At 37.7% G+C, this 72,089-nt stretch overlaps 2 protein-coding genes across 3 annotated transcripts; one reads left to right on the top strand and one right to left on the bottom strand.

Moving 5' to 3' along the window:
* Window positions 1–18,674: 18,674 nt before the first annotated feature.
* Window positions 18,675–35,458, top strand: PROK2 (prokineticin 2). Of its 2 annotated transcripts, none has more exons than XM_087923687.1 (3): window positions 18,675–19,282; window positions 31,618–31,743; window positions 33,196–35,458. In XM_087923687.1, the coding sequence occupies exons 1-3, from the start codon at window positions 18,896–18,898 to the stop codon at window positions 33,319–33,321; spliced, it is 639 nt and encodes a 212-aa protein (XP_087779813.1). In that variant the 5' UTR covers window positions 18,675–18,895; the 3' UTR covers window positions 33,322–35,458. The 2 variants fall into 2 exon arrangements, with proteins under 2 accessions (XP_087779813.1, XP_026578202.1); XM_026722417.2 differs by having other exon boundaries at window positions 18,675–19,120; window positions 33,196–35,457.
* Window positions 35,459–47,392: 11,934 nt separating this feature from the next.
* Window positions 47,393–50,720, bottom strand: GPR27 (G protein-coupled receptor 27). Its single transcript, XM_026722404.2, has one exon. The coding sequence runs from the start codon at window positions 49,385–49,387 to the stop codon at window positions 48,236–48,238; it is 1,152 nt and encodes a 383-aa protein (XP_026578189.1). The 5' UTR covers window positions 49,388–50,720; the 3' UTR covers window positions 47,393–48,235.
* Between the last annotated feature and the right edge of the window lie 21,369 nt (window positions 50,721–72,089).

Below are 72,089 nucleotides of genomic sequence, written 5' to 3'. Positions count from 1 at the left end.
TCTCAGGGATTAAAAGCAGAGATAAGTTTAAGAATAATAGGTTATATACTGGCCTTGTCCATAAAATAAAACAAGTGCTTTAGCCAGTTAGCTAAGAGCGTTCACAAATATTTATCATGATTGCTGAGGATGAAGGACTAAGAGACAATTTTACATTCCTTGGTCCTCTTCCACTCCCTTTTGCAATTATGCCTATTGCATTTAGAACAGAACAGAACAGAACAGAATAGAATAGAATAGAATAGAATAATGCAATGCAATGCAATAGAATAGAATAGAATAGAATAGAATAGAATAGAATAGAATAGAATAGAATGGAATAGAATAGAATACTTTATTGGCCAAGTGTGATTGGACACACAAGGAATTTGTCTTGGTGTAAATACTCTCAGTATACATAAAGAAAAGGTACATTAGTTAAGAATCAAGAATCATAACTATGATAGTCATAGGGTACAATCAACAATCAAATCATACTAGGAAACAGTCAATATAAATCGTAAGGATACAAGCAACAAAGTTACAGTCCTACAATCACAAGTGGGAGAGGATGGGTGATAAGGAGTGATGAGAAGATTAACAGTAATAGTAGTGAACACTTTGTAAATAGTTGAACAGTGTTGAGGGAACTATTTGTTTAGCAGAGTGATGGCTTTCGGGGGGAAAACTGTTCTTGTGTCTAGTTGTTCTGGATGCAGTGCTCTATATTGTCGTTTTGAGGGAAGGAGTGGAAACAGTTTATATCTGGGATGAGAGGGGACTGTAAATATTTTGAGAAAGTAAGTCAAGAAATAGCTGAATATTTTAAGAGTCTGCAAGGGAGCATAACACATAGTTTACATTGTTAGGCACTTAGCTAGGAATGGATGCCTAGTTATAGGGAAAGTGGGGAATGATCATCTAATTGAGGTGAAGTCAGAAGCTTGTTATCGCTCAGCTCATACAAAGCAAAAACAATGCTTTGGAAAAAATGGAAATGCATTAGCTTAACTAAGCTAAGTTTTGCATGCTACTTAAAGATGCAAATTCAATCATTGTTCACTTCCCATTGGGCAACTGATTCTGGTCTCGTGTACCATTCAGCTTTGAACAGAGGCATGAATAGTAATACATTTCTTTCTCCCACAATAATGTTTACGTAAATAACAACACACACCACCCACACCCCCACTGCTTAATATTGCATTTAGTGTGTGACATCTGTGGGTCCATTACTATCAGCATGCCAAGGTTCCTGAGCAATTGACTAGAATCATTGGGTTGGATGGGTTTGGGTTAGGGTTAGATCTTCTGGTCAATTCCCTCTCCAGAGTAGAAATCCTTACACCAACCCAGACAAATAGCTGTTCTATTTTTGATTGAAAACCTCCAGTAATATAACTTCTATAACTCCAGAAGGCAAAGTGTTTTGATCTCATTCTTTAAAGCTTCCACCTGTCAATTCTTGCTCCAAGAACAATAATAGAATAAAATCACATTTTCCTCCCAGTAGCCTTATCTTCTTTAGGCCAAACATATCAGATTCCTTTACTAGTCCTTCATAGGCTTTAGCCTTCAAGAGCTACCCTTCTCTCACCCCATCTTTGTTGCACCAGCTCCTCAGCATCCTTTTTGAACTGTGGTGACCAGAAGTGGACACATTATCCCAGTATTCCAGGTGCATCTGACCAATGAAGCACATACTTCCTGTGATATTGATGCTATCTCAGATGGCATTAGTTTTTTAGCAGCTGTGACAAGTACTATGGCTGAGCAGATACCATCTATCCAATACCAATGCACCTGGTTTTTCCTCCTTGAAGGCAGAAGTGTGTATTTTTCACGATGAAACTCCATTTTGTTAGATACAGTCTAAAATTGAGATTTATCCCTAACCTGTCTTTTGAGGTGCTAGCAAAAAAAAACCTCTACAAATTTGATGAGCATCCTTTTTACTTTTTTTATTTAAGTCATCTATGAAAATAGGAAAGTGAAGTTGGACTGGTGCTTCATGGAAGACTAGAATTCAGAAATAAGCAAGCTAAGTCAGTCAATTCTGTGTCAGATCCGTATAGTCTCTTCTGAATTATCCCTATCAGCCTTAGAGTATGTGCTTTGTCCAGGTCCAGTCACAATTCTAGTCCTTTGTTCTGTTATGGTGACTTCTCAATTCCATCTAAGATGGCTTCTTATCTCAGTATCTAGTACTGTAATCATTCTGCCTTCCCCAAGACTTATAATGAACCATACATACTTCTAATAATCATTATATTTAATAATAGTAATTACTATTGGTGTGTTTGTGATGTTCAAATACATTTCTTTTTCCCGTTATCAAAAATTATACATACGTGTCATTCAACAAGGACACACAAACAACACAATATAATGTTGCCGTTAGCAATTATAAATAATACCATTACAAAAGCCTGAGCTCATTTCCAGATGTGATAAAAGCTAAAATCTTTTTATTAATAACCTTGAATCAAAGCTGGAAAAAAAATATGGGGTTATTCTGCAGCTTCTGCCATTAAAAGAGAAAAGAGAACAAATAAATCAACCCTATCAGTGTAAGGAAATTGAATATTGTGAATAGATTAACAACTTTGCTACAAGTAAGGGGCTTTAATTTATTGACTAGAATGCTAATGAGACTATAGGATGCAAACCAGATTCTATTGTCCTTGGAATACCATTATCCCTTATTTGAAAATATATCTTCCATTTGTATGATTGTATCTAATACATATTTTTAATATTAAGTAGTGAAAAGACAGAAATGAATTCTGCAAGGCTCTGATGTCACATGTTTCACTGAGCAAACTAGGAACAATGACCACAGAATTATAAGCAGAATCCAGTACAGGTAGTACGGCTTAATTATAGCAATTGGGAATGACAAACCTATTGCAAAACACATATGTGAACACAGATATGAAACAATATGAAATATTGTTGGATATGCCCAAAAGATACTGTATGGTAATTGCATTGAAATCTTGATGCCTCCTTAGCCACTAAGCTATAGGGTTTTCTTCTATGCTTGACCCAGTTTAATACTTAAGTAAAATATTAAAATCATTTGGGGAATTAGGATTTCAGGAATAGGTTTCAGATGCAACACTAAAGTCTTCATGTGAGGGGAAGGAAATCAACATTCAATTTGATAAAGCATAATTTATTAAATTTGCAACCCAATATTTGAACCAAGCATCATCTTCTTTTGTATTGTTCAAATTTGTCACTTTATAAAGTGAAAGAGTCCGACACTGTGTAAATTCTTGACATTTACAAATATACTACTATTAAGTGCAGATGAATAATAAGAATATATTCATGTTCAGTCTGCTGTTTGATGCTAAATTCAATCCAAAGCAAAGAAAAAATACACAACATTCTGTATGAGTCATATATTCAGGCTGTTAAAGAGACAGCATGCCAAGAATGGAGGATGGATGATCTAAAGTACAGGTCTCAAACTCGATCGAGTCATGTGACAAATTGCTATGTTTTTTGCCTTTGTGAAGCTGGGGTGGGTGTACCCTGAGTGTGATGCATCAAGCCTGCAGGGCACCAGTTTGACACCCCTGGTCTAAAGCAGTGTTTCTCAATCTGGGCAATTTTAAGGAGTCTGGACTCCAACTCCCAGAATTCCATGCGGCCAAATCGCCATGGCCAACTCACCATGAACAACTTCCCACAGTCAACTCTCCACAGGACAATTCACTATGGCCAACTTGTCATGGGATATTTCACCACAGGACAAGAGTTATACTAATATGGAAGAAATAGTGAACAGAATCATTGAAGAAAGGATACTGAAGGATGAAGATAATAAAATTTGAATGACAAAAATTAAAATATTTTCTAACTATTTTAAATAATTAAATTGAATTGTTGAATTATCCCACAATGAGTTGTCCTGTGGCAAATTGCCAATTTGTCCCATTCCTTTCTGGGACTTGAAGTCCAGAGACTTCTTAAAGTTGCCCAGGTTGAGAAACACTGGTCTAAAGAGTTCTTAAAAAGTACCACCAATTTTATTATCAAAAGTAAATCATGAAAGACTAGAAATAATTTCTCAGTGAGGGAAGTCACTATCACTACCACTAGCTTAAAAAAATACATTTGACCCTCATAAAACTGTACATTTATTGTACAATCACTACTAGGTTTCTGGCTGCACAACTATTGATCCACTTCTTTCTTGAAAAAGATTTAACAAAATCATTGAGTTGGTAAAGAGCTCAGACATCATTTTGTCCAACCATCAATCCAGTGCAAGTTCTGCTAAAGCATGTCTATAAGATTAGAATTTAGTAAGAAATTTCCAAGATGTAATAACCCATTATAAATATTCTGAAAGGTTAAACCTACATTTCAGAATATCAGCTTCCTGGGAAGACATAAGTAATTCCAGATGGTGGGATCCCATAAGGTGATTCAGCTAAAAAGATATGGGTGTCTTTTTGGGGACCACTTTTGGCATTTTAATGAGAATGCAAGATGGTGGTAGAAATAAAGGGACTGGGATAGAGAAACTGCTACTATTCTTAATCTTCAAAACTTTCTTGAAAAGTAGCCCCATATTTTGCAACTAACATTCAATAATTTTGTTGTTGCATTTTAATCATCCAATGAACCAATTTGCAACTGCATGTATCCTCTTATACTGCAAGCAGGTTGATGCCTATTACACCAAGAAAACATATTGTTAGAGGGGAAAATATCATTAAAATACAAAACAAAATACCGAAACAAGATGCTTAAGCTTTTTCAAAGGACGGATAGCACCTTTAAAATATTCAAATTAGATAGTACCATAATTATTGAAGACATGTAATATTTGACAAGTTTTGGCAATGAAATAATAATTATCCCATATCTGTGTTGCGATGAAACAGATTCAAGGCTTTTGAGCTCTTCATTATGCACCAGACTGCATTACAGCAGGATTATTTGCCTTCTATTGTGTTTCAGAGATACAAAACACAGTGATATGCTTGGTGCTCTACAAATCAGTTGGTGTAATGAACCAGCAAATTAGACTCTTTCATCTCTTTATTTAACATGTTGTCCAGTGAATTTATTAGAGTTCATTACAAAGGTGCAAACTATGTAGGGACACTGGAAAATTTATTTACTATTAAAGCTTAAGTGGCTCGGTTTGCTTTTGGTATTCTGTATAAATAAATCCCATTATTTATTATTAAGGTTATATTTCCTCAGTGTTAATATATTTCTTCTCCCATTCATATTGTTGATGATAAAGCCATGTGTGAGGATACACTTAAAGTCATTTTATATTCCTCGCTTGCAAGAATATAAGCTAAAACCATAGGAGGAAAATTCTGGTTGTTTGAGAGAACTCTGGTTTGAAGCATATGAGAGGTGAGAAATGTGCAAAATTTGCTAATATAGCATGGCTTTGTACTGGGCAGAGGTTGTGCAAACCAGATATTTGGTTGTCAGCAAAAGTGTCTTGGCATTTTGATCATTTCATAGAGAAATGTATGAATGTTCACAAATAAGGAATTGAAAATTGTTTGTTGAATTCAGTAAGAGTAGCATGATAGACTATGATGGAAGTAAAGTATACATAAAAATAAACTGAATGCTTGGTGTATGTATATCTTCTTACTTATTTAATATGGTTAAATATATAAGGAATACTTGTTACTTGGAAATATGAATACATATGCATTTTTCTATGCAGATATTGCAATGTTGAGTGAAAACTTAAATAATTTGCAGCAAATCTTAGATTACATGACACAATTTAGAGCAGCAGTCACCAACCAGTGGGCCGCAGAGCAAAGCCTGACGTTAAAAGATTACCAAGGCAACAAAATTCCGGTAGTAGGACTGGGACATTTTAAATAAAATTCAAGAAACATACCGAGGTCCTCCCATTGACAATCGTTGATTGAGGCCACCCAAGCCTGCTTGGGTTAGAGTGGTTCACACCTTTGGGAATCAAAGTGATGGGAATCAACAGCATCACCGAAACAGACTGGGAAGGAAGCCTGATGAAGGAGTTCCAGGACGTATTCGACGGGACTTTAGGCAAGTACCGTGGGACCCCTATCTCATTTAGCCTTAACCCAACCATAGCTCCCATCCGGTTAAAGGCCAGATGCGTTCCCTTTGCCTTAAAGCCAAAAATTGATGAGGAACTGAAGAAACTCATCACTCAAGGGGTGTTAGAGCCAATCAACCATGCCAGATGGGAAACCCCAATCGTGACACCTGTGAAACCAGATGGGTCCATGCACATCTGTGGTGACTATAAGGCCACCCTGAACCACGCATTGCAGCAGAGTGCATACCCCGTTCCAGTAGTCCAGCACCTTTTACACTCACTGGGGGGAGGAAAAGTTTTTGCAAAACTCGATCTCGCCGAGGCATATCAACAATTGCCGGTTGACCCCAAGACTGCTGAGGCACAGACTATTGAAACACATCGGGGGGCGTTTAAATGCAACAGATTACAATTTGGTGTCAGCGTGGCCCCAGGCATTTTCCAAAGTCTGATGGAACACCTCCTACAAGGACTAAAAGGGGTGGTCCCCTATTTTGATGATGTGTTGGTATCCGCCAGAAATAAAAAACAACTACAAGATCGGCTGAGGGCAATTTTGAAAAGATTTAGGGAAGCAGGACTAAAAGTCAAAAAAGAAAAATGCGAACTTGTCACAAATCAGATCGAGTTCCTGGGATACCTTATAGATGAAGCAGGGATACACCCCACCAAGAAAAAAATAAGAGCAATAAAAGAAGCACCCAGACCAAAAAACAAAGCGGACTTGCAGGCATTCTTGGGTCTCATTAATTTTTATAACGTTTTTATGCCACAGAAGGCAACTATAGCAGAACCACTGCATAGACTATTCGATAAAAAAGCCACTTGGAACTGGGGCCAGTGTGAGGAAGCTGCATTCCAATGAATTAAAGACTTAATAACGTCCAAATCAGTATTAATCCAATACAGTGACACGCTGCCACTGACTGTCACATGCGATGCATCACCTTTTGGAGTAGGCGCAATACTTAGCCACACGCTACCTGATGGCAGAAAAGCACCGATCGCCTTTTACTCCAAGATGCTGTCAAAAGCCGAAAGAAACTACAGCCAACTGGACAGAGAAGCTTTAGCCGCTATCTCGGGTGTAAAACATTTCCACGAATACCTTTATGGTAGGACATTTTCCTTAATTACTGACCACAAGCCACTTCTAGGAATCCTGGCAGGCGACAGAGCCACCCGCAACATCTTATCCCCAAGAATGACATGATGGTTGGACTTTCTGGCAGCCTACAACTACAAGCTAATCTATCGCCCAGGTAAAGCCATACCCCACACCGATGCACTGAGCCGTTCACCTCTACCAGACTTCGACAACGACCCAGCTCCCACCACATGCACCCTGCAAATTGAAACAATACCGAACCTGCATATCACCGCACCGGACATTGCAAGGGAAACCACCAAAGATGCACTAATGGCCCGAATCCTGAACTGGGTGGGGAGAGGTTGGCCAGAAAATGACAAAAACTAGACTTTTAAACCATATAGAACTCAGCAAACTGAGCAGTCCATTGAAAAAGGATGTATATTGTGGGGGGATAGGGTTGTTGTTCCAAGAAAATCACAAGAAGATGTACTAAACATGTTACATGAGGGACACCCAGGCATGGTAAAAACGAAGTCCCTGGCCAGAAGCTACGTCTGGTGGCCAGGAATAGACAAAGACATTGAGAAATGGGTGAAAACATCTAATAAATGCCAGACGTCCAGACCTACCCCGCCCTTCAGCACCGGTCCTTGACTGGGAGATAACCAGAGGCCCCTGGTCAAGGATCCACATAGACTTCGCCGGACCCACAAAGGGATATACATTCGTAATCATCGTTGATGCCTACTTGAACTGGTTGGAGGTCAGCATCATGAGTTCAAGAACAACTGAAGTGGTCACTAAACAACTCAAGAAACTCTTTGCCACTCATGGTCTACCAGATGTATTAGTATCAGACAATGGCCCACAGTTCACAGCTTTAGCCTTTGAACAATTCCTTGCAGAACAAGGCATATGACATGCTCTGACAGCACCAGCTCATCCGGCGGCGAACGGAAGGGTGGAACACATGGTTCAATACACTAAAGAAGCATTAGAAAAAATTGAAGGAGGCGACATGCAAGACAAAATCAATACCATGCTCACCATTCAACATATAACGCTGTGCACATCAATAAACAAGAGCCCCGCTGAACTTTTAATCGGCAGAAAATTGCGAACATACTTGGACAGACTACACCCCACCTACAACCCAGAGAAGCCACCAGACTCCTCCAGTAAGTACCACATGTTTATACCAGGCAGTATATGCGAAAAACCTTACTGGCAACCCATTGTGGTTACCGGCCACGATAACACAAATAACAGGCCCCAGGTCATACCGTTTAGAAACGACAGACGGCAGAACATGGAAAAGACACATAGACCAACTATGGTCTAGAAACCTCGAACGCAGCACTGATACACCCTGAAACATAGAACAAACCCAAGCACAACAGCCAACAAGTAATAATAAAACCAGAGGGGGGGACCCTTAAATAATAAAGGGAAGACCCTCCTTTAACATGGGCAAAAACAGACCACCAACCAGCAACAGAAAGCCCAAGGACAAATAAAAACCACTTACCAATAGACGTCTTCGAAAGGAGGAAGCTGGAAGAGAACCAGGGGAGAAGCAGCCAGACCGACTCTACCTGTCCGGGTAAACCAGAAGGGAGCGGAAAAGCCCATCCAACCGACTTAACAAGGATTGGCGAAAGTGGCATGGCTGACTCACCCTTCCAGGAGGTTCCAGAGAAAAGGACGGGAGAGACATCGATCCCGTCCGAGCTGATTGAAGACAACACAGGAATGGAACTGTGCAGATCAACCAGGACCCACAAAAGCCCCGCCTATTTGCGTGACTATGTCACGTAAGTTTGGACCGAACCAAGAGGGGAGGGGTGTTTTATAGACTCGTAATACTACATTCTGATTGGACAACCAATACTGCCTAGCGATTGGTGGTTAACAATGCGTTACGATTGGCTGCCTAAATGGCAGGAGGTTTAAAATGATGCCATTGGTTGCGAGTCACGAGCAACCGCTATAAAAGGGGCTGCCGCGGCTCAAGTTCAGTTGAAGTTACTGACAGTTAAATAAATAGCTGAACTCAACTCCGGTCTCGAGTCTACTTTGTTCTGGCAATAGAACAGAAAGAGTAGTAGGTAAACTTGGTGAAGGAATGAATGTTTTGTAATGAAGCAAAAATGACTGTGTATAAGAGTATTCTTCCCACTTTGTTACATTGAAGTAAGACCAGGTTAATGTTAGGAGAAACATAAAAATAAATTAAAATAGTGGGATTGAAGTTTTTTTACTACTGGTTCTGAGGGCGTGGCTTGGTAGGTGTGGCTTGGCTTGGTGGGCATGGCAGGGGAAGGATACTGTAAAATCTCCATTCCCTCCCCACTACTGGGGAAAGGATACTGCAAAATCCCATTCCCTCCCCACCCCACTAACCTGATTTCCAGCTCCATTCTCCCGTGCAGGGCAACAAAAGAAGACCCAGCCGATCAGCTGGGACTCAGGAGGCAGAGATGGGAACAGGCCCAGTTCTCCAGTCTACTCAAAATTTCCACTACCAGTTCTCCAGAACCTGTCAGAACCTGCTGAATACCACCTCTCAACAGTGCCTTTAAAACTGTGTTTATCTATAAATGAATTTATTTATAAATTTATTTTCTAGTTGCATATATGTAATTGTGAACATCAAACAGTCAGAGGCAATTTCAGCTTGTCAATATTAATTCATGTCTATAAAATGCTGGAAGAAGCACAGCTTCAGGCTTATAGTGAAACCCAGCCATGTATTTATATCTGGATAATTAAGTTAATTATATAGACAAGCTCTTTATCAGAATGCTAATTAGACAGACTTGAAAAGCTTCACCAGTGATCAGAGTGAACATTTACTTGATATGTGGTCAGCAATTTATCAAGTATGTCATTTAAATACTGTCAACAGAAAGTAAAGTTTTAAAAGACTGAAAGTTTGGTACAATAGTATGTACTGTGCATTATACAATGGATATATATTCCATGTATATGGTGCCAAATGCATTGGTAAGATATCAAAACAGGATGGATGGATGGATGGTCACTAGCTTTGATTTTTCAATTCCATACCCACTGTAGATGTCAGCTGTCTATCACAACTTTGTTCATTTTGAATATTGCAGCCATGTAAATGGAAACTCATCTTCTTTTTATGCTAAGTAACTAAAACATGACAGGTCTTTTATTTTATGTAAACATACCATCAGTTGGATGATTCTTATCTCCAAAAGCAGGTATTGTTATATTTAATATTCACTATTTAATAAACTAAACATCTATAAAAATACAGGGCTTTTTAATTTTGGAAACGTTGACAGTAGAAGGAAATTGAAGTAATTTAAGTACCCAAATGGGTGTCATTCAAATGAAAGCTACAACCTGTTTACTTTCATCCCAAAATAATATTAAATAATAATCATAAATAATAGGCAGGCAGGCAGGCAGGCAGGCAACGTTCCAGTAGAATGTAGTAAAAACTTCTTAACAAAAAAAGGCACTTTAACAGTGGAATCAATTACTCAGATACGGTATGGGGATCACCATTGTTAGGATGTGTTAAGCAGAAACTAGACATATTCTAGCACCTCTCACTTAGAAGATTCCTGTCCTGAGCAGTAAATTCGATTTGAAAGACTAAATGACCCCTTCCAGTTATTTCTGTCCTTTTTAATCACCACATTTGTTCCAAAATTGGGAAGCAACCATCTAAAGTAAACATTAAACTGCTGTTTAATAAACTCTTTCAATGAAATGTTTGTTTTTCTGATGACATATTTTGACAAATCTTTGCTGCACCCTAATTATTTTATGGTAGTATTCAGATTTAATAATTCCAAAATTACTATTTTCATACCCTAGTCATCCTGCTTACATCCTGCTTGCTTTGTTCTTATTAGCATAATCATATTGTCTTTCACTAAATTTCATTATACATTCATGTTCCAGAAGATTTCTTACTCAAGCCTCAAAGTAGTATGCAGATATTCTTCAAATCTTAAAAATACAGATTTCTAATACATATCCATGTTTCTTTCCATATATAATTTTTCAAAAGAGCATTTATAGCCAGCAGAAAATATAAAAGTAATTTTGTCAGATACAAATATCCTTCAAAAGAGTTGAAGGAAGTCTTGTAAAAAATTGAAAACTATGTGCATTGTAAATAAATGCAAACTTTTTTTTGAATATTCATTATGCAATGTATACCGCTGTTAAGGTAAGGATAGTGTAATCCTTACTTAACACACACACACACTCATTTATTCATTCTGTTTTAGTCTTGATGTGGTAGAATTATTAACTATTTATTAACAATAAGCAATAGAAATAGCATTTAATCTTATATGAAGCAGCTCCATGGTGCTTTACGCGTGAAGCCAGAGTCAGCAGATTACCCCCAACAATTTGGGTCCTCGTTTTACTAATTTCAGAAGGATGGAAGGCTTTGAGCGATCAGGATTGAACTCCTGACAATGAGCAGAGTTATCTTGCAATATTGCATTCTTATAATCTAAAATCATTAATTAACAGATTTTATCTCTGTGGTATGTGGTACACCACTCAGAGTCACTTGTTTGTGAGATGGGCCACTATATGAATTGGTGTAATTAATTAATTAATCAATCAATAAAACAGAATACTTTTTAAAATATACATATATATTCCACAGCCCGGGCTGTCAATGAAAACCCTAGCATATATAAAATATTCTATTCAGCATTATTCATTATATCAGGGGTAAAATCAGGTAAACCAATAGTGGATGAGAAAGGTGTACTTTGGCTTGATTGATAATTCCTTTTCCCTCTAATTTCCTTGCCTACCAGTGGTATTTCAAATTTGTACAAGAGTAGTGAAGCCAAATGTTTCTTAGCAGAAAGATTCTCCTCTGGTGACCTTGTCCTGGCTACATGTAAAGAATTCCCAGCAGAGGTGGTATTCAGCAGGTTCTGACCAGTTCTGGAGAACCAGTAGCAGAAATTTTGAGTAGTTCAGAGAACTGGCAAATACCACCTCTGACTGGAGATTTTACAGTATCCTTCCCCTACTACGCCCACAAAGCCACCCCCACAGAACCCGTAGTAAAAAAATTTGAACCCCACCACTGATTCCCTGACACAAACTCATGTCAACGCAACTTATGTTGACTCATGGATGTTTATGCTTCATATCCTCTGCAGAATTGTGAAAGCAATTAGCAGCTAGCAAATTAAGCAGTAGTTTACCAAAATTGTATACTAGCACTAGACCACATAGCTGGCAGCACTGTAAGAGATTTAACTCTGTGTCTCTTTACTGCAAGTTTAATGCAAACCTGAAATAGTGTAATGACAGAAGGATAAGGCTATTGTCTTGAACAGAAACTAGAGGAATATTGAAGGCAGCATTGGATGCTTATATAAAAAGGGAAGGGAGAAAAAATTAAATAAAAGTGCAATTTATGAAAACAGTTCTCTTCATGACTCCAATTTTCCTTTTTTAATTAAAAAACAATTCAAGGAATGACAGAAATGAGATGTAGAAGTAAGGTCACAGACAATAGTCTAGACATGATAAGCAAAGTCCTGCAATCAGGAAAGCCTATTCCTGCTGTACTACAGTAACTGATGGATATGCTTCCTGATAGTTCAATAGCACTATCAACTCATACAAAGAAGCTAACAGTAAACATCAGTCAAACCAAGGAACCTCCAAAACCATTCTCACCAACTCTGACAGGGCAAGCTACTTGTATAGAAACAGAGAGCAAATCCCACTCCCTTCTAGCACTGATGATGTTACTTAGTTGACTAATGAAATGTCTGCAACAAAACAACCAAGCTCAGATATCACCAAGAATCCCACATTCAATTTTTCTAACTTTCTTTTATGAGAAATTTTCTAAGAGAAATTTTCTATATTAGATAAACTCACATGCAAACTTGTGCACTACATGCTAAGCTTGTTACAGATAAATTTTGTCATACAGCCATTCATTTAGTGACCATTCAAAGTTACAACAGCAATGAAAAAGTAACGCATGTCCGGTTTTCACATTTATGACCACTGCAGCATCCCTATGGCCACATAATCAAAATTTAGGTGCTTGGCAACTGGCATGTATTGCAAGTACTGTTCTGTCAGTAATAAGTATATGTTTCAAATATTGTTGTTCAGTGAGAATCATTCCAATTTATCAACACTAAAGTGAACAAAAACACACACAAAAATTATATCTTGGCTTCTTGATTTGTCAAAATAGTATTAAATGTAAATACTAATGATCTTGACAACATTTCAGTTTTCCTGATAGATGTAATTTATCTATTTTTAAAAACATCAGAAGAAGAATATTATTTTATCAATATGCATTAACATGCATTACAAATAATTCTATCTCAAAATTCAAGAAATGCATTTCTAAAATATTGAAAAATATTACCTAAACTAAACCAAATTACTTATCTCTAATATTCAGCTTTATGGTTTTTTATATAAAGAACTTGTTTAGAAAAATATTTTTGTATTGCAGCATAGAATGTAATGACCAATTCTAAACAAATTACAATGTTCCCTTTTAGCGGACAAGAAAACAATTTAAATCACTGGTTAAAAAGCAAGATTTCTGAAGGAAAAGTTCATGAATGCATTTAGCAATTGCAATTGCATTTAGTCACTCCTAATCCTTTTAGAAAGCTACTGTATTTATATAGCTATTGTTCAATAATCTATGCCCTTTGTTCTACCCTATCACTTCAGTTGATGAATTAATTTTCCAGTTCCTACTCACATACAATTAGTTTTCACTGAAAGTTAAAATAGATTTATTTTTACCAACTCTGTTGAAAATCTAAAAATAGCTGCGCACTTGCACATATAAAGAACCTGAGGTTTTAAAAGCTATCCATTTATTTTGTTAACATGCAAAAAGTTCAGTTACTTAGAGAGTACTTCAGCTTCCTACACTTATTTTTATAATGGAAATATGTGCCTACCTCAGAAATAATTCAAATGAATTTCCAGCTGGTTTGATAAAAAAAAGAGGGAAAGCCTACTCCCCTCAATTAATCCATCTACTCCCTGTGACCAGAGACCACACTTTTCTCTCCCACTTCCCGAGTACATTTATGAAGTTTCCTCATCCATTTGGTGTATCACAGTTAGGTTTGTTGCACACTACACCCAGTAATGGTTCACAGAATACTTTTCAGAGAAAGGAACTTCCCTTTGTTTCCGGGTTCTCTAAAGTTGCTTAAAAAAAATAACTATGACATTATTATAGCAGAATAACTATAATTCTCTTTTGTAGAGAGAAAATTGCTGGTTTGAAATCTGACTTTTTAAAATTACTTTTTTCTTTCCTTGAGCTTCCTACATTTCCCTGTGCTTAAGAAAACCTCTAGTGTATTCCTCTCATCTTTTTTTAGTTACCTGAAACAGAAAGATTTCACTCTCTTTAGGTATTTTCTACCATAGCTATAGACTAGGTTAAAAGCGAACATCTGCTATAACATCTACAGGTGACACCTCAATTAATCCTTAAAAGTCTTCTGCAACATGTCCATTTTAATTAACTTGTGAAAGGATCTTGTTTCCAGAGGGTGAATATAGTCCAAGTCCAGAGCCATTACTGGTAAATAATGTTTATCATGCTCAACCTCTGTGACTTCCAGAAAATGGACTCCAACAAGCAGTTTTGCCCAGGATGACTTTCCACAGCAGCCCTCATGAATTTTAGTCGATATGTAAATTTGAGATTGAAGCTGCTTATTGTGTGATTTAATTTTTCACTCAGTTTTTAAACCTAGCCCTATTTTTTAGTTCTAAAGTGCAGGACTATATCTTACATTTATGACAACAAATGGGGTTTCTTAAATAGAATGCAATGAAGATAATTTAAAAACATTATTCTTTAATGTTGGAAAGACATTGCAAGTCTGAATTATTGATATTTCACTTTCTGCTCATGAATTCTCTATCAATATAATAGAAAAACTGTTCAATACTGTAGTATTCCAGGTGGTAACAGTGTAATGATGGATTTAAATATTGGGCCAGGTAACCTTTTCTTTATGTAATATAATATGTTCTTATTTTCCTTTTTTCTTTGTTTTTATGGGCTTTTTTATTGAACAGTACATTAAAGCAATAAAAGAAAAGGAGTAGATCAAAGCCAAGATTCTCAAAAAAAAAATTGCTTCTCCTAACAGACTGATACGGTACGAAATAAATTCATATGAGAAACTATTGCACTACTAAAATAAGTTTAACTATGTAACCCCAAATGACTCTTGGCAGCTTCACAAAATTTAAAGAATTTCCGTTCTATCAGGAAGTGAAACACAAGGATCCATAGAGCAACAACCATCCAAAGAAACAAGATCACCTTTCCACATTACCTCCTCCATCAATTTTAATCCAAAGTTCACATTTTAAGGGAAAGCCATAATTTTAAGGAGCACTTAAAAGTAAATGGTGGGGGGAAGGAATGAATGTCCAACAGGATGCTAATCAAAAGGGCAAGTGCAGTGATGGAGAAGGTCCTGCTAAATGTCATTGCTTAATCAATTAGACATGAAGCCAATTGTTTGGACAGCACAGGGTGAGTGGACATTATATGAGCCACTACAATTCTCTGTTGCTCGAAAAGAGAATGATAAAATTATAGGAAGGTAGATTTCAGGTGAACATTGAGGAAAACTTCCTAAGATTATTGCAGTAAAAGCAATAACTGAGGAAAATTCTGACTTTGCTGCATGAGTTCCTGCACTGAGCAGAGTTGAATTTATTGGGTCTCTCCCCTCCTCCACCACAGTAGCATTTTATCAGTGATCTAAACAGGCAGGAAGTGGGTGAGCATTCAGAATTGGTTTTCTAAACTGAAACAAGAGAAACATGAAAATAATATAATTTTCATACCAAAATACATACATGTTTCACTTAAAGGGAAAGCCACACTAAATTAAAATTTTCATTCTTAGCCAAGTTCTTGTATGGGACAACTGAACTATGATACCATTTCCTCAGAAATGTATATATTTTAAAAATATTGCTTACAGTATGTTTATTAAATTATGTAATGAATATAAATTGGCCACCATTCAGAACAATAGTATAAGAGAAACAATGCTGTAGAAGTGCAAGAATTCCTGCAAGGCCCTTTTATTCCTGCAGTAAATTATTTCCACGTACATCCCTTTGAAATGACCTCGGTATTTTTAAGATTAAAATTATGATTGAGTCAAGCATTAATGACTGAGACTTTAATTTTGAGTGTCAAATTGTTAGATCATAAACATCTAATAGTAAACTTATAAGAAAGTAATGCCAGACATGATTTTAAAAAGAAACAAGGATTGTCTTTTCAAATGAATGAAAAGCTGCCTCTGATAAACCATGAGATTATTTTAAAAATCATGTATATGTGTGTTGGAGGAATAGAGGATGTCTTTGCAGTCTGAATTTAGAAAAAGCTAAGAAAATACATCTGTGCAAAATATATCAAACAAAAAAGAGATTTTTTTAAATGAATCTGCAGTTTGAAAAACAGGACTGACACACAAATAAAAAACCGCTCACAGATCTTAGCCTTTATCCTTCAAATATCTATTTTAGAACACATATTTGTTTTCAACTTTTCAATTCTGCAGTATTTTTTTCATTGTACAAATGAAAGTTCAAATAAATTTTGAACTTGAATAAAGTTCAAAAACTTTATTCAACCTAGCAATATTCAAACTTGAAACCTTGCCCCCTCTTGTCCCGTCATCTCCTGACAATCTAGTCTTCTACCTAAACCTGATGTTCCCAGGCCATAAGTGAAACTAATAGTTTTGCGTTATATTGGGTTTCAAGTAGCATGAAACCAAGGCTCTTCTACACAACTTCATAATGTCCGAATAGTATCATTCTTGCTCAAAGAGTATCTGAGAGGTCAGGTGACCTGCTGTGGATGTGATCAGAGGTAAAATTTGCGAGTTTTGAAAGGCGTAAACCTGTTCCTGATGGTCCTAAATAAGGCCCTGGTGCAGCCATTGTCCTTTACATTCCTTCATGCTGTAGAACAGAGGTCTCTAAACTTGGCAACTCTAAGACTCGTGCACTTCAACTCCCAGAATTCCTTCAATTCTGGGAATTGAAGCCCACAAGTCTTAAAGTTGTCAAGTTTGGAGACCTCTGCATTAGAATAACTGAATAACAGAATTGGAAGGGACCTTGGAGATCTTCTAATCCAACCCCCATACTACTTCAGACAAATAATTGTCCAATCTCTTCTTAAAAACCTCCAGTGATGAAGTGCTCACAACTTCTGAAGGCAGGTCATTCTACTGATTAATTGTTCTAACTATCAGGAAATTTCTCCTTATTTCTAGGTTTTCTCCGTGATTAGTTTCCATCCATTGCTTCTTGTTTTGCCTTCAGGTGCTTTGGAGAGTACATTTGCCCCCTCTTCTTTGTGGCGGCCCTTAGGTATTGGAGGACTGCTATCACATCACCCCTTCTTTCCATTAAACTGGCTATGTTGAGTGATTTTTGTGACCTTCGACATTGTCTCCTCTTTCCATGTTTCACACCAATTTTCTACCATACTTAGAATGAAGGCCAGGAGAAGAGAAGAGAGTCCCACTACTTCATTTCAGGAAGAAATCTTATATCAGTGCTATTTCTTTATAATATGCTAAAAGAGTAGATCTTCAAAGTTCCATAGGGGAGAAGAGGCTTTTTTGTATTATTCTGCTTTAACAGTATCCTGAAACATATTTAGGGATATAGAATATTTGGTAACCATTTTTCTCTCAGGACTCCTTTCCATTTTAAAAAATTATGGAGGACCCCCTTTTGTTTGTATGGGCTATATTTATCATATGAAATACTAAAATCGATGCATTCACTGTTGCTACTGCTGAGTGGTGGTACTTTAATATTGTATTATTTTTTCAATGTAGGCTGGCAAATAATTTATATTTCATGGACCCTGACTGGATCTTGGGGGATCCCTAGGGATCCTACAACCATACTTTAAGAAACACTGACATAGATCTTTCTACCTATTTTCAACATAATGAGAGATTTTCTAGTGGAAAATCTGCTGCTTATGTATCCAATTCAATATTGCTAGGTGCCTTATCTTGCTTGGTGTCTGGTGTTATCTCTCCATTTATTTATTTCCTATTATTTTAACTTGGGGAACACCCAGAAGGGATATGAGAATAAGGGGCAGAGCAGATTCTAAAAACAGTTGCAAGGAATTTGTCCCAAACTACTGTACTAAAAGATGCTTAACAGTGTGAGAAATTTGAGTAGTGCCCCTCATACTCACACCAAGTAGGGTACATATCTTACACCACCAGATTCTGTCTCTTTTTTATTTGCATGCCTTAATTGGCCATGAAATTACCTCTCAGCCAGATGATGACTGCCTAATGAGATCTGCATGTATGTTTCTGAGTGCTTTACCGTGTCACTGTGATTGTTGTTCCCTTGGCTAAGACTACAGCTCCTGTTGTAAAAGCTTTCCCTAAGGGAACTCACATCGCCCTGAAACCCTTTCCATGATCGCCTTCAGCCTCTCCTTAGTTCCCAGGAATTGCGTTGCTCTTCTCTGTATCCAGCCGCGGGTACCTCCTCTATATGGTGAGGTGCGCTTTCGTATTTCAGCTCGCGCTTTCGTATGGATTGGCGTGTATGGATTCCGGTCCCTCTCCCCGACGGCACAGCAGCGTTGCCGGGGTAGCTCGAGAAGTGACTCATCTTGCTTCTGAATGGCAGCCCGGGGCTTTAAAACGGCTCCGGCGACCGCAGCTCAAGCTCTGCTCTTCTTCCCGTTGCTGCTGTCCGGAGGGGCAGAGCTGCCGACGCAGCCTCGGGACAGACATAACATAACAAAAACAAACAAAAAAATACCGGAGGACGCCATGAAGAGCCTGCCCTGCCTTCCCTTCCTCTTTCTGCTCTTCTGCTCGGGGGACTCGGCGGTCATCACTGGGGTGAGAGCCGGGCGCCAGCCCTTCTCGCAGGCATTTTTGGGCAAGAAGGACTGGGCGGACTCGTCTTCCGATGGTTTTAGTCGGCGGGAAGACGGAACGCCGCCTCCGTCCCATCTGAGGCTGCAGTCCATTTTGGCGGGAAAATTGAAGATTGTCCCGAAGGTTGGCATCGCGCTGAGCCCAGAGGGCAGGCAGAGCAAGTAGGAAGAAGCAAGGCGCGCTTATGATGGCCCTCTCTATAATAATAATAATAATAATAATAATAATAATAATAATAATAATAATAATAATAATAATAATAATAATAATAATAATAATAAGTCGTTGGAAGGGTTTGGCGGGGGGAGGGTAGAGGAAAGGACCAGGGCTGCGGGTCTTGGGCTGGTTTTGCGTTTTGTGTGTGTGTAGGTGGGGTGGGGGGAAATTAGGGAGTAGATACGAATTGTCAAGGCTGGTTGCAGAGGCGGGGGCATTAGTTCAAGAGCCTTGGGGATTTTTCAGGCGGCGGGAACAGGAGAGGCGGGTGCCTGTCCTTGAGCCTGAAGGGAGTCTCATTGAATATCTGCCAAGGGCCAGACTGTTCGTCCTTGAGGCTTTGTTAACAGGTGCATACTGGGGAGGAGGGGGCTCTGATGACATGTCTTTTGGGGTGGGAGGAGGCACGTGCTCGTAGCAGCCTCCCTTAGTTGCTGCGAAAACTTCCAAGCGCGGCTCTCCCCGCGGCTGTTTCCGCGTTGCCTTTAAAAGACCCTTGCTGCCACCGGCGATTGGATCTGGTCTGTTTCGAGGACTTTTTTCTTATGGGGAAAAGTTTGAAGCTCGTTGCTTTCCCCTTCCTTACTTAATTCGTGATGCGTGTCTAATATAGAGGCTTGAAAGTAACAGTATGACAGAGTTGGAAGGGACCTTGCAGGTCTTCTAGCTATTAAGTTCACCCCTGCTCAAATGTTATGTAGAGACACTAAATGTCTGTGGATGTCTATTTAGAAATTTATAATTGTCTGTTTAGAGCTGAAGAAGTTTCTTGGATAAGAAGCAAAACGTCTTCAAAGAACAAAACCAGAAAGTTCAGTTGCCTCTTGAAAAAGCACCTTGAGATATAGAAACACTATAACATTTCAGAAAAACACTTGTCTTATCTCTTCTTTGAAACCTCCAGTGTTGCAGCATTCACAACTTCTGGAGGCAAACCGATTGTGCTAACTAAATTAAATAAATAAATTAGCTTCAGGATGTACTGTAAACATTTAGGGTCTTTCTCAACCATTGAGTTGTCCTGCTTTCTAGCCATCCTTGACTCAGCAGAAAACCATAAAAGGTGCTGCCCTAGTCCTGATCCTTATACTAAACTGGGTCTGTTGCTGCAGTTTCTAATCCTTGCAGCTATCAGAAACCATCCAAGATAACAAGTGACAAAGACTAAGAGATTATACGTATATGCCTTCAGGATGCCCTTCTTCAGGGTTGCAATAAGTGCAAAATTTATATCAAATGCATCTCACTTACAGAGCAACTCTGTGCAGGCTTAACATCAGTTACAGGAAAGGAGTACATATTTAAGGCTGTCTAATTTGTAGAATGGGATGTAGGTAACACTGTGGGAATGTTGCCAGTATATGTTTGTATGTGCTTAGATTCAGCTAAAAATATGTTTTTAGCTAATGCAAATGTGCAAAGGAACATGGCTTATTTCCAAAAAAAACACTGGAATGGCAACAAAGTGAATTTGCTTCCCTGCCATACTGTACTGCAAAATTCCTTTCTGAGATAATAATAATAAAAATAGATTTTACTTCTTCTGTTTTTCAGATTCTCCCACTCCCCATGCACCTAAATTCAATTCTGCGAACTTTTCAAAATGTTGTGAACTTCCCAAAGGCTTTGTTAAAATGGTTCAGATTTCCTTGCCAATTTGTGTATCATTCTGTGAAAAACTGCAAAAGGAAAGCAAAAGTCTGGGCATAATTTTAAAAGACTTTTCATTGCCATTCATTCATCAGTGTATAGAGTCTTGATAACAGACAGGTTTTATGAATGTGTCATATTTCACTGCAATATGAAAACTAGGCTACAGTTCCAAAAATTTCCCAGATTTCTCCTTGGCTAAAGATTCTGTTATTCCTAACATTATAAATATTACATAGTATTTAAGCCCCATAACTGCTTTAGGGAAGAATTATGTGCCTTGTATATTTTTAAATTTTTAGACGTTCACTGTGCACAGTTTTTCAGTCTCCTGCCTCCTGTGCCATTTGCTTGTTAAACCATGAAGATACTAACAACATGGAGATTTTACATGTAGCAGTATTTCTGGTGGCATAGATCACTAGCCTGTTGTGTAGCATTAATGAAATTAAGACATCCATACACCCTATTCTATATACAGGCAGTCCTTAACTTACAACTGTTTAATGAGGGTCCAAAGTTATGAGGGTATTGAAAAGGATGATTTCCAACTTGTAAAGCACTTCTGACCATTGTAAAATGTCACATCACCGCACATCCATGATCACAATTCATGTCCTTGGCAACTAGCTCACATTTATGACTGGTGTCCCATAAATATGTGATCATGTCTTGCTAATTTTTGCCAATTTCCAGCAAAACAGTGGCAAAAAATACCATTTGTGAGGGTTGTTTGTACTTATAACCATGTGATTCATTAAATCACCACGATTCATTTTATGACTGCTATAAAAATTGTGATAAAGTCACATGATGATTTACAACCACAAAGACTTAAAATTGAAATTTCGGTGTTAATGTAAGTTGAGGACTGCCTCTAGATTCCTCCCATCTTAATTTATTTATATCCCACCTATATTCCTTTTACAAATAATTCAGGGGATAAATATATCCAACATACTTTCTTCCTCTTATTTCCCCAACAACAACCCTGAGAGGTAGGTTGGGCAGAGAGACAGTGATTGGCCCAAAGTCACCTAGCTGGCTTTCATAAGGCAGATTTGAACTCACAGTCTTCTGCTTTCTAACCTGGTGCCTTAACTATTAATCCAGACTGGCTATCTTATTCCCTATTATATTGAAGTAGGGATGCATTTTTTCTAAACCTTAGTCCAGGAACTGAGATCTTGTCGTGGTTAGAAGCATTAAATAGGCGGGAGGAAAGATGATAGCTACAGAGCAAAGCAAAAGCTATTTGGAAAAAAAAAACAGTAGTTCCATCTCAAACACATTTCCTAAATTACCACAGTCCAGTTCTTCTGTAAGAAAGAGATCCAATGATAAAATGTTGCCAAGAGGAAATTTCGGACTTGGGATTAGAATGTGTCTAAAACTATAGGAAAGTAAATATCATTGGCTTATTAATGAAAGAGCAGTAGAAATGTCTATAACTTTCTAGCAGTATTTCTGTTTGTACAAATATATATTTTTGTTTCTGAAATTTATTTTCATTACAGAAAACAGAATTAGAATAGAATTCTTTATTGACCAAGTGTGATTGGACACACAAGGAATTTGTCTTGGTGCAAAAGCTCTCAGTGTAATAAAAGAAAAGATCCATTCGTCAAAAGTCAAGAATCATAAGATACAACATTTAATAATAGTCATAGGGTACAATAAGCAACCAAATCCTACTAGGAAACAGTCAAAATAGAGATAAGGATACAAGCGACAAAGTTACAGTCACAAGTGGGAGGGGATGGGTGATGAGAAATGAGAAGGTAGTAGTAGTGCAGACTTTATAAATAGTTGGACAGTATTGAGGAAATTATTTATTTAGCAAAGTGATGGCTTTCTAGTTGTTCTGGTATGCAGTGCTCTATAGCAGTGCCCCCCAACCTTTTTTGTGCCACAGCCCGGTACCGGCATCACAAAATGATCAGTGGTCCAGTACTGGCATCAGCATGCATGACGAGGCAAGGTGAGCCGAGCGACCGGCCAGCCAGCCGTCCCCCGCTTCTCCCCGCCATCTTCAACTCCTCCTTTGTACCTTTGTCGATGGGCTTTGCTTCAGGACGGTCACTCGGCTCGCCTTGCTTTGGGTGCTGAAAGAATCCTCATGCCTTAGTTTCATTCAAAGCCCCCCCCCCTTCAATGAAACTAAGGCGCGAGGATTCCTTCAGGACCCAAACGCCGCTTTCCAACTGGAAAAGCTCACCCGGAAGCACTTTCTCGTCAAACAAGATGGCGGCGCCCAGCGAACCGGCGGCCCGGTAGGAAATGTGGTTGGGGACCCCTGCTCTATAGCATCATTTTGAGGGAAGGAATTGAAACAGTTTATGTCTGGGATGTGAGGGGTCTGTAAATATTTTCACAGCCTTCTTTTTGACTTGTGCAGTATACAGGTCCTTGATGGAAGGCAGGTTGGTAGTAATTGTGTTGTTGTTTTTTTTGCAGTCCTAATTACTGAAGTCTGTCTTGTTAGGTTGCAGAACCAGGCCAGACAGTTATAGAGGTGCAGATGACAAACTCAATAATTCCTCTGTAGAACTGTATCAGCAGCTCCTTGGGCAGTTTGAGCTTTCTGAGTTGGCACAGAAAGAACATTCTTTGTTGTGCTTTTTTGATGATGTTTTTGATGTTAGGTGTCCATTTTAGATCATGTGATATAATAGAACCTTGAAATTTGAAGGCCTCTACTGTTGATACTGTGTTGTCTAGTATTGTAAGAGGTGATAGTATGAGAGGGTTTCTTCTAAAATCTACCACCATTTCTACGGTTTTGAGTGTGTTCAGTTCCAGATTGTTCCAGTTACACCACAAGGCAAGTTATACAACCTCCTGTCTGTATACAGATTCATCACTGTCTCAAATGAGACCAATCACTGTTGTGTCATCTGCAAACTTCAGTATTTTAACAGATGGATCTTTTGAGATGCAGTCATTGGTATATAGGGAGAAGAAAAGTGGAGAAAGCACACAGCCTTGGGGGATGGGCTGTGCTAATTGTGCAGGTATCAGATGTGATTCTGCCTAGCTTCACCTGCTACTTCCTGTCTGTTAGGAAGCTTATGATCCACTTACAAGTGTGTTCAGGTACCACTAGCTGGATTAGTTTAGTTAGAAGAATGTCTGGAATGATGGTATTGAATGCTGAACTGAAGTCTACAAAGAAGCCCCTTGCGTAGGTATTTGGAGATTCAAGGTGTTGAAGGATGTAGTGCAAAGAAGACTGGCAAAGATGATTAGGGGCCTGGAGGCTAAAACATATGAAGAACGGTTACAAGAACTGGGCATTACTAGTCTAGTGAAAAGAAAGATCGGGGTGACATGATAGCAGTGGATGGAAACTGATCATGGAGAGATTTTACCTAGAAATAAGAACTTCTCTGACGGTGAAAACAATAAACTAATGGAACAGCTTGTCTTCAGAAGTTGTGGGTGCTTCATCACTGGAGGCTTTCAAGAAGAAACTAGACAGCCACTTGTCAGAAATGGTATAGGGTCTCTGTCAGAAGTCTTGAGCCAAATTTCCAAAACTTCAAAAGGAATTATTGAGAGTTAACATGTCCAGCACTGCCTGGATGTCGCCAACTCTAGAGACACATAATTCATTGTCACCCTTGACCCTGGTTGTTCCCCCCGGCCCCCACCCGGGTGTATCATAATTCATAATTTCCAATGAGACACAACCATAGCCAAGAGTCATCCATCATGTTCTCCAGTTAGAATTTTGTGCAGCAGAAATTTCAGTCACCTAGTTACTATCTTTGAAAACTATTTATGGAATGCATTTTCCATTTCCAAGCTGCCGCAGTGCTTTCAAACCCCTTTCCCCCCCTCCCTTTCTGTTGGCAATTCTAAAAAGACCATAGAAATATTTTATGAGTTGACAGTCTCCTGCTTGAACAGGGAGTTGGACTACTAGATGACCTACAAGGTCCCTTCCAACTCTCTTATTGTAAGTCTTCTAAGTCTAAGTTAACCATGGGAAATAGGTTTTTGTGTGTATGTGTGCACGCACACCTTTTAGTCAGTATAGGTTGGACGGTCTGTGCAATCTATACTTTTCTTCTGCAAGACTTTAGAAGTGATTTGTCACTGCCTTCTAGGGCTGAAAAAGTGACTGGTCTAGGATCACCCAGCTGCTTTTGCACCTAAGGTGTGACTAGAACTCACAGTCTCCCAGTTTCTATCCCAGTAGTTTAACCATTGCAACAACCAACTCTAAAATATCCATTATTCTGCCATAAAATCTGCTGTGTACTTAATGAAGCAAACATAGTACATAAACTAATATCTGGGGGTGTTAAATTCTTAATGCTTATCCAATTAATCTATAACCTAAACAGAATGAAGGAGTTGTTTCTGGTATTTTCTGACAGGAAGATACTTTTAAAAGTGTTAATTCAGTGATTGAAACCTGTCTTGTTTTCCTTTTTCCTGCTGCCAGTCTCAGAAAGAAACTTTATGTGTATGTATGTCTATATGTGTGAACAACAACTACTAATTACTCTTGTCATTAAATGCACTGCTTGCGGCATTCTGAGTATTATAAAGATTTAATAGTAAATTGTTTGGATTGGGAATTCAGCACCTAGACTTTAAACACTTTTCTCTCTCTACTATTAAACTGAGTGAACTGTCTACTTCATTTTTTAAAAAAATCTGTTTATTGGATTTTTATTCCATTATAGTTGTACAATGTTTATTATGACTAATTGCACCAAATGAGGAGTTTTGTCTGAGTGTCAGATGAAAACAGATCTTCTCTTCCTCACATACTGAGAGCCATTCTCTGACCTAGTGCCTGAGATTCAGAAGATCCTAACCCTCTTGGCCTTTCAGACAGCCATTAAGACCTGGTTCTTTGGGGGCAAACCTTAGTGAAGCCCAACTGTGACTTGTTTTTGAAATTCTCAGTTATGATGTGATGGTTTTTTTTAATTGTATTTTATACTGCTACATATTGGGGTATAAATTATGATTATTTTTTATGTTTATTAGAGTTACTTGTTTAAGATTTGAGACTGTATAAAATGTCCACAATAAATACATTTAAAATGGAGGTAAGATTCTGTACAACTTTAAATCTTGGGGAGGAGGGGAAAACCTCTTTATATGTTATACCAGGGGTCTTCAAACTTGACAATTTTAAGACTTGTGGACTTCAACTCCCAGAATTCCTCTTCCAGTCATGTTAGCTCAGGAATTCTGGGAGTTGAAGTCCACAAGTCTTAAACTTGCCAAGTTTGAAGGCCCTTGTGTTATACTGTTGGGTGATATATTTTAAAACAATAATAGTTGTTAAAACAAGTAGTTGTTATAAGCTCCTGTATTCCCCTTCACTTTATCCCCACAACATTCCTATGAGCATGTTGGACTGTGAGAAAAAGCCCGTATCAAAGTCCTGCAGTGAGTTTCCATGGCTGAGGGTGGACTGCCCAGGCCTAGTTTAGCATCTTGACCAATGCATCAGGAAGGAAGCTTGTTCCTGTGACACCAAATTCATTAGATTCTGCTGAAGTTTGGCATCTGCATAATACAAAGCATGTTTTCATTTATCCGGGAGAAAAAGGGAGAACTCTGAAATTATTTCAGTCCTGAATGAGTATCTCCAGGCTTCATTTCTGATCTCCTAGAGCCCTGGGATGCAACTGTACTGCTATAATAGCAGTCATGCCACAAAGAAATTGGGAGAAGGGCTTTGATCATCGACATAGAATAACATGTCGAGTGGAAAGGAAGAAGCACTACTGAATTCTGTGACAAATCTGGGTTCTTGGGGTAGCTGAAAAGAGATTTATTTATTGAAAAGATGAGTTTGTCTCTTACATTTCTATTGCTCACTTCAACAATCACTTACTACATTCAAGAAGTGTTAGTATTCTTTGAGATCAGTTTTTCTATATACAATCCAATATAGCTCCTTGAAATTTGGCAAGGATATTCCCCACCAGAGAGGATACTGGACCCACATTCTCTGCCAAGAAAATAAAGAAATAATAGCTTGAATACTCCGACAGCATTTCTATGGAAATGAGTCCGTCTGCTCCCCTTCTAACATTCTAGCATATTTTGAACATTTAATACCATTTTTATGAAGAAGAAAAAAGAAGTTGCCTCATTCATGTTTTACCCAGTGATAGGATTCAAGCATTTGTTCTACTGGTTCTGTAGGCATGGCTTGGTGGGCGTGGCTTGGCTTGATAGGCATGGTAAGGATACTGCAAAATCCCATTCCCTCCGCACCCCACTAACCTGCTTTCCAGCTCCATTCTCCTATGCAGGGCAACAAAAGAAGACCCAGCCGACTAACTGGAACTCGGGAGATAGAGAATAGATGGGGGTGGGGCCAGTCAGGTGGGATTTGCCAGTTCTCCGAACTTAAAATTTCTGCTACCAGTTCTCCAGAATTGGTCAGAACCTGCTGAATACCATCTCTGGTTTTGCCCATATTGGCTCAAGGAACTACATTGAAGACAGGCAACCTCTGGTCAGCAGTGATTTGAATCAGATTGTGTCCTTTCGGCAGCTCCTGTATGTGGTTACATGAGGCAAATCAAACTACATGCTGCCTGGCCCACAACAGACCACTGAATTTCTCTTTCAACCAAAAATAGTGTAGTACTTCATGTACTTGCAAAATATCCTAGAAGAACTTCACTTTTTGGTTCATCATGAACTTACAAACACCAGTGAATTGAAACATCTATAAATTTTAGACATCTGAAACATGAATGTGTGATAATTGAATTAAAATGTTGATAAGAAGGTAATGACTTGACAAGGAAAGCTTTTGGAAGCTGAATTAGGATTTTTTACCCACATTGATATATGAATTGATCTAATTTTTTGTCTTAATTTTCTGGTTAGTATTTTAACTGAAGTTTTTAATGAATATAGTAAAAGCTAATACAAGTTTATATTGCTATGTTTAATAAACAGCAAAAACTAATACAAACTAAAGAAAAACAAAAATAAAAGTTCAGAAGATACAGAAAAATGAAAAAGAAAAAGAAAGGTAGAAGACAGCAAAGACAATACTGTAATGAAGTGGCTTTGAACATTCATGACACATCAAGCATAAGCTAATATACTTTCACTCTCTTTTAAAGTTGCAAATTTTTAAAAAAAGCCTTCCCTTCTCCCTTTTTATTTTTTATCTAATTTTTATCTATATGAAACCCAGAAATCATATTTTCAATCCCAGTTCAGCAAAAGGTCCAGAAATATCAATAGTTTATCCCTGTTCAAGTAGCCCAAATGTATATGTCTTTTTTGCTCTACATAATCTTGATCATTAAAATCATTCTAATGATATTGCAGGATTTGATTTTTCATCATATTTTTGCATTTAAAAGGAGTCTTCAAACCTTTCAGCTACTTTGTAAGTCCCATAAGGAAGCATTGTCTAGGATTTCTTACCACAGCTGTTCCATGTCCAGATCCTTTTCTTGATTTCTCTTTTGTATACACATTTTGGTAATTGCAGTTTCTTCCATGTGTTTGAATTCTATAATGTTTATGTAGGTAAACATTTGTAAAAATTTTCTCATCATGTTCTAAAAGTCTATCTATTGAAATATGTATTGGTTATTAATATATTTTCAGTCCATGTTTCAAAACTCTTTAAGAAAAATTTAGAGCTGGCTTAACCATTTTAACTCTTTCCGCCTCATCCTTTAGTTTTTTATTAGGTCCATTTGCAACCTTCAGTTTCTAATAGGGTTTTAGTTCAGTTTCAGTCATTTCCCACAAGTATATTATTAAATTATCTACTTGTTTTTTTTAAAAAAAAAAACTTACCATAAAAATAACCAATATTCATCTTCCAATCTGTTTTAAACTTTCTTAAATCAAAATCTCCCTTTTTTGCTTTTGTCAATTGTATATTATTTTACAATACAATTTAAACAATTGTATATTATTTTAAATTTCTGCTTAAAATGTATTAAATCCAAATAAAGTAATAGTCGACAGGTGTCATATTAAGCTCACTATTTTGAAGGTCTCTAATATCTATAAAGTTATTAAACTGAACTTTTCTGAATGTGATTAGAAAGTAAGTTTAGCTGGTTTAGGGTCCTTCTAAAACATGCTGTCACTGGTGAGACCTCAGATATCATCTCCCTCAGCCTCTGGTGCCCAGAACCATGGGAGACTGCTATTTTACAGTCTCCTTACAAGGAACTACCATTCAGAGCGCTCATTGGGCAATTTCCCAATCTTTCCTCTTCCAGAGAGATTCAAAGGAGCCAGTCTACTTGCCAGCCTTTCATTCTTTATAGCATTTGTCTACAAAATTTATTTCTGAAATGTAATATTATTATGTGGAGAATCTGGACTGTTTTTTCTTCAGACAACAACTATTTAATAAATACATGTGATGCTATCAATTTTATTGCTGAAATTACATAGTTGTGGAGTAGAATATAGTGTAATTATATTCATAATGAAACCCTCTAAACAGAACATTTGTTTTAATGTGCATTAATGTGTCCCTCAGCACCATTATCAGCTCATGAAGTCATTCCACTTATTTATTATGCCATTGTGGAAAAACCTTATAATATTTAGTAATCTTAAAACCTGAAATAAAAGAGAAGCCAAAATAAGTGCAGTAATATAACAGTGTAGTCCTCAATAATTCAAATCATTTCATATTTGCCAATATCAAATCTGTTCCTAGAGTTCCCTGGAAACATTTTATTAAATAAATTAAAGCAATACTTTGTCTCTCAAAATGTTAATATCATTTTTACTCATATCTATAAAATTACTTGTGCTGGTTCTCCATTTTCAATTTGCCTTTCATTGCCTTTTATGTCTATATTTCCAACTTTATTAAAACTGTTTAGTTTTTATATCTATTAAAGAACATATGTGTTTCACGTAAATCCATTCAGTTGATTGTTAAAAGTGAGACAGAAGGAACCTGTGATTTATCTGAAACAGCATCTAACAGAGTCATTGAGAAGGGAGGGAGGGAGGGAGGAGAGGAGGAGGAGGATAAAGAGGAGAAAGAAAAAGAAAGAAAAGAAAGAATAATCCTTGATTCCAAAAACAAAACATTCTCCTGCCTTCGGCATTTTTCCTCTTCTTTTTCTTTGCAAAGGGCCAGGCTGGGTGTCCCTTGTAAGTTCAATAGTTAAGAAATTTCAGGTTCACTTATCTGGCTTAAAACCATCAAGAATACATTCCTAGAAGAGGCTAAATTTTAATCTTGTGCCCATGGGGGTGCTGAAAATGGCTGTATGTATTATTTGTTCAGTGCCACCCTAGCTTGGAACAGTTGCTCAATGAATGGTGAAAAGAACACAGACACTGTTTTGGCAGTCTGGCTAAATTATCAGACCTTCCACACAAAATGCACACTGAAGTTCTTCAGAGAGATAGGGAAAGATGAGCAATTCTCCAGTCAATCCTTTTGTAATGATAGAAGACAAAAATGCTTCAGACAATCCCTCCATCACATGAAGATAAAGGAGGCAGAAGAGGAAGCATATTCAGACTTGCATAATTCTATTACTATAGCTGTTCTAATAAAAATAGTTTTAGGCCTATAGGGTGTCTGTTTCTTAATTTAGTCTACCTTATGGAGCTGACATAAGATAGCTGAGGGCTACCTCTTTTAGGGGAACCCTATCTGTTTTCCACTTAGGGTAGTCTTCATCTAATTTTTATGTTAGGGAGTCAAATGTATTTATTTGAAATATATGCCTGGAGGATGCTAGATAGAGAATTTTTTTCTCAAAGTGAAGAATCCTGAAAAGTGAATTTCTTGGTCCACCATCAATAGGTGGCGCAGAGCATCTATGATCCTGACACATTCCTTCAATGACAAGCAGGTACCAAGGGAAACTGTGGCTCACTCTGTTAGAGAAGCAGCAACTTTTACAGCATTAGATGTAGGGTTCCTCTAGAACAGAGGTCCCCAACCCCCGGTCCGAGGACTGGCCCAGGTCTGCAACATGACAGAAACTAATCCGCACAAACAAGTGACGTGTCAGGGTTCCAAATAACAGCCCAAATGGAATCAAAACTCCAAGGACAGAGGCTTCCTCAAAGTACAGAGTTATTAGAAATGTCATATTGGCACAGCTGGTGAAAAACCGACTTTGAAGTCCCCTGGGTTTTCTCCACCCAATTCAAAGTCCAAAGCGCTCCCTTCCCATTACACACAACCATCACAGGCCCCAATTAGGTCACACTCTCCCTCCTGGGTGACTTCCCTCCAGGCCTCTCCAGGTGCTGGTGGGAATGTCCTTGGTTCCCAGAAGAATGAATGTTATTTTGGCTACACATTCCCCTCAGCTATCTCTACTCCCTCATCCATGGGATGCAGGCAGCATGTGAAACCTCTCTCCATGGAACTGGTCCTTGGTGCCCAAAAGGTTGGGGCTACTGCTCTAGAAGATATAACTCAAATTATTTCAGTAGTTGCTTGCTCAGTTTTATATCTCTGATTTGATTTTTTTTTTTGTAAGCAACATCTCTCTTATAGATGTATGAGCAAATGGAATAGCCTGAGATCGTTTGATTGTTTCTTTTATATATCTAATGCTATATATCTGTGTATTGCATTAAAGGCTTGTGACAGAGATCTGCAATGTGGTGGAGGCATGTGCTGTGCTGTTAGTCTCTGGATCCAAAGTCTTCGAATTTGCACACCAATGGGCATCTTTGGAGAAGACTGTCATCCTTTAAGTCATAAAGTTAGTCTATTATGTAATATTCTAGTTCTTGTATAATGTTAAATATAGAAAAAAATTAATAGAAATATTAGCAATAAACCAAACTGTATAAAATAATATTCTTTCTACAAAAGTTAAGAAAGTTTTTTATCATTATTCCTATTATACGATATCCTTATAAAAGATCTAAGGTGAACTAGTATTTTGCATTCTAGAACTTAATCAGCATGTTATTATCTGCTTTTACTTTATCTTGTCTCATTTAACCATTTTTTTTAAAGAGAAAGACCAACTATTAGGATATTTAGGCCCTTATGTTCTTCTAGACAGAGAAGATTATTTAAAAATCACATTTGAAACACACATTTCTTTGATCTGGGGCAAGCAACATAGTATCTTTCAGATGGATTTGAATTTGAACTCAACCAAGACAAAATGGGAGATGTGATCACAAACATCTGGAAGGAATCAGGTCATCTATTCCTTATATTGGGGTACTTCTTTTAAATTGAGTGCTTTCATTTCTATTGGGCTCCTAATTGCCACCTTTCTGAACTGAATTATGATGGTTACAATGACTAAAGTTCCTCTTATAATACCTAAAGATATCCAGTGTTAGCTAAATAATTTTACATAGAATGTGATGTAAAAGGATGTTAAACAAATATTTTTATTTTTATTTCAAAAACTTCCTTTAACTTCTAAGTTAAAGTTGAATCCAGACTGTTAGTTGCACAATCCCCATTGAAATAAGTGGGAACAAAAACCACAAAGTTGTAGCATAAATTTCAGTGGATCAATTGTCCTTTTAACTTAAGCTTTTTAATTTTTAATTTGATTTAAACTTCTGAAATTTCTGAATGTGTTACAGTTGCACCTCCAGAATTCACATTCTTAGAGCAGAAGATTGGAAAAGGCACCATTATATCATGAATGTATTTATTAACTGATAGATTTAAACACATTTACATATCCTATTTATTGCCTGTTATGCAGACAGAATAATTTCTTTTTTGTATTTACTGGTTCATTCCTCCTTATTAATCATGATTATTTACTACAATTTGTTTTCTAGTACATCCAGTATCGCTTCTTTAAGGAGACAGAGAAAATGATAAAATATTTGTAACTAACAGAAGTATCTTGCTATCTACCAAAGACACTCACAACTTGGGTAACCAACTTATAATGTGTAGTTGGTTGAAGCTATTGAAATGCTTTATCTAGCAAACTGCCACGTGGGAGTTAGCTAATATTTGAACTGATTCTTCAAAGCTGATGCTTTCATAATGTAACCATGCTATGGAAATAGTTAATATTGCCATATGCTACAAAGAAGATAGAATAACTGATATGGCATATCTATGAAACAGCTCGAAGTGTGGAAAGTACATTAATGGGCACTGAATCAAAACATTGCTCAGTTTTGGGGGGAGTCACTCTATGTCTTAACTCTAAAATATTTCTTTCCAGGTTCCATTTTGGGGAAGAAGAATGCATCACAGCTGTCCCTGTGAACCTAACTTGGCTTGTGTCCAGATTTCTCCAAGCAAATACAAATGTTTACCAGAGTTCAAAAATGATGACATCTATTTTTAGCAGAAGGATGATGAAGAATTATGTATCATTGCATATTTCATGAATGAAGACCCCCATTTGTTACTGTGATGACATTGTTTCACAGAAGAAATTTAGAGTATACTTTCTAGCCTTATTATTAAGATACTATACTTAAGATCAGCCCAAGAGTTTTTGTTAGATAAGTACAGTTTCTTTATATTTGTATCCGCTCAAATAAGGATGGGCTGAGGTAGGCCTGTATAATATGAGCGATGCTAGCTGGAATACAGCCCATCATCTATGCTTGGCAGACCAAGGAGACCCAATTCATTTTTCTGGGTACAAAAATATTATTGGCAATGTCATAAAAATAGGCAAATTGGGCCACAAGTAGAGCACACCTAGAAAAAAGTCATATTATTGTCGAATTGTCTTCCCATTAAAATACTCTAATCAGTCACCCAGTCCATTCAGTATCCAGTATCATCAAATCATTTTTTTAATTGGAGGGTTTTCTTTAGCCTGCCAAACTGAAATGAACACATCAATGTTACTGATTACAGGAAAAAAAAATAAAAAGCAAAGAAATCTTCACATCCAATTCCTGGTGGATTTGCACTAGCAAGTTTGGAAAGAAAACAAGCATTTTTTCTATTAGAAGCTCTGGTCTTTTAGGGAAAAATAACATGAAATTCTTTGTATTGATATCAGTGAGAAATAATTAATTTATATTAGCTCCGTAAATAGGATGGATACAATGCTGGTAAAGGTGTGTGTCAGATTGTGTATATACGTGTTTATGTTGCTGCACTTTGGAGGTACAGTTAGAATGCCTATTTCCTATTTGGGAATGTTGGTTTATACTGGACAACATGCGCCCCATTGGATTATTATTTTAGAGATACTTCCTTACCTGAATCAAGAAAGAATGACCATGGGTGGGCAAAAAACCAATGGGAGCAGGAGCAACTTTCAACTTCCTGCTGGCTCCCCCAATGAGTTTTCTTGTGGGAAACTGGCAGAGAGCATTCCCTTCCCTTCTCCCTTTCCCCTTCTCCATCATTATCTTCCTTCTCTTTCTCCCACCCCTTCTTCCTTCCCTTCCACTGTTTTTTCTATGCTTCCATCCTTTCTTCTCTCCCTCCTTCCTCTTTCCTTCCCTGCCTCATTCCTGCCTTACTTTCATTCTGTCATTATTTTTCTTCCTTCTTTCTCTCTCTCAAATTCCTGCCAACTTTCCCATTTACTTTGCTTGTGGGAAGCTTGCAGGGAGAAAGTCAGTGGACAAGCCAGTAGGAAGTTACAAGTCCGAGAACATCAGGCAGGTAAGTGGGGGAAGGAGGGAGGGAGGAAGGAAAAGGGATGCATGAGAGGTGCCACGTGGTTTGGGAGGGGTTGGGTGTACATCACAGGTAACACATGGCATAAGGATGGGTGGCATAGTCTAAGAAAGGTATCTTGTTGAGAGGTATCATGTGGGTTGTGCTGAAGGGGGTGGGGGCAATGCAGATCAAGAAGAATGAGTGGATCATAGGGATGTGTAAGAGATGCTGCACAGTCAAGTAGGGCATGCAAGGGGTTGTAGAGGGAAGAAGAATGTGAGAATGGTGCAGGGGTGTGTGTGAGAGGTGCCGTATCAGTTGGGGATAGCATGCAAGGCGGTGGCATGAGTTAGGAAGTGTGCCTGAGATTGCTTGGAAGATCACAAGAAGCATCATGCAAGTTAGGGACAACACTCAGAGGGCAGTGTAGGTTGGGAAGGGTGCACAAGAAATGCCAAATTGGGGAGCAGTACAGTCAGGAAGGGCATATGGGGGTGCACAAAAATGCTGTGTGAGTCAGGGAAGGCACACAATGGGAGCAGGTCAGATTATGGGAGTGCAGGTGTAGCAACAGACAATAGCATTGAAGCAGCCACAACTTCTTCAAATTTCATTCTTAAGCAACAGTTGCTTAAGATATTTCAATTACAAATTTGCTGTACTAAGTATGCTTTTCTTTAAAAATAGACAACATGTTGCTTTTGGTTGAAACAAAATTGTTAAAACCAATAATCTGCACCGCAGAACTTAAATTTTGGAAGAATCATTTAAAATAAAATCATATAATGAAAATGAGGAAAAGAATTATCTAGTATAAATAGAACCTGAAATCCGGTTTCCTGTTATATTTCTTAAAATCTGAAAATCTTTTGAAGCCTCTGACTTCATATGTAAATACTGATATGCAAAGGTTTCTGTATCAGAATAATAAAATTAAAATATTTTGTTGAGGTCTGCATTGTTATTTTTACATATAGTTTTTATCTTGTAAAAGTTGTCATTCACCAACATATTCAGAAAACATTCTAAAAACATGTAGGTGCTAAGGAATTCACAAGGTTTAACACAAAAAAAAGTTTAGCTTAAAATATGGCCTATTAAATTTAAGATGTTTTTCCAATTTTTCCAATATATGAAAATTCTGAATATATTATAAAGCTTCATAGATAAGTTAACAATAATCAGAAAAATCATAAACATATTCATTTAGAAATAAATCTGATTGAGTATGAGTAAATGTTGGGTGTTGAGAACTTCCTTACCATATTTTGTTTCTGCATTTTCTTTGTTTAGAGAGATAAGATCTGTTAAGTATTTCAAAAAAATATGAACTATAAAAGTGAAACAGAATTACACATATATTTGACAGTATATAGGCAAACAGTAAGTAAGTAGCTAAAGCCAGATATTTGCTATTTTAAGTGAGGCTACTAAAAACTGCATAGTCAATATAAGCTTACTCTAAATGGATAGTAAAGCATTGGATGTATCACATCAGAATATCTTGCTTGCATTAAAGTAGCATTGTCAGGGAAAATCTAGCTTAATCCTTCCAACTAACATGTACATTATTAGGAAATTCAGAGAAATCTTAATGCCAGATTTGATTCACTCTGAACTAATTAAAAAAAACAGTGTAGGAATAATCATAACATGGTTCTGATTAGCTAGTAAATTTGAAGATGTGACCAAATTATTTCTACTAACAGGGTAAAGAACCTTTATTGCTCTATTCCTAGAAATTGATTTTAGATAAAAGAAAATACCCAAATATAATCATGCATTTGTTGAAGGAAAAACATTTCTTAGCTCCCCAAATGTACTCTGCTTTACTAGCTAAATGGTTAAAATTCTTGCAAAACAGATTTGGAGAAAATGAAAGGTAGAGGAAATGCATAAGCTTAAATCTGCTTAGGTTTATAAGAAAGCTAAATGTTTCAGAGAATGTCTAGAAAACCAGTTACGGCACATAAACTTGCATAGAATCTTTAGAATGAATGAATTTGGAAATAATTTGGTTAAACCATTTCAGGCTTTTCTTTCTATTACTTGTGTTCTGTAGCACTTCAGGTTTGTTTTATCCTCTTTAATTGCCTCTAATAATCTACCCATTGCTGGAAGAACTTAGTCTCCCTCAAAACTGTCTTATTTCTTCAGTGCTTGCTTATTTTTCAAAATGCATAAGTAGATCAAATGCCATAGTGCACTCCACTGAGGTCTTTGCTTTCTGTCATTTGCAATATTGTGAAGAGACCAAGAAGCATACAATAAAATATATAAAGTGGAACAGCAATAAAATTGTTTTGGATTCATGGAACGACGAAAGAGAATTTAGTCAGGTGCAGTGCTTCATATAGCTCATATCTTGTCAGAGCAATGCTGCCTTTTATCAACTAGCAAACTATTTTTCAGGCAGGCATTGATTGTGTGAATGGAATTCATCAGCCAAACACGTCAAGAGGAAAGAACTGTCCTTGCTCCAAGGTCTCTCATGACAGTTGAGAACGAATGCAAAAACAGATGACAAAATGATGATGCTTTATCAATGGCTCTCGATCAGTGGGAAACGGCAAGGAGAAAAAAAGGAGGGGGGGGGAATCTTTATATAAATCTTGAACTTCTATTATATGATTCGTTAATACCTGATTGGGAAAATGGTTAGTCTAAGGGGACATCTTAATTAAACCTAAATAGGTCAGTTTCTAATTTCTAGTTGACATTTCTAATGCAATCAACAACCCATCTAAAGTACCTGTCAATCTTGAAAGCCATTTTTTACTTGGAAGCTTTGAGGCTGCCAATTTAGTGCCTGGAGATTTGGGAGGGGGCATTTCATAGTGAGGTAGAAGATTAAACTCAGCAACATTCTTTCTCAGAGTCAAGGACATGTTGTCCTGCACCTGGAGGAGAGTGTCTGGAGGAATGTCTCCAGATGGGACGGTGATTTGATTGGGCCATATGAGGGACTGATTGGTGCAGGGCATGGATTTTTTATTTTCTTTTGGGGAAGGGAAAACCTGAAACTCTTAGATTTGGGTTTTCCCAGGCATGCCAATATGACAATTTATAAAATGGAACTTTGAGGAAAAGCCTGTCTCGGAGTTTATTGGTTTGGAGTTGGTTAGTTGGAATGCTGACAGTATCTTGTTTCAATCTTCAAGGAAAAATAGACAGTGATGATACTAACCTCCAGTACAACTGAATTGTATTGATTTTTCTGTTTCAAAGATATATGAATATATGGGGAAACTATGGAGATAAAGAATTTTCATAAATATCCAAAGCTGTATTATTGAGGTAAGTTTTCCAAATTTTGCCATATAATAATGCTACTGGCTTTAATTCTTTAAATTTTCAAGAATAACAATGCGTCTTTGATGAATAAAGACATGAAGTCTGCCCTCTTATGTCATGTCAAATGGAGACTAATGCTGATAGTAGATTTAGTTCTGGGGTAGCATTGTCTAAATTGGTGTTTCTCAAACTTGGCAACTTTAAGATGTGAGGACTTGAACTTCTAGAATTCTCCAACCAGCCATGTTGGCTGGTGAATTCTGGGAATTGAAGTCTACGTGTTTTAAAATTGCTTAGTTGGAAAACACTAGTCTAAATTGTTAGGCGTCTATTGCTTTGTACGAGAAGCTGACCCAAAACAATAGAAAACTTTATTACTTCTAGAATAGAAGATAAAATTTATGTTAGAAATGCTAATTAAAACATGGTTTTATTTCTTAAAATAAAATTATAGTTGTTTTAATTGTGAAGTTGGTGAGAATCTGAAAGTTGGTCTACATACAAATCAAGCATGTGGTCAGTTTTATTTTTATTTTTGTTATCCATCATTGGATAATACATATATAAGAAAAACTAATCCTTTTCAGAGTTAATAGTTGATTTAGTCCAATCTCCAGCAATGGATATTAACCATTTCTACTTAAGTTAAAAAATAAAAGTGATAAAACAAAGATGCAAATTAAATTTTGAAAAGAAAAAAGATATAAGAGCATGAATAACTATATTTCAAGAGAAGCAAAAGCAAGAAGTCAAACAACTTCCAGAGCAGTTATTGATATTTAGAAAAAGAACATTGATACCTTTTGATTTCCTAAATTTTGCTCATAATTTCAAAGAATCAGCAAACCCTATCTGCTAAACAAGATGAAGAAAAATATTGTTCATAAAAGTGCCCAAAATATAACAAGTACAAAGGAGTTTGCAAGGGAGTTGCTGCATTGTGGGGGAGATCTGCTAATTTTCAGGATGATTATTTGATTGCTTGTGTGGAGCTATGTAGCTTTTTTGGCTGCAGAGATGTTTGCTTCTTTGCTGAGCAGATGGTCTGAGCTCATCACCAGGATAACAAATAGAAACATAATTTTTTCAAAGGAGGAAAACTGGGAGGGAGGCAATTTGATTTACCTCCAGAGACTAAGCTTCAAAGGAAACCAGGACTTCACACTCTGGATTTATAACACGGGTGGAGGGGTCCTTTTATATTCATACAATCTAAGAGCTAGAAGGGAAACTAACTTATCCCACCTAATTTTGCCGGAAAGTAGGAATCCAAAAGAAGCGCAAAATCTCTAGCAGGAAAAGAGAAGGATAATAATAAAAATGCAGTCAATCAGTCATCCAATGAAAGGACCTCAAGACAAAAGTAAATTAACAACTCAATAGGAACTTGTTTAGATATTTTCAAAGTTGAAAACCAGCCTGGAAACTGTTAATGAGTTAGATGACGAAGGGGTGAAAGGGGTACTTGGAGGATATGAAGACTGTAGAGGAATGATAAGAATGTTGTGCAGATATGAGACAATTATACTAGCAATGCTGCTTTTATCTCAGAGTGAATCAGAAGAACTAAAGCAAACTGGACGTCTGGAAAGATTGCCCAATAAAAAATCAGGCTGTCTGCATTTGCCTTTAATTCTCCTCTCCTCTTCAAGTAGGGAGTAGAAGAGGAACTCGTCAAACTTGCAAATTATACTAAGGTGGCAGGAATAGCCAACCGTTAGGTCTTAGACAAGAAAACCCAAAAGTACAGGTACTGATTAGGTGAAACCTGGCTTAACAGCAGTAATTGTGAGAGGAATCTTGAAGTCCTAGTGGACAACCAAATAAATATGAGTAAGCAGCGTGCAGCAGCAGCCAAAAAAGCCAATGCAGTCCTAGGTTGCATTAATAGAGGAATTGAATCAAGATTACATGAGATATTATACCACTCTATAAAACCTTAGTAAGGCCATACGTGGAATACTGCATCCAGTTTTGGTCATCGCACTATAAAAACGATGTTGAGACTCTATAAAGAGTGCAGAGAAGAGAAACAAAGATGATTAGGGGACTGGAGGCTAAAACATATAAAGAATAGTGGCACGATCTGGGCATGGCTATTCTCATGAAGAGAAGGACCAGGGATGACATGACAGCAGCATTCCAATATTTGATGGACCAAAGGCCAGACACAGAACATGGATAGAAACATGAATAGAAACAGACATGGATAGAAACTAATCAAGGAGATATTCAACCTAGAAATAAAAAAAATTCTGACAGCGGGAACAATCAATGGAACAGCTTGCCTTCAGAAGTTGTGGGTGCTTCATCACTGGAGGCTTTCAAGAAGAGACTGGACGGCCACTTGTCAGAAATGGTGTAGGGTCTGCTGCATGAGCAGGGCGTTGGACTAAAAGACCAACAAGGTCCTTTCCAAATCTATTATGTTGTTCTGTTATGCAAATATAACTGAGAGATGCAAAACTGCTGAGACACACATTTGAAAGACCTACTCTTAAAATAGAGGACAGACTGGTCCACCCCATGGAAAAAAAGCCCATTCATAAATCATACCTAACCTCAGCCCAGCAAATGGAAATATTTTCTTTTTACAATTCTGGATACCTCCAGCTGAACCACAAATAAATTTGTTAACATACAACACAGCCTAGAACACAGAGACTACAAAGATGTAGAGTTACTTCTGCTAAATGTGGAAAATCCCACACGGAAGAACCCTCAACTGCAAAAAAAACAGTATGCAATAGATTTCAAAACCCCATAGCAATAAAATCCTCCTTTGATTTACTTGTGTCATTGAAACTGCTCAGCTGCTTTCTTTTCATCCACCTTCTAGAGCTGGGTGACAGATGAATAGACTGAGGATTTTGATAGAATGAACTAGCATGCTATTAAATCACTCCACTTTCTCTGGCTGTCAAAAAGTGCCATGAATTTCAGTCTGAAAACTTTATTTTTCAGCATAGTAAGGTAGCGCTTTTTCCCTACAAAAATGGCAGTGTTAAAATGCTATTTTTGTTTCAGAAGTGACAGAAGGATGCAAGGGTTAATATCTCTAGTATGATCTGTGATTCATTCTGTTTTGATAAAAAAGAACAAGCACATAGACGCATCCATACTGCTTTCAAAGAAAAATACATGAGTCATTAGTAAGCAGGAGGTTTTACAATTTAGAAGTGCACAAAGGTACAATTTTATGAACAAGGTGTGCTGCATTAATGTAAATAAATTGTGAATAAAAATTTTATGCAAATAATTAAGGGTTAGAAATTATAATAGGTTTCCACTGTTTCAAAACAAATATTATTCCTACTAGAATTATAGTTTGTAAACCTAAAGTCTCAAAATGTTCCACCATTATTTTTTATTTATTATTAAACTTTGATGTCAGTCATCTCACCGAAGCATTACTGAAAATGTCAGAATAAATATTTGAAAATTGAAACACACATGTATCTTTAAATAAAAATGTGTCCACCACTCATAGACTCTGGGCTTCCTCTTCTTTCATTCCTTATATCTCTTATGTCCTGGAAGAGAGCCTACCTTCTCCAGGTTCATCATATTATCTGCCTGTCTCATCCCATGGAAGATATTCTTCTTGAAAAATTATGTTGAGAAAAAAAAATCGATATTAAAGTAAGCTAGCTTTTTTTTTTATGTTATACCATTTCTAAATGTTGTCTACTGACAGGAAAAGATTTTTCATAGCACCTTCTCTTTGGTCCTCTTTATTTAATGTTATTTAACTGGAGATGTCAAAGTGTGAATCTAGACTGTTTTGGTCAACCTTGAGCTTCCTTGCTGTCTTAGGGAAGGGGCCACAAGCCAAATAAAGTAATCTAGACTGGGCTTCCGGTTTGAAGTCTCTTCGGCGACAATCAGAAATCCGCAATCGTGCGCGGTTTCAGTCTGGGCTCACCGCTGGAGCAACCCGAGCCGGCTGGTTCGGGGCTAAGCCACCCCGTAGAGGTGGTGAAGAGGGGGGAGACCGCCACATCTCTCCTCTTCAGCTGGCCATTAATCCCTTTCCCGAAGGTGGTTTTGTGATGTGAGATTGCAGCTGCTTCTTCCTTTTAACTGCCTGAAAGAAGACACCTGCACAATAATCCTACCAGCAGACAAGGGCAATGCGACAGTGGTAATGAACACATCTGACTACCAAACCAAGCTAACCAACCTACTCCAAGACCCCACATACAAACCCCAAAGACAGACCCCACCACCTACCTAGAAAAAACTACCAAATCCAAAATAAAAACCTCCCCATCAGTGAAGAAATCCAGCAAAGAATCATACCCAGAGAAAATCATCCAGATGCCCCAAGCTTTATGGTCTCCCCAAGATACACAAAGAAGGAACCCACTCAGACCAATAGTCAGCTCCATAGGCTCACCTCTACAAAACCTGGCCAAATTTCTCGCCAAACAACTACAACCCTATGCAGAATCCATCAACTCACATGTAAGAAACTCATTCCAGTTCATCGAAATCATAAAGAAACAAAACTTACAACCCAGCGACCTACTAGTAAGCTTCGATGTCATATCCCTCTTCACCCAAATACCAATAAAAGAAGCCTTGACAGCCATCCAAAACAAATACAACCCCCAAGCACATCCTAGATCTGACCAACCACTGCCTATCCAATACATACTTCACCTACAATGGACAAAAATACAAACAAATAGAAGGAGCACCCATGGGATCACCCTCTCACCTGTCATCGCAAACCTCTACATGGAACACTTTGAAACACAAGCTCTAGAAAATACGACCACAAACCCAAACTCTGGCTCAGATACGTAGATGACACCTTCATAATCTGGCCACATGGGAAAGAAAAACTAAACAAGTTCCTCACACACCTCAACAGCCTACACCCCAAGATACAATTCACCATGGAAACAGAAACCAACAATCAACTTCCCTTCCTAGATGTCTTGGTATACAAAAGATCCAATGGCTCCCTAGGACACACCATCTACCAAAAGAAAACACATACAAACCGCTATCTACATGCACTCTCACACCACCACCCAGCACAGATCAATTCCGTAGCCAAAACACTCATCTCCAGAACAAAATGCTTAGCCGATGAACAACACCAAAAGCTGAACTACACACCCTCACCAACGTACTTACAGCCAATGGATTCCAAAACACAAGATTACCCACCTAATCCACAAAGAAACCCCAACCAAAATCCAAGACAGAGAACAAGAAAACGGCAAAGCCCTCCTCCCATATATAAAAGGCACTACAGACAGAATCAGCAAGATCCTCCAAAAACACAATATTAAAACAACATTCTGCACAAACAGAAAAATATCCACCATCCTAAGAAACCCCAAAGACAGAGTCGAATTAGAAAACCAAGGAGTATACGAAATCCCCTGCACTGCCTGCCCTGCCACATACATTGGACAGACTAACAGAAGAATTAGTGCACGCATTGAAGAACATAAGAACTCAATCAAAAAAGAAGAAACGACCTCTTCCCTGGTCCAACACCTCAAAGCCACAGGACATAAAATTAACTTTAAAAATACCAGAACTATTGCCAAAACCGAACACTTCAACAGCAGAATAATCAGAGAAGCCATAGAAATAGAAAAACGCCCACACAGCATGAACAAACGAGATGACACCTCCCGCCTCCCAGCCATTTGGAAACCCGCCCTCATGAACAGACGAATACCTGCAACCTCACCACTGCCCACTCCAAACCCCTCCGAGCCATACATGAAGCAAGCCGACACCAACTATGGAGATGCAGCCGACCTCGAACTCGAGCCGGGCAGCAAGAAATCCAGCCAATCAGAACACGGCCAACCCCCAACCAATCAAAACACAGCCAGGCCCCCACCAATGAGAAGACACCCCACCCAATCAGAACACAGCCAAGCCCCCACCCATTCAAATCCCACCCCCACTGACAGTTAGAAAGAAAAAAGCAGCTGCAACCTCACATCACTCTGAAAAGCAAGAGCCAAAGACAGAGGCCTGATGATGATGAATGAGACTTCATCGAAACGTTGCCTAGACACTTTGAATCTTACGCGGAGAAAACCCGAACAACCAAAGATCCATATATATATATATATATATATACACACATACACACACATACACACACACACACACACACACACACACATGTGGTTTACAGTTTTCTGTTGCAAAATATGCTTACTCACACTAGTGTATGGAAATTTCACTGTGTACTAAATACAATGTGATTTATGTTCAACAAGCAATATTTATAATTTCTAAACTTGAATGCATATCATGGATTAAGAGTTTGTATCTTTCAATAGTTACACACCAAACAGAAGTTATGAAAAGCAAATTCCTCACAGATTTGCTTCCTCACAAATTAACTTAGAATAGAAAAGTATAGAGAGACGCCTTTGTTCCAATTTATTTACTACTGTTGAATATTCAGCATTTGGATCAAAACTAATGAAATATGATAGATGGAGCTCCTTGTTGAATGTACTTTTACGTTTTGCATAGAACGACCAGATTCCAACCTACTTTGTTTTATATTGCATTTTACTGTGACTATATTGTGAACTGCCCAATCACTTTGGATTGAGGTAGTGTCTAAATTGAATTAAATAAACATGCATTCATCCAGATTTTGTTATCTGCAAACAGGTTGTGCAGGGTTGTTGTTGCTCTTGTTGTTTTGCAATTTCAAAAACATGAAATAAAAAATAGAAAACCATATAAACATGTATTGAATATACAGCGTTTGGAAGGGATGCCTCTCTTAAGCCTCTTTTCCCTTTTACAAATTAACTGCATTTGCACATTAACATTATTAAACAATGACTTATTGAATTAAGCCAAGAATCTGGATTTGCACAGCATCAGATAAAATGCAAGCCAGATTCATATTGCAGCAGCAACTAGCCAACTGCATTTTAGTCTAATAAGCTATATGTCACTTGTCTGTTTAAACCTTATTTTAGGAATTAATATTGCTTTGTCCCAATTTTATAAAATATATTTTTGAATTATATTTAACCTCTAGAAGTTTTGGGACCATTCATAACCTAGTGAGTTTTAACCATTTTAGTTTTCCAGTTTACTATGAGTGCCTCTAAATAATTTATGTAATTTGTAGATTATGTTAGCCCTATCAATGTCCTGTTGTCTAGCTTGTCTCCCAATATTATATTAAAATGTAGACAATAACCATATTTATATTAATTTATGGTCTTTTTGGATGATTACAGATTGCAAAAATTAAGATCAGGAAATATGAAAACATCGACATTTTATTGCTTTGTGTCTAGTGTGGATCTGAAGTTACATCATCTCAATTTTGCTTAATGAACTCGTTGAATTATCAAAAGCATGTGTGGTTGAGTTTCTACATTGCAATCTTGCATAAGCTTAATGATGGGGGTCATTAGAGGGGCCACTTCTCCCCAATTTTATCTAGCAGTCCCCTTAGCTGTGGCTGAAGGGGCATGTTGCAGGTTCCTAATATTGGAGGATCTAGAAGGAGGTTCTTTTCTGCTACTATACCTACCATTTCCCCCAAGGTTAGGGTGGTATCCTGAAAAGGCCTGAAGATCTGGCTTGCTATCTGGTCTGGGGATCAGGTAGTGGTAGCCTTATAAATGGTTGTACTGTTCCTGAATTGACTGTGCTTGTGCATTCATTATATGGTGTTTGCATTGTTTTAATGTTTCTAACCTTGTATGGTTATTTTTGCCTTTTTTGCTTTCTTCTTTTTTTTTATTGTGTTTTCATTTTATAAACTGCCCAGAATTACATATTTGAGATGGCAGCTATCTAAATAAAATCAATAAATTCAGTGACAGTGGCACTGAATGCCCTGTTGGGAAGATCTAAGGCAACAGATTAAAGTAGAATTTCGGGGAGGAAATCTGTGTGGGTGCTAAGAGTTGAAATGACTTGATAGCACATCATCAGCTTCAGTAGAAAGTTCACTTGAATCAAAGGGATGAGAGCTTTTTCTAAAAAGGATGGCAATTCAGGAATGTAAGAAATAAGATTTCACATAAAAGTTTAAATACTTTAAACAGATTGTATGTGTTTCCATTTCCTTATTTCTTAAAAACCCACATTGCTTCTTACTATGATGTCAGTTATGTATTATGAAACATTGCAACATTTCCATTTTTGAAAGTTCTGGAAGAGGTATGATTTTTGATCATTCAGTTTTGAACACCTTTGGCTTCTTTGGTATTAAAAATAGATTTAAAAAAGAGGCTGTTAGCTTATTTTCTAAAAGTAAATCGGGACATTTTAAAGGTTATTTTAAAAGCTTTAAAAATTCATAACCTGCATCTTTAAAAATGCTAGGGCTTGGAAATTTAAAATACACTAGCAACTGTGCAAACAAATAAACAGATAAGCAATTATGCACAGGAATTGCTTTGTCTACTAAATTTTGCAATCCAGAATTGTCTAGAGACTCTTCTGGCACTAGCAGATGAGCAACTATTTTTAAATAGAAATTACATTGGGCAGATATGTATGTCAGGGAGAAGGTAGTCATTTTACTTATGTCCTAAAATATCATTAACATTATTATAATATAAAAACATAATTCTATTTATAAGTAGTCAAAAATAAATACAACTTCTTTATTAGGTCACCTTGTCACTACTCAATTAGACTACTATAATGTGTTCTACATAAGGCTGCCTTTAGAAGTCATTGCATTTTGTCCAGCAGTCACAATTTATTAGATCCATGCTGCAGAACCCATGTCAGCTTCCAGTGCAACTTAAAGTGCTAGTGTTAACCTATAAAGTCCTTTATGGTTTGGCACTAAGTACCTTCAGGGCTACATTAGAATTGCTTCCACTGACTTGAACTTGCCAGGAAAAGCAAGAAGTGTGGGTTCTCCTCTCTGAGGAGGTGTGGGCAACTGAGGCATGAAAGGGGCTGTTTTTATATTAAACTAACCCTGGCTCTAGCTACTTTCCAAAAGCATTTAAAATGAACTCTTCTAGACAAGGTTGGCGCTTGATGCCTGTCTTCTGTTTTTCTTGGACTGGATTTTGTGGTTTGGTACTTTGTTTTTGGGTGTTACTGGATTATGGTTCCATTTGTGAAATGGGTGGCTACATAAATTAAATACATAACTGTTTTAAAATCTGTATTTTGTGAAACCAATGAGAATCATATGAGAGCATACTGGGATAGATGGAAGAAAAAAATTAAAGTCTAGTTTGTTCACTAACTTCCTGGACAAGTGTAAGGTAGTAGTCCACCATTGCCTTCTTCCATATTGTAGACAACACCCTGAGATTTTCTGGACATTTCCCATCCAAGTCCCAATTAGTTGTGATCCTACTTAACTTTCTAAAATAAGAGATGGTCCTATGGGCTCAGATTGTGATCTAAGGTGTGATTTTCTTAAAAAAATGTTGTTTGAATGGTCTGTAGGCAAATCCTGCTTATTTAAAGAGAAGGCAGCAAAGCATACCCAGACATTTAAATTCATGTATGTACAAAAACTGGAGTGTTTTATTAAAACAGTTGAAATATACAAGTGTTATCCAGTTTGTAGATAGGAACTTATAAAGCCAATAAAGTATGAAAGTCACTATAATTTTAAAACCTGATAACAGTTTTAAAAGTTGATCATTTTTTTCTTTTAAAATTACCATTTTTCATTAAGTTTCTGAAACACTATCAAAGAAACAGTACAACAAGAAAGTTTAAAGAAGTTCTACATCAGATCAGGTGACACAATGTTCATTAGGTTAGCAGGAAATGACCTAATGATTCTAGTAAAATCAGGGTAAGACAGTATCCATATATTTCAGGCAAGGCCAGAAAGTACCGAAACAAATTTAGCCCCAAGTCTCCCCACAAGGAAGTGACGTTCTCCATCTCCACTGCCCTTGAAAGACAAATATTACAATACAAGATTCTGAAGTCATCAAAAAATAATTTTACTACAAAATTTTGTCTTGCCCTTTTTATCAAATTTTACTTAAGGAATAAAATTGCTAAACCTTTATCAAAACTGGCAAGATTGGGAAGAAAAATTAACACAAAATTATGGCATTTAATCCATGTCAGAATTATCTGTAGAAATTCAGAACAGATGGGAAAAAATGGACTTTGTCTTGGGTTTTTTTTTCCTACCCTCCAGAGACACAGAAAAGATTCCCCAACCCCCCTCAGATCAAATCTGAATATAAATACCTTATTTTAAACTACTGATTTGGCGAGGCCAAGAGGTTTGCTTAGATAATCATTAGCAAGTGCACATGCCAGAATAAGCATAGACATTTTAAACTTTTTCTTCTTCTTTCTTGGGGTGGGGGGGTGAATTATATCCTCAAATTCTTCAGATCACACAGAATTGTGCCTTGAGTGTTCTGTATGCTTTGGCAACAAAAGAAGTGAGATCTGAAACAGACTCTAAGCTCCTTGTTGAAAATGAAACAAAGGATGGGGTTGACTCCTGCCTGGGCAAAGGTCATCCAGACTGAGATGGTCAAATAAATCTGTGGGATTGTGCTGGCTTTGATGAAGACACGTAAGTAACAAGTCACAATGTAGGGAGACCAGAGAAGCAAGAATAGGAGGGTGATCATGTAAAACATCTTGCAAATCCTCTTCTCCGTTTTGAACTCCTCTAAGACCAGCAGTCTCTTGATCTGGCTATGAGTAGCATTTTGTCGGATGCCCACCAAGGTAGGAGGAGTAGGACCCCGGCCAAAGCCAGCTGTCCAGTTAGCAGCTGCCTGACCAGTCGCTCCAGGCCCATGGAAAGTCCAATTCTGGCTAATGGCCGGCACCAACTGGGCCGGCTTCATTTTGCGGTGGCTGTGAATGAAGAAGAGGAGCTTGCCATAAACCAGGTGGGTGGCCGCCATGACCGTGGCAAGCATGAGCATGAAACCCAGGGTGTCATTGGCCTTTACGTAACGGTGCTCAAAGATGCACTGCTCCTCCTCACGGATGAATTTGTAAGTGCCGACATCAAAGACAGGAGGGAAGGCCATGGCCATGGAGAGCGTCCACACCATGAACACCACGGCCAAACAGGTCCAGCCGGTCATGCGCTTAGCATAGAAGCGGTGATGGGCAATGGCCATGTAGCGCGTCACCCCCACACAGAAGAGCAGAAAGGCGGCGTGGAAGCAGAAGAGCACCGACAGGAAAGCCAGCACTTTGCAGCTGAGCAGCCCGTGGGGCCAGAAGGCCGCCCCGCTGTGCACTGAGAGCATGACGAAGGGGAAGCAGGCCAGGGAGCGCAAGGCATCCGCCAGGCAGAGGTCCAGGAGCAAGTAGTAAGGGGCCCGATGCAAGTGGCGGTCCTTGAGGATGAGCCAAGCAAAGAGCAGGTTGCCAGCAAGGCTGAGGCAAAGGATGAAGCCCAGGGAGGCCAGCTTCAGGCCAGAGGCGCCCAGGAGGCTGCCGGGGCTAGGCAGGTGTGGGCTGCTGCTGCTGCTTCCCAGCTCGCTGGAGTTCGCCATCTATAGCAGGGCCGGCGACAATCCCCCTTCTCTCCCGACGCTCAGGCACAACTATGGCAGGGGCGGGGACGAGGCGGCTTCTTCTTCAACGGCCGCCGCCGTCTCGCCCTGCCGGGGTCCTCTCGCCCAGAAAACGAACTCCCGCTCTGGAGCCCCCTTTGCTTGCACCCATGTTCCCCTCAGCGTCATCCCTACCCCGCTCCCTTCCCGTCTCGCTTTCCCCTCCTCGGCCTCGCTCCCAAACCGCAGAGCCGTCCTCCCGCCCGGCGGCGGCGGCGGCGAGCTCAGGCTGTGCGCAAGCCCGGCGCCCCCATTCCGGCATGGCAGGCTGGCTTCAGCGGAGCCGCCTTCTCCGGCACCCTCCGCGCCGAGGGCTTTCCCTTCTCCTCGGCGGCCCGGCTGGAACGCGAGACTCCCGCTTGATCCGCGGGGCGGCCATCCCGAAACTTTAAAACGGCCCCCGGGGAGACGGGAGCGGGCCGGCAGGGCTGCAGGGAGAGGAGCGACTCCCGCGCGCCTTCCTTCTCCGGACCGGGGCGCGCGGTTGCAGCCGCAGCCGCCGCTCCCCCAGCATCGCGCCTTCCTCTTGTCCGGTACCTTCTGCTTCGCTCTTGGATTCCGCGGAAAGGCTGGGCTCGCCTCCTCCTGCTCCCGCTGCTGGCCGCGGTCTTCCCGGACGGCGCCCCAGCAGCTCTGGCGCGCGAGGAGCCCCAGTTCAGCCTCGAGCGCAGCCACCTTGTCTTAGTGGCTGCCGCTGCACTTCCGGTGGGCATGCTCCTCCGGGGATGAGGGAGGGAGGGACAGGCTGAGCCTGCGCAAAAGGGGACCCGGTTTGTGGGAGGGGGAGGTCGCTCCGCGGCAAGCGTCGCTTCTTTTCATTGCGGCTTTCGGTCAGGCAACGCGTTGCCCCGTTGATACTCCTGGGAGGCTGGGCGTCCGAGCCTGCCTGCCTAAATCCATCCCACCCAGCCCATCAGCATCCCCACAGATCAGGGCAGGGCAGGAGATGGCCAAGGCGCAGCTTGATCTTCGACAACAAGCCGAGATTCCCTGACAATAAGCGCACACAAGGCAGCCACAACAATGCCAACATGATGTCATTGGGATGATTTCAGTGCACAAAGGATGCCACCGCGTGCAAGTTTGCATCGACATGTCATGGCTGGATCAGTTCCTCCCTCCCTCCCTTCCCCAAACCACCACGGTCCTGGGTCAGTCGGTCCAAGTGAGACCTTTCGTTTCCGGGCAACTTGCCCTTTTAAAGTGCCGTTCGCTCATCCTTCATTCCGAGCCGCCTCTGATTTGGCCATATTCCCCCTTTCCCTCAAAAGAGAGAATGAAAAAAAAAAACCAACTTGCCAATCAGCGTGCCGCAGAAAGAAAGGGGGCGGGCCAACTGCTCTCTTTAAGCTGGTTGGTTGGCTCCTCCTCTCACTTTGCAGTTTGCTGAGGCTCAACTTCCAGCTCGGCTGACTTGAGCTGCGAGGGAAAAGATGAACGATAAATGCGGTAAACGAAACAAATAAAATGCTGGGTTCATAGTTCAAGCCACGTTTTAAGGGCCACAGATCCATCTCTCCTGGTTAATATCTCTCATTTAATTGGAGAATTCAATGCATGACTCCGGGCTGGTTATTTGGTGGTCAATTTACTTTTTTTTTTTAAACAAATTTTATTGATTTTACAAAACAATATACAAACAAACAAAACATAAAATATGGTGACATAAGAAATCTTTTTCTAAAAAAAACCAATACAACATCTTATTTAAAGACAGAATTATTCCAAGTTATCACATTTCCATACAAACACAATTTAATATATATATTTACCTTATCTGTTCATCTTCATATCTATCCTGAACTTCTCTTTATTACTTCCTTTCCTTCTATTTATTCAAATTATATCTCTTTAACTTTAGATTGTATACATTTTTTATATCTGTCTGTCTTATACATTTTCATTATTCTCTTCCAATGCAAAAACAGACAAGACATAAAACATAAAAACATAAAACATCTTTTCTGAAAGTTGCTTGATCCCGGGTTAAAACTCATCGTACAGACACCACTTCAAAAATCATTTATATATCATTCCATATCTTATTACCGTTTTCCATTTTCTATATAGCTTCTTCCTTTTTTTAACTCTCTTAGTTTTATTCTACTTATCTCATCTCAGTTCAAATCATAATACTGTCTGTTCTCAACTATCCATTCATCTTTTCTCTTTAAACAAAACCTCTCCGGTACACTGATTGGAGTATGACGCCTTTAACTCTTTCCCCTAACCTAATATAATACTTAATATCACACATAACTTGTATTGGGATTCTGTTTAGCACATCCTAAAGTTACACAATATATTATATAGAGAGAAAAAGAAAAAAAAAGAAAGAACAACAATAACAAAGAAACAAATTTATAAATATATAATATAGCTAGTACCCCTGTCAATAACATTTTAATCATACATATTAATACTCATTTATATCTTAAACATTTTATTCTAAAAATGCCTATAATAACACAATCTTATGTACCTTACAGAATCCCTTTTTCAGTTAGATTTACCCATTGTCTCTAAATAAATTTTGTTTCTTTAAATCTTGCTTCCCATCATTGAGACTTCTCACCCCTTCCTTTCTCCCTTGCTTATTCTTTTCCTTACCCTTTTTACCCTTTGTCTCTTCACCTCCCTTTTCTTCTTCTGCTTTCCCCCTTTCTGTTGTTTTCTAACCTTATATCCACCTTTCAACTCATTTTTATCTTTTTTGGTTGTTTTTTTAGGTTTTAAAATCCCTTTTTTCTTTTCCTCTTTCTTCTCCTCCCCAAATAGGATCACATGTTCATCAAAGATGGTTTCTTCTTTGTCCCAATTATCCTGCTGCACAATCAATTCTCCATAGGAACGCACTGCCATTTCTAGAAATTGAAAAAGAATGTCCAAAGTATCTTTCCAGTCTTGTTCTTCCTTTTTATATTTTGGATATTCAGTTTTAGATTCATCCAAGGATGATGCCATTATAAAGAGGAAAAATTTTTCCCAAAACAACCACCCGAGTGTTTTTAAACAAAGAAAAAAGATTTCCCAAAAGATCCAAAGTCACCAAACAATCCAGATAGACTATTTCTTTTAGCACTTTTTCCCTTCTTCCATTTCTTTTTCTGGGGTTGCTATTAAATCACAAAATTCCAATTAAAATATGTCTTTTTAAAGTCTTATTAATGTTCAAGTGGCTCTTTAAAATTCTAGGCAGTCTGCTCCTTATTTTCAAATTCTACTTCAATTTTTTTCCTCTCCCTTCCCACTCACAGCAAAAGAAAAATTTTTTTTTAAATATTTAGAAATCCATATCCCTTTGGCATTAGCATAGTCTTTAGCATTTAGCATACCTTCAATGCGGGTTTTCCAATTTCTCTCAAAGCTGTTCCGTTTGGAAGGAGAGTGAAAAGAAAAAAAGTTTTCCCTTTAATATCCATACGCTGCTTACTCAGTCTGGGAACAATGTGTCTTTAATAGGTGTTAAATACCAGGATACTTTCACTGTTCCTTTGTCCCGGTCAGAAAAATCACTTTCACTTCTTCACAAACTCCTCCAGCACTTTCTTTTTCCGGCTGAGCTCTTCTATGTGGCGGCCATTACAGACCACCGCTCAGCTGCCTTCGGAGAGGGAGATTTAGCCGGCTAGGGAAGAGAGATGCGATGTCTCTCGTCCCTGCCAGAACCCCCCAGTCTTCACCACCTTCTACAAAGGTGGCTTAGACCGGAAGCCAAATGGCTCGGGGCACTCAGACAGTGAACACAGGCAGGGACCGCGCACAGTCGCGGATTCCTGCCTGCACCGAAGCTCCACAAGCCGGAAGCTCGGTGGTCAATTTACTTATACAGATAGATACAGAGGTGGTCATCAAACTTCAATTGAGCCCAAAATTTGTGTTGCTAAGCAAGACAATTGTTAAGTGAGTTTTGTCCCATTTTATTATCTTCCCTGCCACAGTTGTTAAGAGAATTACTGCAGTTGTTAAGTGAATAAATGCAGTTATTAAACAAATGTGGCGTCCCCCATTGATTTTGGTTGACGGAAGCCAGCTAGGAAGATTACAAATGGGGGATCACATGACCCCGGTACAGTACCAATGTCATAAATACATGACAGTTGCCAAGCATCCGAATTTAGGTCATGTACTGTAATTGTGGGGATGCTGCAATGGTCATAAGCATGAAAGCCAATGGTAATTCTCAGAGACTCTTCCCATCTTCCCATTACAATCTTTGTGAACTCACAGAAGATGCAAAACAATTAAAACTCGGACCACACGTTTTCTGAACAGTTTTTATCCCAGAGCTATAGTTGCACTTAACAATGAACTTAAGGACCACCATCAATGAGCTGTTGGACAGTATTACTTGGTCTGTTGTGTGGATACTTGTTTTTAGGGGGCGGGGGGATTTGGGGGGATTGTCATGTACGTGTGTGTATTGGGTCTGGTCTCTGGGTGTTATGTGAATTATGTATGTATACTGTATATATACATTCAATGACAATAAAGAATTCAAAGTCAAAGTCAATTTTTTTCAGTGCCATTGTAACTTTAAATGGCCACTAAATGAATGTTATAACTGAAGGACTACCTGTAATATGACAATGCTCCCAAAATATGCTTAAGAGGAGAGGAGAATTTTATATATAAAATTTCTGGTGCCCTCCAAATAGAGTGGACTGCAATGCTTTTATCATCAGCTTGGAGTCTGAGCTACTTCTACTCCCTTTTAAAGGGTTCCAGAAAAGTGGTCACATTTGGTGTTTTGCAGTCCAAACCAACAAAATGGGTGACACCTTAAAGGCTAATAAAATGTATTATCTTAAATTTGTGTGAAGTGCCATTTACATGAAAAAAATAAACAGTAATAGAGCCAAAGCATATTTTGCTGTTCCTATATCTTTTGTTTTGTTTGCTAAAAGACTTCAGACTTATCAAATTTTATACTGTGTAACTAATAAAATTGCTTTAACTTAATCAAAATGGGCAAGATTAACACAACATTCAGATCTTTTAATCTATGACAGACTAAACTAGGTAATCCTCAACTGGCAACAGTTCATTTAGTGACCATTCAAAGTTACAAGGGCACTGAAAAAAGTGACTTATGACTCTGTAAACTGCTTAGAGAGGGTGTAAAGAACTATGAAGCAATATATAAGTCTAACTGCTATTGCCATTGCTATTGCTATTTTTCACACTTATGACCATTGCAATATCCTTGTGGTCACATCAGTGATAGGTTTCAAATTTTTTACCACCAGGTCTGTGGACGTGGCTTGGTGGGCATGGCTTGGTGAGCGTGGCAGGGGAGGAATACTACAAAATCTCCATTCCCTCCCCACTCCTGGGGGAAGGTTACTGCAAAATCCCCATTCCCTCCTCACCCCATTAACCTGCTTTCCAGCTCCGTTCTCCTGCGCAGGGCAACAAAAGAAGACCCAGCCAATCAGCTGGGACTCGGGAGGCAGAGAATAGATGTGGGTGGGGCCAGTCAGAGGTGGTATTTGTCAGTTCTCCAAACTACTCAAAATTTCCACTACCGGTTCTCCAGTACTGTCAGAACCTGCTGAATATCACCTCTGGTCACACGATCAAAATTCATACACTTAGCAATGGATTCATATTTGTGATGGTTGCAGGGTTCCCGGTTCATGTGATCATCTTTTGCAACCTTCTGATAAGTAAAGTCAATGGGGAAGCAAGGTTAACTTAAAAACCATATTACTAGCTTAACAACTGCAGTGATTCACTTAATCAGTGTTCACTTAATCAAAGGACATAAAATGGAGCAAAATTCACTTAACAAATGTCTAGCTTAGCAACAGAAATTTTGTGTTCAGTTGTGGTTGTAATTCAGGGGCTACCTGTATTGAAAGTTTACTTCTCGAACTAGTGTCACAAATTGTATTGCTTCAAAGGTGTACAGAGGCAGAATTTCAGCAATTTATTATATGGTTGAAGAGCCGGTTCCTACGGTTTGTTTTAGAAACCTAAATAGTGTGAGAGTCTCTAAGAATTTAAGCTTGACCCGAAGCAGATTTACCATGGCTTATATTATAATAAGTATCATTGCAAAAGAAATGCCACAGTTCATTGACAGCACACATCCTTGTATTACAGAGACCCTCATGCTTATAAGTTGGGCTAAAAGATTCCTTACCTAATATCTGGGCGAACCATTCCCATTTCCCAAGAACAAATACTGAATTACATGGAATATAAAAGGAGTTTTTTGATATATCTTTTAATATTTCAGACAGAACTCAAGGCCTAAGAAGTGCTTTCTAGTACAGAAACAGAAGAAGAACATGTATCTGTTTAATAGAGCACTACCTCAGAACGGTATTCTAACTTTTGGAAAAGCCAAGTTAGAAAAAGTTTTTAAAAATTATAGTACTTTTTCAAAGTACCCTGGGATATATACTTGTATACACATATACTTTTCATGCTTTGGGTGTTCTTTAGAGTACTCATGTTCAAAAGACTGGATTTATAAACTATATTTGGGGGTGGAGGCAGAGGTAGAAACAGGCCCTTAATACAAAAAGTCTCATCATCTTTATCACTACCACCTCTTAATGTCATTAATACCCACATACTATAAATACCTTGATATTTTGAACACCATAAATAATGACAGAGTTGATAACATAATTATGGCTCCCTTTTTGGCTCATGTATTATATACACATTGATGTTATGTAATAGGCTAATTTGAATGCTTTGTTTTAAAAGAAATAATTGTAGTAATTCAGATTTAAAAAAGAAAAAACCCAACCATGATACAAGTCAGTATAGACCTGGGCCAGAAAACTAACATCCGAGTTCTCCTTCTCCCCATTTCTATTTCAAAGAATGCTCGTGAGACTAATGTGTGAACCAGGAACATTCTTGTAAATGAAAATTGTTTTACAAGTCCATAATTACATTTTTTTCCCTGCAAGATCTGTTTATTAATGCATATAGTATAATATGGAGTTTCCCTTGTCAGTCATTGTTTCCACTCAGTCAGGACCACTTTGAAAGTCTCCAAATCAGTGGTGGGATTCAAACTTTTTACTACTGGTTCTGTGGGCGTGTTGTGGCTTGGTGGGCGTGGCTTGGTGGGCATGGCAGGGGAAGGTTACTGCAAAATCTCCATTCCCTCCCCACCCTGCTAACCTGCTTTCCAGCTCCATTCTCCTGTGCAGGGTGACAAAAGAAGACCCAGCTGGCCTTCTGGTTTGAGCTCTTTGGCGACAGACTGAAATTCGCGATCGTGCACGGTTTCGATCTGTGCTCGCTGCCAGAGTGCCTCGAGCCGGCTGGTTTCAGGGCTAAGCCACCCTGTAGAGGTGGTGAAGAATGGGGAGACTGCCAGCAGGGTCGAGGAGAGCCACATCTCTCTTCCCCAGCTGGCCTTTACTCCCCTTTCCCTAAGGCGGTTGCAGCGGTGGTCAGAAATGGCCGCCTCAGAGAAGAACTGAACCGGAAAAGAATGTGCAGGAGGAGGATAAGAAGAGAAAGTTTTGGTCGATTGGGTTAAACCGAAAAAGCAACAATGTAAGGTACCCTGGAATTCAATTAAATTTTGAATTTAATTTTGAAGCTGCGAAGGAGAGAGAGAAGGGAAAGGATTAGGTTTTTGTTTCTTCCCTTCCTTATACTGACAGCCAAGAGACTTAAGCAAGAAATTGAAAAAAAAATCCACTTTGACATTAATAGGCATCTCAGCTGAAAATAAAAGTCAAAGGAATAATAAAGGTTTCTGGATATTTAAAAGTTTTTAAAAGCAGGAAAGGAGAGAAAAAAAGAATAAAAGGGCAGGATCTGGAAAACTGGAGGGGACTGCCTGGAACTAAGGAATGGAACTGTAACTAAAAGGAACTTACAGTGAAATTTTAACAAGATTCCTCAAAGATACATTTTAACTGAAACTTGCCAACAAAATAATAGAACCCCAGGAAGAGAAAGTGGGAAAAAGAAGTAAGAAGAAACAGCCTTGGATTATTTGGTGATTTTTGGTTTTTGCATCTATATGACTAAAATTAACCGGGTGGTTGTTTAAAAGTCTTTAAAATGGTATCACTCTTAGAAGAACTGAAAATGGAACTTAAAAAATGGAAAGAAGATGCACAAGAAGGGAGAGGTTCTTTTGGCTTCGTATTTCAATTCTTAGAAATGGAGATCTGGAACTATGAGAAACAACAAGAAACACTTGCAGAACAAGAAGATTGGGACAAAGAAGAAGCCATCTTTAATGATCAAATAATTTTAAGTGGAGGGAAAAAGGAAAGGGGGGAAAGAGAGTGAAAGGTTTAGAACCAGAAAAAAACAACCAAAAAGAAGAACAATTTGAAAGATAAGTATAATATTAGAAAGCAACAGAAGAGGGGATTACAGATGAGAAAGTTAGAAGTAGAGAGATGAGGGGGTAAAAAGGGGAGGGAGAAGAAGAGGGGGAAGAAGGTAAGGAAAAGAAGTTGTAAAAGACAGAAACAAGAAATAGAGAAACAGGGAAAAGATATAAGAATTGTAACCATAAGCTTGTTTAGAGATAATGGGTGAAAAATTAATTGTAAATGGTAGATAAGATAGCATTGTTATATTACAAACAGAAATAAATTTAGAAAATATGACTAAAATGATGGATAAAATATTTACTGTAATGTAGTGGAATGTTTGTTAATAAACAAATGAATTAAAGTGAATGAGAGAACCTAAATGGGAACATTTTAATTATTATTAATGATTTATAAAAATATAAGTGAGAAATATGGGGAAAAAAAAGAATTAACTATGGAAAGTTTATAGGTGTTCCCAAGGAAGTATGATATTTAATTGAAAAGAAATGTTAAAGATGTTAAGATTTTAATGAATATTAATGACAGAATTGAATTGGAATGGAATGTGTGTTTTATTTACATATATATATATAATCTTTTCTTTTTAAGAATATAGTGTGTATTTTAAGAATGTACCAAGCAGAATTTGATTGGAAGTTTATATTGAATGCTATAATTTTAAAGGTATACATTGAAGCTTAAATAAGATGTAGAAAATATAAAACAGGAATAAGATATGGAATAGAATATACAAATGAGCATGAAATTGAGTTTTGTGTCTGTATGAAAAAGTGATAACCTGGGACCATGCTATTTTCAAAAAAAGATGTTTTATTTGTATTTTGTTTTTGTGAAAACCCAAATAAAATTTTCAAAAAAAAAAAGAAGACCCAGCTTATCAGCTGGGACTCAAGAGGCAGAGAATAGATGGGGGCGAGACCAGTCAGAGGTGTTATTTGCTGGTTCTCTGAACTCAAAATTTCTGCTACTGATTCTCCAGAACTGGTCACAACCTGCTTAATACCACCTCTGCTTCAAATTGCCTTTATTAAGGGTTGGAAATATGATACATGTTTCTGTCAGGCAAGATCCCAGTCACTGTATCTATAAGGTTTTGTAGTCACTTTTGCACATAGAAGGAAAGTCATACTACAATATTAACTAAAATAATATAGTATTCCATGTTTGATCATCTTCTAATTCTGAACTTTCCTGTTTATAGCTTATCTTGTACATGCATAACAGAACATCCTTAAGAAGAGCTGTGTTATTAACAACTGCAGTGATTCACTTAACAGTTGTGGCAAGAAAGGTTGTAAAATGGGGCAAAATTTACTTAACAACAGTCTCAGCAACAGAAATTTTAGGCTCAATTGTACTTGTAAGTCAAAGACCACCTGTATAAGATGGGCAGCTGTATGTTTTAAATAAATAAATTAGTGGAGATGAGTATTTAAAGATCATTTATCTTTTGTTTCAAAAGTGTTTGTTTTTTTTATTTTAGATCTATTACCACCAAGAAATAGGTTCACAAGACAACAAATATAAAGTAGAATCAATATTCTATTACAGTAAAAAAAGTATAGTAATTGTGCAACTTTAAAAGGAAAAGGAGAGGAATATTCCTCTAGTTTCAAAGTACTATTCCATTACAAATGCTCTGTAAAATAACCCATTTTCAGTATCACAATCACACAACTAATATTTAGCTGGTAAGTAATTATATTTGTTTAATATTAGTGAAGTCATTTTTTCCCAAATCAGGACAAATTCTAGATTTGTTCAGTTCAAAATTAATTCATCTCAGAACATCATCAGTTAAGATTAAGTATCATGTTTGTAACTCAAAACATTAACTGGACACCATGGTTGCTATTAAAATTTCAACCTGTGTCACTTCCCAATCCATATGCAAAACTATTTCAAAGCACTAGGTAATTTGAATAATGTTGAATTGTAAACTCTTTCATTTCTAAAACAATTCCCCTATTGTAGTTTAAGATAGATATTACTTCACTAAATGGTATTTATGGATACATTATTTAAATTGTTCGTCCTTAGGTAGCAAACTCAGGAGCTGCATATTAATTCAGTATACAGCCAGCTTTACCTTTGAATGTATTTCAATAACCATTCATATTTTTTCAGATTATTGCATCTTAGTTTATATATCTTAAAAACTGGTTATTTAATAACCTGCTCTTGAATCCTGTTCTTTCATTGCTACTCTTCTTCAACAGTTTTCTTAAATCTTGAGTAACCCACAGGCACTTTCTACATGTTTATTTTAACAGCTTTTAAAATCATTGGCCTGTGTTCCTAAAAGCAACACAGTGAAGCTAATGAGCTTGGGGAGATACTAAGACACCATAAACTTCTCAATCCAGTTGTAATTAGCATTCAGAAGATCACCATATCTTTGCTCTAATACTATTATTGGCTCATGTTGTGTGTTTTTTTTAATTCCCCTCCAGAGGTGAACATTTTGTATCTTGTAATTAAGTAAGTGCTTCATTACCTTATACATATGTAGAACACCAGACTGGAAGCATCCTACAGCTGTATTTAAGTATATCGTAGAGAAATAGATTTTTCCATTCTTTCCCCTAGGTCATGGGTGTCAAACTCGCCATGTCATGTTGCTGTCACGTGATGTTTCATGACATTTTCCCCATTCACAGAGCTGGGGTGACGTGGCCTGTGCATGGCACATCTGGCCCACGGGCCACCAGTTTGACACCTCTGCCCTAGGTCTATCTGACATAGTATTAAGGTATGGTAAGTTTGCATATAAATAAATAAAGGATGTCCCACACTCTTAAAATATAGATCTACTTATCATTTGATGAAAATAAAATTTGTCCTCTTTCAGTTACTGCATTTCTGTAACTTTACTGCTGAATGTTATATATACTGTAGGTCCTACTAATATATAAAAAGAATATAAATCAACAACAAAACCTTTAAAAAAAACCAGTATGATCCAACATGCAATATTGGAGTCACTAATGTGAGTTCTGTGTCTGTAGAAATCTGTTTAACCAATACATCAATAAATACATATGTCACTGTGAAAAAGTAATTGACCTCTTTGATTCCATAACTGTCTGTACCATCTTTGGCTGCAGTAATTGCAACCAAGTGCTTTCTATAATGGGTCATTGGTTTCTAAAATGCTTAAACAAGTTTTGGCCCGTTTCTTTATGGCCAACTGCTTCAGTTTTGCATCATGTAAGAGATTTAGCACGAACTAAGTACTTGCTTATGGTCCACCACAGTATTTCAGTGGGGTTTAGGTCTGGATTTCAGTTTGATTGCTTGAAAACATCAAATCTGTTACTCTTCATTCTCTTAGATGATTAAGATCACTGTCCACTGCCTGAGCCGATTCAGATTCAGTTGATGTACAAGTAGACTGATATTTTCCTGTGACATTCTCTGATATAAGGCAGAATTTATGGTTCCTTCAGTCATGGCAAATCAGAGTCTTAAAGCAGTGAAATATTCCCAAACCATGACATTATCACCTTCATGCTTTATAATTGATACAAGGTTCTTGCAGAATGCAAAGCTGTGTTTCTGCCAAATGTAATGATACCCATGTCACTTGAAATGTCCTACTTTTGACTCATCTGCCTTTATAATATTCCTCTACCAGTCTGGATCTTTAGCTATGTGCTTTTTTGGAAAATTTAACACAAATGTGAGTGTTTTTGCTTCTTCTTGTTATTCTCCCAGGAATCCCAATTTTATCTATCTGGCTGTTTTGATGACACAATCTTGAACAACCCCTCACAGCTTCAACTTCAAACTGTCTACTGTGGACCTCACCCTATTCTTAAGAGGACCTTAAAGGGGGCGTGCATAAGCACATCCGTGTGCCTACTATCCCAGTCTTACTGTCCTAATTTATCCCTTGTATTTGCTTCCTTTGTTCTTGTTTATGTTCATACTTATACTTGTTATATTGTACATGTTGGACAAACAACTAAAATTAAATAAATAAATAAACATTGATTTTAAGAAAGAATGGCCTATCCATTTGGATTTTTTGTAACATCTTGATGATACGTTTGTGGGACAATTTTGACAAGAAAGCTACGATTGGGAACATGCATATTATTCCAAAATGTTGTCATTTCAAATTTATGACTCTGATTATAGATTGGTAAGAGCTCTAAAATCTTAGAAATGGTGCTGTAACCTTTTCCAGGCAGATAGCATCATGGGCTTTCTGATAGAACTCTTCAGAAATTTATTTTTAGCAGGCATGATCAATTTCTGAAATCTACAGGGTGATTACTGAGATGTCGAAGTCAAAGTTTGTGAGACTTAAATAAGGCACAATTGCCTCTAGTTATCCCTTTAAATGATGGGGGAAATATGTATTTCTCACATTGGAAAACATATTTGATTACTCTTTATGAAATAAATGAAAACCTTCAAAATTAGTGTTATACATAAAAGAGAATAAGCAAGCAGGTAAGTAGAGCTGAAATGACTCTTCATTTAATTCATTGACAGAGATGGATGCGTTCAGAAAGTCAGACAAAAAGTACTTTTTCCCAAAAGTGTAGATTTTATTTTTCTTTCCTTTGGTTTTTTTTTTTAAAGAGAGACATTGTAATTTCATGGAAAAGTTAAGCTAGTTTGAAGGCAAGATGAAGCATTTACTTTGCATATGTAAAGTTCTAAACCCAATATGTCCTTAGCAGGGTTAAATAGTAGATGAAGCATTCCTAGACTGATAAGACAGGATGTTTGTATATTCCTTTACTGCAGTACAAATTATATTCAAGGACTATATGATACATCAGCTCTGGGAGCATTTAACTGTTAGGCAACTTCGGTACTTATAAACATGACATGTGAACCAGAATGGAATTGGTCAGCCTTTTCAACAAGCAAGGAAGAAAAAAAAAAGGCATGGTTTGGATTGGAGTCAAATGGGGATTCCTACATAAAGGATGTTAAGAGTTTGGCCAAGTCCTTTCTTGGACATTTGTCAAAATTAAGTTTTATCATTTCCAAAATGTATTGGGATGAAATAAGCATGTTATATAACTCACACTTTATATAGGCATACATATAATGACAGTTGTTTTTATTCTATTTAACCGTCAGATAAAGTAGATAGCAGTTTTAGGGCTTGAAGTCTACTATTCTGAAATCTGATTTACAATTGTTTCAAGCAATGTATATTTTTGATGAAAGCCACAGCAGGCAAGAAAGTTCACATTCATAAAATGTTAAAGCTCCCTCTAATGGTCAGTTGATGCTCTGGTCCACATTCTAATTTTTTCTTTTCTTGGTGGAGCTTTGCATATTGATATGCTTGGAGAGAAAAGGGGAATCCAAAAATTGGGCCTGCAACAAAGTTAGCAGTATTGAGGAGAACAGACAAGTGTATAATAATCATCTCTTGGGGGGGACAATATAGTGCTTACAATTTTGGTAGGTAACAGTAACAGAGATTAACCCTTGATATGAAAATAATTCATTGTGTCCCCACTCTGCATGCATGTCTTTCAGATATAGGGTTCCCTCAACTACCTGAATTTACCTTCTTAAAATTTAACCACAATGCAATTCAGTTGGCAGTAGATCTAAGATCACCTGGTTTTAGCAAACAAGCCAACATTTTTTGGATTAAGCATTTCAGATGACATTATGCCCTCGCCCACTGGCTAATTCCAGTTAAGGGTATGAAATTATTGGCACCAAAATAACAAGTAGGAACAAACCTTTCCAGGCATCAAACTTTACTGATGATGCTCAGTTCATAAACACCATGCAACTTTCTGCTTCTACAATTAACAAGACCTCTTAAGCAAAATGACAATTAAGCCATACTGCTTTAGACATCTTATCCATCCTGGTTTGGATTGGAACATAGTAGTATTCAAATTGATGAGGATTGTTTAAAATCACATAGTATTGTGGTTTTTTTTTTTTAAGAAAACATGAAGGCAAATATACATGTCTCAGAATATTGCAAGATCCAGTCTGGGTCGGTCTCATTCCAGTAGAGAGAATTTCTCTGAGAATAGGCTCCAGCATAAGTCCAAAAGCTCAGGAGACTAAACCTCTTGTCCCAGTGATCGACCCACATTGGATCCTGCAAAGAAAACATGTTCCCATAAAGGCAGAGTGGCATAATCTATTTAGCAGGATTTTGATTGAGGGTTGTTGCAGCATGGAAAGTATATTTCATACACCACCTTTTAAGGTTTTGGGTATTTTGTTAAATAGGATGTAGAATCTGAAGATAGTTCTGATTAAATGTATTGTGATCCCCCCCTTCTGATAAAAAAATTCATAACAACAAATAAATCTGCCCTAATTATATAAATCTTCGTATGCCCCCCATTTGTGCAAATTTCAAAAACCGGGCCACTAGAAATACAATAGATATATTGGAACACATTTTTCTAGCAAACGCTATTAAATTAGCATGATCTTTTTAATGCAAGAACAGGGGGTGATTCATACAAAATAGCAAAATGTTTGAAACTTGATCCTGATGAACTATGTTACCTTTCTTTAGAATCTGGAGGATTATAAAATAAAACCAGCAGGATATAAATTCTTGGATTTACTTTATAAATTAAAGTATCAAATCTAGAATGGCTTTCATCCCAAGGTTTTGTTCAACAATTACACATATATATCAACAAAGGGGATGAGTATACAGTAACTTATCTCTTCTGCCAAGACAGGAAAAATTCAAATGCTGAGATCATTTTGAGAGGCTGTAATGCTAATCAGTTTATTTCCTTCCAATATATTGGGCTTGAAGCCAATAGGAAGTTTAAAGTTTACAATGAACGTTTACTTGAAGTAGATATATTGAATTAAGAAAAGAAATGATCCATAAGTTTGGCACAAAATCACTGTCATTTTACATACAAGTCATCTGGCAATATTTACCAAAAGTTGATTAATGCTGACTCAGGTTCTCCAGATGTTTTGAGTTACTATCAACATATAGCGTAACAGTTAAACTAGCTGATCCACAGCATAGTTACTGTTTTAATGGAGAATGCAGAATAACATTTTGTATGGTTAGGAGTGAAGCAAGAAGAAAGAATTTTGGCACTATTTTCTAGTAAAATCCATGGAAAAGATTAGATTCCAGGAAATTTACTAAAACTTAAAACTGTCGATGAAAAACCACTTCGATAACATCAGTTTTTTCTAAAAAAAACCCCTGTTTTTATTAAAGTTTATTATAAGATAAAATAAATATGAAAATTTAGAAAATTTAAAAGGAGAAAAATGAAGAAGTTAAAAGGAAAAATGTGACTTGTTTTTTCCAGTGCAGTAGAATAAATATGAGCCAGTTGCCAAGTGTCTGGATTTTGATCATGTGATTATGCTGCAACAATTGTTGTAGTGTGAAAAATGGTCATAGATCAGTGCTGCTGTAATTTTGGTCATCAAACCAACGGTTGCAAATCGAGAACTACTTGCACACACACCTCCTTTTGCTCTTGGAGGAAAAGCAGGTATAATTAATGTTATACATAGGCCACAATATTTTCTTAGACCACAGTCTCGAAACACTACAATGCAAATACGTAACTAGTTCCATATAACATACTATACTCAACCATAAATCTGGGAGATTATATATCATCAAGGCAGATAAGATCATTCCAGTTGAGGTATTGTCATCCCTGTTTTTTTCTGAGAAAGCCACTATAGAAAGTTTCAGAAAAGAATACACAACAGTGGTTTTACAATACACAATTCCACCTCCCTGTGTTGGAAGTTTCATTTGACTATGATACCTTTGAACAGTGATAAGCAACCTAAGACTATACAACCAACCACAGGGTGTCCTTCTTGTGACTTCTAGAAAGACTTCTAGACTTTCCAGCCATAATGGGTACAAATTAAGTTTTTTCTGTCTATTGTGAAGCAAGAAATACACAATACCTGTCCACTGGGTTTCTTTAAAAAGTGAAAATCTAACTAAGGAAAAAACATACCAAAAAAGGTTTATTGTTCCAGCCACATTCTCTGGTTACTTCAGCTTTTTTCTGCTGTGCAAGAGGTATTGAGGGCACCTCAATCAGACATTTCCTCCCATTCTTGAAAACTGATGTAGTACCAGGACTGAGAAAATTGGTTTTACCTTTTGCCAATATATGTGGAATACTGCTGAAGCCATGTAAACCCTATCATTAACTTATGCAACAGAAATAATCTATCACATGGAAACATACTGCACCCCATTTATGTATATTATCAATAAAACTCACTCAGTTTCCATAGCAACAAGCATTAAGAAGCTTAGCTGATGTTTCTTGAATGGGAAGCTTAAAACACACTTTTGTAGAATACATGTGCATGTGCATGCACTGACATGTGCATGCACTTATGAATTTTTATTGCCTTCATAATTGTGGTGAATGCTCTTATGCTTAACTTTCATTTTATGGATGGAAATTTATGAGAGATTCAACCTGGAAATAAGGAGAAATTTCTTGACAGTGAAAACAGTTTGTCAGTGAAATGCTTTGCCTTTAGAAATGGAAGTTTTTAAGAAGACAGTTGAAGTGGTATAATGACTCCTGCTTGAACAGAAGGTTGGACTAGACCTCCAAGGTCCCTTCCAGCTCTAGTTCTGTTCTGTTCTGTCTGTTCTGTTCTATTCTATTCTACTCTACTGTATTATTTCTATTCTGTATAAGGAAATGCCATGCATTTTCTATATTCCCAACTCATTCCATAACATAAAACATTGTGTACAGACTGAACTAATCTATCAAGCCAATGATTAGTCTATCAAGCCAATATTTCTTCCTGATATGAGTAATGGTATTTCCCCCCAAGTGAGTTGACACCAAGTACATCTGCAGTATGTAGAAACAATGTGTCTACCTATGATTCCCACATGCAAAAGCTTCCTTTCTGGTACAGTTCAATAGTAGCTACCATGGGTCAATTATCTTAGTGAGCTTTGACTGTGATTCTTACCTGACCCTTAGTGCCTTTTATATTGTACTCTCTTGCTGATGCTTTATACATTAAAGTGAAACAGAAATAATAAGTAATACAGCCATTAGTTGGCCTCCACATGTCATCTGGCTAAGAATAACAAAAGTTGAAGTCCAATACTTCTGGAGAGCATATAAGAAGACAGGAAAGAATGTAAGCAGTTACTAGAAGTAACTAGGAAAATCTTTGCCCAAACTTTATCTCTGTTCCTTGTTTATTAACCTTCTGTATGATCCAAACCACAAAGTGCTATAAAGGAAGCAAATATTGTGTTACAGGAGGAAACAGTTTCTAGGGCTACAAACTTAAAAAGCCAGATTAAAAACAAAAATATTTTGGAGTGTGGTTTTTTTCCGTTTTCCGTTTGTCAATCGCATTGCTATTCATCATTTTAATCCTTTTAGGCAATATAATATCAAGAAAAGAATTTTGACAGAAGACAATTTAAAAGCTTTATGTTCCCTGGACAACTAGCATTACCAAAAGAAGAGTCTCAGAGGCAATGCAATCACAGCTGGAGGTGGAAATTAAGTCCCCCTTTCTCCCCACAATAAAGCAAGTAGAAAAGATGCGGATCCAGGGCACCAACTTCTGTAATTATCCAGGGATCTATGACAATTTGCTGTGGCCAATTGGCCATGGCCAACTCACCACAGCCAACTTGCCATGGCCAACTCTCCATGAGACAACTCATTGAGGGACAAGAATTACATATCAAAGAAATTGTGATATAAAATCGTTAAAGAAAGGATGCAAAAGGAGGGACAGAATGAAATGTGAATGACAAAAATTAAAAATTTTATTTATTTATTTTAAAGAATTAAATTGAATTATTAAATTGCCCTGCCTTGCAGAGTTGTCCCATGACAAGTTGGCCATGATGAGTTGTGCCACAGAGAATTGGGCAAGGTGAATTGGCCACAGCAAGTTGGCCATGTTAGTTGACTGCAGTGAGTTGGCTGTGGCAAGTTGTCCCATTCCTTTATCCAGAGTTCTCAGTGACAATGTGTGAACAGTCACAGGCTATTATGTAAATCCAAGGTGGGGAACTTTGGCCTTTTAATGACTTGTGGACTTTAAGTCCCAGAATTCCTAATCTGGCTCAGGAATTCTGGAAGTTGAAGTCTTCAAGCCCTAAAAGGGCCAAGGTTCCCCACCCCGATATAAATGGTTCTGACGTTTCAGGAGTGATAACCACAACTATGTGGAAATCTTGTATCTTACAGTGAAGTCCTTGGTCTAGCAAGATTCACACAAATGATCAAGAAAGCAAGATTCACACCAACTTTCTTTAACAAGTTTTAATGCCAAGAATTAGGAGTTAGAGATTCAGAGTCTTGAAAACTTAGACAGAAACCTTTCAGCCTTCTGTTATTAGTGAGTCCGTTTTCACTGAAGATCTTAAATCGTTTTCCCTAAATGCTTCCATGAAGGAATGAGACTCCATTTATTAGATAGGCTTGTAATGGGATCCTTCCATCCCCCGACTGTTTGTGTTTAAGGACTCTTTCTTTTTTAGCTTCAGTACAATCTCCTAGACACTTTTGGAATTGAAGCTGTGAAGGTGATGATTCAATCAAAAATAGTAAAATTGAATTCACAGAAGTGGGCAGACATATTGATTGCCTCCTTCCAACATCTAAGAGGTACAAAGATATTGATCTACGGTGCAATCTATTCAGAAATATATCCCATTGAACTGAAAAGGCTTATTCCAGTATGTGACATTTGCTGGCTCTGCTTCAAGTTAAAGGTCCACAGACGACTCATTTCATATGGCAACTAAAACCTTATGAATACATACAGTAAGCAGCATGCAAAAAACAATAATCCTCCACAGGAAAAGATTTAATCAATAAATAAAACATAAATGGACTTACTAACAGATATTTGCTGACTCTCCAAGAGCCAGTTTGGTTTAGTGGTTAAGGCACCAAGCTAGAAAGTGAGAGACTGTGAGTTCAAGTTCAGCTTCAGCTATGATAGTCACTCAGTCATTCTTCTCAGCCCAACTCACCTCACAGGGTTGTTGTTGTGGGGAAAATAGGAGGAGAAGATAACCACCTTGGATTGTAAAAATAATAAAGGTGGGATACAAACACAAACAAACAATTAGGTGTTAATACCCATATGTTACAAGTTACATTTGCTTAGATCAAAGCCTTTATCACTGCGTTTTTGGTGGAAGGGCCAAAACCACAGAGTAAAACAATGGGGGGGGGGAGTCTCAAACCTCCCTAGTCTAACGGACTCTTGTGCAGCTGCTTAGTAATACTGCTGTGATTGCTTATTTTCCAGAAATAAGCATCCTCCTGGGAAATAAACAATTGCAGTTGTGCCTTTATTTGGGAGTCTCCTGTTTAACTCTGGCACGTGAGGTAGACAAGAATCCCACAGCCATGCTTTACAGCAAGTAACAGAAAAATGCAACTGATCAAAATGAAGTACTGTATATTCTCTGCTGCCACTTCCTGGCTGTATAACACAGGATTTGTGTCTAGGGAATTTAGCCCCCTCTTCTCCTTTGGTGAGAGAACCACCTCAGAGGAATAAATAGCATAATTCTAAAAAAGAGAGAAAGAAAAAGTAAACATTTTTGAGTTGTTTTAAGTAGTCACATGTAAAAAGAAGACCTTGACCAGCGCATAGAACATAAAAAATAATCTTGGCTCATTGGATATTAATCTACATTTACCCAAGTAACAGTTCCTTTGAATCAAAAATTCCTTTCTGATCCAGATGCCCTTGTTTGTTTTCAGGAAATACTCAGCTTAAATAAGAGATTGTTAAGAGGGCCGTTTCAATTTTCCACTTCTTCCCACCAGGCACTTTGATTTCCCTTCCCTTCTTCAGTCTTTTCAACTTCACAGCAAGGGGGTTTGAGAGGAGCATTTGTGAACAACCTGGTCATATGGAAGACAAGCCGGGAGGATGTTTTCTCATCAATATCCTTCTAGTCAGCCAGCAGAACATCTATTGCAATGTTAATGGCGGAGAAAAGGAAAGTAGGAGGGGCTAAAGCATAACCTCTTGATCCTGGACAATCCCCACTCTCACCCCCCTTTTATGGTTTTCACATCCTCCTAAGGTCAGATTCTCATTAAAAATAAATAAAACAGAGTTTGAGGAAGTTTCAGGCATGTTTGTTTGTTTTTAATCCCAAGAGCCAAAAGCTGAAAAGCATAGTCGAATGTTCTTTTTCAGCCACACACTCTCTGTTCTTTCCTGCCAAATGCAATCCCAGGCCACAAAGCAGAAAGAGACAAACCCATCTTTGCCTTAACAACTAGGCTGAAGTTGCTCATCTCATCATCCAATTATCCTGTATTTCTCAAAAAATGTACAGAGTCCCCTGTGACTGATTCCAAAGCCTCTCTGAAGATAGCAAAACATTAGAAACGAATCTGGCAATATAGCAGTCACTTACAAGAGAAACTCAAAAGGGAAGATAGCCTGAAGACTGGATCAAGAAAAGACCACAACAAATTTGTCGAGCATTCCTTGTAGCAAAATTTTAATTATTAGAATACATTCTGCTTTGAAAAGCACAAGTAGTGAGAAAAAAAATCTTTCTCAAAATACTAAATATAAATATCACTGATTCTTTACATATTGTGTTTGTAATATTACATACTACATTTTTAGTACAAATTAGAATCCTTAAGGAACATTCTTCAATCTAATTATTGTAAAATCTGAAAAATCCAAGCATAAACTTTGGTGGCCTCATATATTATTAAGTCCTGCAAAATTTGTTTATTTGTTAATTAACTGGATTTATAATCCAACTCAAACATTGTAACTCGGAATGGCAAGAGTTAGAAAGATGCAATTATTAAACTGTATTATTTGTTTTAATTTTAATTATTATTACATTTTTAAATTGTATCTTATTTTTCTCCCAATGTTATATTGTAAATTGGAAAAAAAAAGATACTTGGTGACTCCATGGACATATTTATATAAGTTTTCCAAGATCAGCCAAATTTAGCTAGGTAAAGAGAAGCAGTCAGAACCAAGTTCAAATCACTTCATGGGCATGCTCAATTATTTTGATTTGCCATTGTCTTCTGCAGTTTTTTTAATCTATTATTCCTAGTATTTCCATATTGTCTCTCATCTGAGTACAATGAAGCCTCATCCTTAGCTTTTGGAGTTCAACTGAAATTGGCTAAATACTGTCATTTTCCAAGTACTATAATAAATCCTCAAAGAAATGTCAAATTGACAAGTAGTAACTCAGGACTTACCAAAGAGTTGTCCTCTCCTGTTTCTCTATTATATAACTCTTTTCCCCGACTGATAAAGATGTCATCATTAGCTTTTGTTGCCCATACTTACTGTATTTTATAGAATTAGTCCAGTTTTTTGCATTTAAACGAGACATGGATAATAAGTTAAACCAGGCTAAAACATATATGAGTAGTACCTTGTTGCATCATATGAACATAAATAATTAATGCAGAGAGATTGAATATGAACCCTCTTCACAGTGATAGGGCATAAGTGGCAAAGTTACAAGAGCTTAATTAAGAGCTTAATTAATTAATTAAGAGCCAGAACACGGATTAGTGAGGATCTGGAAGATAGGCAGTTTAAAAATGTGATAGATAGATAGATAGATAGATAGATAGATAGATAGATAGATAGATAGATAGACAGACAGACAGACAGACAGACAGACAAAGCTATGCCTTAAAATTCCTCCTTAGTTAATTTCAGTAATCAAAACATGTGAAATGTTTTCTGTATTTCTGTTTAAGGGGCAGCTGCAGAATGCAAAGGCAAATCAATATAATATAGACAGAATAGCTATTTTTCCATTCTAAAATCAACTATAAAATCAAAATCCAATTTTCTAAGAGTAAACTTGCTTCTAATGGATGCAAGCTAATAGCTATTCTAAAATACTACATTCAGAGTTAATTATGCTAATTTCATAACCATCAGATAACAATATCATAATGTACTCCCAAAATAGGTAGTGAAGCTGCAGATCCCCAGTGAATGAGGAAGCACATCTGGAAGGTTCCAGACGCTTCAAGCCATCTGCCTTCCCTTTTAGGATGTTTTCATAGCATGAACACTATTGTGCAGTGTTCTTCTCATCCTTTCCTTTAAATTTCTCCCAGTTTGTTGCAAACATAATATGTACCAAAACACTTATGTGACGTGAGTTTCTCACCACAAGACCTACTGACCACATAAAGCCCTTATAAGCAGAACACCAACACTGATATTCCCTAAATTCTGATAAAGATGTTATCTAGTCCAGTAATGAAATGTTCGGAAACCAACCCACAAGCTTGGAGAACAAACCTGTA

The sequence above is a fragment of the Pseudonaja textilis genome, chromosome 2, assembly GCF_049901715.1.
Source record: "Pseudonaja textilis isolate UNSWEBS1 chromosome 2, rPseTex1.2, whole genome shotgun sequence".
NCBI lineage: Eukaryota > Metazoa > Chordata > Lepidosauria > Squamata > Elapidae > Pseudonaja > Pseudonaja textilis.
Note: the sequence above shows the minus strand (reverse complement) of the source record. Positions and strands in the feature narration are given on the sequence as shown.

Bases quoted from the DNA above. Each gene is read 5' to 3' on its own strand.
- PROK2 (XM_087923687.1), top strand. From the start codon at position 18,896: ATGGCAGCCCGGGGCTTTAAAACGGCTCCGGCGACCGCAGCTCAAGCT. The intron at 19,283-31,617 runs GTTGGCATCGCG...ATTGCATTAAAG, and splicing joins AATTGAAGATTGTCCCGAAG to GCTTGTGACAGAGATCTGCA. The intron at 31,744-33,195 runs GTTAGTCTATTA...ATTTCTTTCCAG, and splicing joins GTCATCCTTTAAGTCATAAA to GTTCCATTTTGGGGAAGAAG.
- GPR27 (XM_026722404.2), bottom strand. From the start codon at position 49,387: ATGGCGAACTCCAGCGAGCTGGGAAGCAGCAGCAGCAGCCCACACCTG.